The following is a 67,109-nucleotide window of genomic DNA, read 5'->3' on the forward strand; positions in this document are numbered from 1 at the left end:
GACGGAGGTTTAGAGAGAGAAAGAGGGGAGAGAGAGAGAGGAAAGGGTACCTGGCAGCAGGAGCAGGATCAACGTTCCCTCCGGAGCTGATGACCTCCTCCCTCATTGCTTCTGTTGATTTTCCCCCACAATATTCTTTTTCGAAAGCAGAGAATACGAAAGAGTGCGTGCGTTTTTATAGCGAGTACCGAACGCGTGTGGTGTGGCGCGTAAATGGTACTCTCACTCCTTTTAGGCTTTCGGTGGAACTGTGGGTCGGTTCCATGGGCGGGCGGGGATGCTAGTGGTTCGGGTTTTGAATTTCATTGGAGTCAGGGCTTTGGAGTTGGACCCACCCACCTACTCCCTCTATGCTTTTAGAGAGGATCCGGATCCTCTCTGTAAGAATCTTAAGAATCCTCCAATCACATCTGTTCATCGTACATTATGTGGTCAGTTTTTGTCAGGTACTGTTTATATTCAATTTTAAATTAAAAAATTTACAATAATTTATGACCGCACGATATACAATGAACGGATGTGATTGGAGATTCCGGCGAGGATTCTCCTAACTCTATGCTGGATGGACAACGTGACTAAACCGAGATTTTTCAATGTGAACGGAGCACATTGTGGTACATCACGTGTTATTATAAAATTAGTTAGATAATTATGTAAAAAATTAACAATTTAAAAAATAAATTTTTTCTCTATTTATATATTAACACGCTTTTCGCACAATAAAAACTTTCTAACTAGATCAGCCTAGTTTTTTTTATTGCCTGGTTATCTTATTAGTCTTTTAAATATGATTTACTTTTAGCGAGTGATTTTCAATTAAGGGTGGTTTGACACTGTGACTAGACCCTTTTATGATCGTTAATTAAGGGTGGTTTGACACTGTGACTAGACCTTTTTACAGTCATTTGATAACGATTATGTTTTTAACTTTTAGTTTGAAAATCGTTAGCAACATTTGCGCTAACCTTTACATTTAAACTTTATCACTTAAATAAATGATACGTGACATTTTTTACACAAAAAAAATAAGTTTATGCATATTTTCTATTTGATTTCTAAAAAAAAAACATTAAAGTTCTAGCGGAAAAAAAAAATATCACAACTCACTTCAAGACCTTAGGTACATATACATGCTAAGGGAACTCTATATAGACTCTCTCTTACCTCACAGTTTAACATCAATTCCCGCAATAACATTATAAAATATTGTGCACTAAACATGAATGACAAAGAATGGACGAAAAGACCAACTTTGAAAAAGTTTCCTTAGCTTTTTCTCTCGTAAAAAGGCAAAACACCCCAAATCAAATGCCTATTACCTTTTGCCTATACGATAGAGTAATATACCCCCAACGGAGGATTTAAACACTTTCCAAAATACCCCCAACGGAGGATTTAAACACTTTCCAAAAGTAATACAAATTTACATCTCTTATATATATATAGTCACTATAAAATGTAGTTGTATTTGGAAAGAGAAGTCTAATTCGTCGTTAAATCTTCTTCTCTCTCTCGAAGGATACAAACCCTAACAAGTACATAACGCATTCTGAATGACAGGGTCACTACAAGGATATAACCCCAAGTGCTGCTTATTAGTTACAACAACAAACACCTGACAACGTTCACCCAAAAATTTGAAGAGAGAAACAGAATATAGCTATAAAACCCCATCAACATGTTCGGCCGAGGCCCGAGGAAGTCAATCATCTAGATGGCACAACACCTGCACCAGCACCAGCACCAGCACCAGCACGAGCACCTGCACCTGCACCAGCACCAGCACCAGCACCAGCACCAGCACCTGCACCAGCACCAGCACCTGCACCTGCACCAGCACCTGCACCTGCACCAGCACCAGCACCAGCACCTGCATTTGCACCAGCACCTGCACTTGCACCTGCACCTGCGGGATAAAAGAAGTGTCCGAGGGTTTCACTTTAAAAGGGATTGTTGGGGAAGACAGGACGATATGCTCTGTGATTAATCTTAGAATTTAGACAGATTAGAAGGTGATGCTTACCACCATCTGCTTCCTTCCTTGATTCATCTGCTGATTTCCAGACTATATCCTTCAGCCCCGTCGACAGGTTTTTGTAGAACTGTAAATACAAGACAATCGAGTAAATATATGCAAAGGACAAAATTTCGCAACACAGCACACATAATGGTGCAAGATATGTGCAATTTCAAAAGTTGTGTGATTGCCCAAGCTGCAGCTAGATGTGCAATAACCCTAATGCTGCAAGGGATTAATAACACGTCCAATCCATTAGGGCACTCTTCTGTGGTGTAGTTGTCCTTAATTTCTCTTAATTAGATGAATATAAAATACTTATTAGATCAATTAGTGCATCAACGTTAACATACATTGTGAAATTCCAGAGTGTCTCCCCCGGACTTGCGAACCTCAACCATGTAGAGTGAGGGGGCCACCTCAAAAATCTGGAAAGAAAGTCATTTTGTAATATCCATTATCAAAGGGAATGTCAAATGAACAGAAGAAGAAAATTTGAAAGGAAAAAAAGAGTGAAAACCTAACGAAAAATGAAAATGAAAGAGGCAAACCTCTGTTGCAACGGATAAATGGCCTTTACGTCCCGTTTTTTCACCTTGCAGCTTCAACTGAGATATAAATAATGGCATGGAAATGTGTCACATAACGACGCATTTTCCCCAGCTTTAAAGTCCACTTTCCCCAGTAAAATAGAGAAAGAAAATCGAAATGCAAGAGCATAGCCATTTACCTTGAAGTTATTTTTCTTTACCCCAAATCCCAAAGGTGCTGCAGCTTCCTCAATTTTAGAAATTATCTCATTTGCAGGACGTTTGGATGTGAACCTTGTTTCTCGTTTAACAAGATCCTGGTTTGTTAAAGAAATGTCAGCTGTTTCCTTAAACTTTATGTTTATGAATAAACTAAATAATCAGAACTGGAGAGGAAAGGTTAAGACTTGCCAATTAAGCAAAGAAAAACAACAGCATGATATAGAACAATTACAATTTTACGTTTGTTTTTCAAATTTAACCATACCATTTGTTTCTCAAAGAGACTATTGAGATTCAGGCCCTGGGATGTAGAGATAAGCTCAAAGGCATTCATTGTGACAGGTGCCACATTCCGCTCTTCTCGCCTCTCCACTACAAGGTTCTGAGAATCCTGTGCTTGGGAAGAATTGGAATACAAAGTCAAGCCCTGGCATCATGAACCAAGATAAATCATAATACGTAATGTCTCGCCCTTACCCCTGATTCATTGAATATAGAATCCACATCATCAAGACTGACATCAACTTGTTCAAAACTAGGTGGCTTATATCCTTTCTTAAACCACTCATTCTCAATGACCTCAGCAATTGTAATTCTCTGTTGCATGAAATTAGCTAGTGCAGTAAATGCAAGATATAAATAATAGCGAAAGGAAATTGAATTGCCTGGAAAACAGACAAATCTAATTTATAGAGTAAAAAAGGACATGAGACCGGGACATACTGTCATGGGGTTAGGATCCAAGATTCTCTTGATTAGCTTCTTTGCACTCGAGGAGAACCATGGAGGACATTTGAACTCAGCCTTAAATATCTGGTGGTCGCATAAAAAGGATGGATGTAATCATGTAAAACATGAATAACAGAGACAAAGATCGATCAAATCTGGTGATGAGAAAAGAGAGAGATTCACCTTTTTGTATAATGACATGAGGTTGGAATCTTCAAAAGGCAAATACCCAGCCATTAAGACGAAAAGAATCACACCACAAGACCATAAATCTGCTTTCGCTCCATCATACCCTTTGTTGTTGATTACCTAGGAAAAAAAAGTATCATTAAGTGGAGAAGGGTAATAAGATAAGAAAAATAGTTAGTTTGACAAAAAAGCTTATATACCTCAGGGGCAACGTAATTTGGTGTTCCACATGTTGTGTGAAGCAATCCATCTTCCTGAATGAAAGAAATAAGATAATGACTCATACATTCAGTATTGCTAAAAGAAGCTGTCCAGTCCTGACTATCAAATTTTGAATGGTTACATAAACGCATAATACTCACTCGCACTTGCTGAGGTAGGGCACTCAATCCAAAATCTGAAACTTTAAGAGTCCCGCTAACATCTAGCAGCAAATTCTCTGGCTGCAAAAAATTGACAACCACAAGAACAGTTTAGTCTTACATTATAATATAGATACATCAGAGGGGGCAACAAAAGATCTGAACTCCCTACAAACTACAGATCCGAACTTATTACGCTAAAATAACAAATATCTACATATTTACATATATAGATACAACAAATGGGGCAACCATAATTCAAACCTTTAGGTCCCTATGAAAAACACCTCTGCTATGACAGTAATCAACAGCATTTATAAGCTGCTGAAAATACTTTCTTGCTTCATCTTCTTTCAATCTTCCTTTACTTGCCTAACAATAGAAAATGGCGACAGGATTCTGATTGTATATATCATCAGAAGTAAAAAGAATGTCCAGTAAATCAATTGAATAAGCACTATCTTACAATTTTGTCAAATAGTTCTCCACCAGTCACAAATTCCAAAACAATGTATATTTTCGTCTTGCTAGCCATCACCTACACCAAAAATGCATCCAGAAGTAATTTGTAAGTACCAAACAAATCACGGTTTTAAAACTCTGCCTGCACCACGCACCAACAATATTGACAGTGGACATTGTACTATTGTCATGCCACCAACCAAAAAGCAAAACAAGAAATGGAAACAAATCCAACTGCCATGACCACCACCTCATTGTAAAATTTTGTTCTCATATCGATTAAACACATGTAATTCATCTTCGGTAGTGAGTGAATAAAAGAAAACGTACAGAAAGCAATAACGACCATATTTGACTAACCTCATACATGCGGATGACATTCGGATGTCTAATTAATTTCATTGTTGATATTTCTCGTTTGATCTGCAAAAGGAGAGGAAATGACAGCAAGTCATATTAATTTTACAAACCAGGGTGATGCTTGTGCCCTAAAACAAAAATGATTGTGAAAAATGATCATTTTCTTATTTTAATTAAACATGTAAGTATGGATGTTAAAGAAATTGGCAAGGCAAGGTGAGGGTGACGAGCATATCCGTCAAGTCAGACCATGTGATCACCTTGATTCGTTTCAGTTGAAATTAATCTCTAGACCTTTAATCATTCTAGCAGGTGCATAACATCCACAAACAGCCTATGCCAATAGCAAATTATGTCGATTCAATTCTAATGTCCGTCAAGGTTAGTTCAATTCTGATAATATCCTATGCAAATTGTCGAACTTAAACTTGTTTACAAAAAACCATAATTTCCCTAATCTTGCTTTGCTTGCGTAATATCGAAAAACAAAACAAGAACCCTCATAAATTTCTTCAGAGTCAAGAAAGTCAATAAATTTCTCCAAATTCAAAAAGTCAATAAAACAGTAGAATGCTTAGGTCATCAAACGATAAACCCTACCCAATCTTTTCAAAGTTGACTTGTTATCTTTTTAACTTTACGTAAACAATAAACAATAAAACATTTTCATTTTCCGTGATTCTTCCCCAACTTTCTCACCAACCAAACAGCGGGCCATCCAATATTTCCAGAGAATAACTCAATTAACATGCAAACGAAACGCGAAATAAAATAAGTAATGATTAAACTAATAAAATTTGACAAAAAATTCAAACCTGGCCGATCATCTTGTGCTTGAGGACCTTCTCCTTGTCGAGAACTTTGATCGCGAAGTTCTCCCCTGTCTCGACGTTGCGAGCGAACTTGACCTTGGCGAAATTGCCCTCCCCGAGAGTCCGACCCAGCTCGTACCGCCCGACCCGCGTCCTGCTTCCGGTGTTCGACCTCGACGCCATCTCCAACCTCTCTCTCTCTCTCTCCCCCCTCCCTTCCCTCTCTAGAATCTTCCAAATTTTCTCTCTCAAAATTCCAATTCCAATTCCAATACCTCTTTCATTCTCTCTCTAAAACTACCGCTTCTTCTTGCAGGGCTGCCAAACCTGAGACTTCCTCACGCTCATTCTTCCTGAATTTGAATCCGAACAAAGCACGAAACCCTTAATCCGCAGAGACAGCCGAATCCCGGAGACGCGATTTGGAGGTTCAAATCGGGAAAGAAGAAGGAGATTTGGAGGTAAAAGCGAAAGAAAAGGTTGAAAAAACGTTGACCGTCCGATCCGACAAGAAACCCATCAATTCGGATTTCCTAATCATACGGAAGATCGAACGGATTGCGATGACGATGATGCTGCATGCAGAAAAACCGAAGGCTTTTGTTTTGGAGCGAAACAAATGGGATATCTCCAGGAGATTGAATCAGTGCCGTAGACGGCGGATCAGACGATTGATCTTTTTTTGAGGGGGAGGGGGGGGTGGATTTTTGCTTTTGTGCTTTTTTGGGTGGGAAATTGGAAATAATTAACTGAAAAAACCAATATGATTGGGGGGACACGTCACACGATGGACGGTGACATTTTCTACTTCGGTTCTATTATTCTATACGAGGAGGGTCATATCCGAGGATAAATATATTTAAAAATACTTTTTCCACCTCGGAAGTTGGGATCCGGTGTTTTGCATGAAAAGGTCTTGGGTGCGGCCACAGCTGCGATTACTTAACTTTAAAATTAGCGTTTGCTTACCTACTGTGTGCGTATGAACATATTTAAAAAAAAAATAGAAAGGCGAAAGGGAGAGAGAACCTGGGGAGGATGAGAGGTTTTTGTTTTTGAATTTTTTTAATTTTAAATATTAGAGATATTTTAACATTATCTGTAGGTGAGACTTTAATAAAAAACAGTAAAATTTGAACCTATGAAATTACATTATTGACCATCATTTTTTTGTGTGATAGAAGACTAAATAGTTTTTTCACTCTCTTTTAATTGACAAAGAGAATTTCATTAATGTAGTTTTAGGGGGTGTATTCAATTGGGATTTCGAGGGATTTGAATTCTTTTAATGAATCTAATGGTATTCAATCAGGATTTTAAGTGATTCTCTGAAATTCAAGGTGTATTCAATTAGAATTTTAAGATGGTTTATTAAAATCCTTAGAAATTCAAGTGTATTCAATTAGGATTTTAAAGAAGTTTATAACATTCCAAGTGTATTCAATTAAAAATTAATTTTAAAGAATTTGATAAAGTTGAGGAATTTGAGGGAATTTGAGAGATTTTGTAGTGTATTTTAAGCATATACAAATCTCAGCTCTTCTCATGACATTTTGAGAGAATTGAATCAAAATTTTATATGGAATACCTACAAATTAATTAAACTCCATAAAAGATTTATAAATCTATTAAAGTCTCTTAAATTCTCAATTGAATACACCGTCCTTAGATAAAGCGTCTTTTGGTTGTAACTATTTCTACGTTTGTGGTATTTTTTTTAATAAATTATTATTGTCGGTTTAAATTTTTTAACTTGTATTTCAAACTTTTTATATTTAAAAAATCTACACGCAAAATAAAATTTAAAGTATCAATACAATTTTTTTTATATTGTATTTGACATTTATGATTTTAAAGTAGTTTCAATGCGCGTGTTCTTTAGTAGCTTAATTTTATTATTATTTTTGTTCTTCTTAATTTTATTATTATTTTTGTTCTTCGAGAGGAGTAGCTTAATATTCAAGTAAATGACGTGTGGATTAAGTTTAAAATTATAGTAAACAAGTGAATAAATAATGTAACCACAAATATAATTTAATTAACAAATAAACAAAACTGAAAACTATGGACTATATTTTGCTTGATTTGTTTCTCATACTAAATTATAAGAGTAATACGTAAAATAGCAAAAATATCTAAACAAATTATATTTTTGACGTCCATTTATTCCACAATTTTTAGTTTGTAAGCCTGTATATTTACTATGAAAATGTGTTTATCCTCTGCTTTTATTTGTAAGCATGTGTGTTTGCAAATCGTCAATAAGAAAAATGTGTTTTTTGTTGTAAAATCGACTGTGGGTGCAGTGGAATAAATGAAACAAGACACAAAATTTACGAGGTTCCTCTACAGTCAGTGTGACTGGAGTACGTTCTCGGGGCAGCAGTGGTGCTTTCATTATAATTTGAAATAATAGAAGTACAAATATAACTCCTTTTATTATCTCCCCCTCATCTTCCTCTTCTTCCTCTCTTCCTCTTCTTTCTCTCTCTTCTTTCCTCTCTCTCTCTCTCTTCCTTTCTTCCTTTTCCTTCTTCTCTCCCGTGAACCCCTTTCTTCCTCTTCCTCTCATTCATTTTATAATCAAAGAGGACACTATTCACCTTACAAATTTTCCACAAATGAATAGTGAAAATAATGTGAATAAATAGTAACAAACTATTCATGTGGGCCATCCACATAATATTTACAAAACTCCCCCTTGGATGGCCACAAATCTTCGACTGACTCGTTAAAATCTTGATCTATTTTAAATGCTCCTCCTGATGAGTATCTCCTCCTGATTTCAAATCATTTAGGTTGATCGTTGATCGTTCTACTTTAGTCTCTTAGTAAGAAGAGTTGCTGAAAGAATTGTTTTACTTGTTGTTAACTTTCCACAGGCTTTTTCTTGAACTGGGTTGTAGGAATTTCTGCTAGACTTGCATCCAAAGGTCTCAATTTACTCCTTTGATCTGGAGCAGATTTGATTCAAGTATGGTGGACACTTGATCTTGAATCGGACTTGTAATTTCTTTAAGGACCTTCGAAGCTGGATCTTGAATGAAATTGGACCATGAGGAGCTTCATGTGGCAAGTGATCTTCAGTTTTGTCAGGGATGAATCAGCACGCGTTCATTGCGCTTGTCTCCACATGCTTCAATGTATCATTTTCACTTTCCTTACTTGCTCCCCTGGATTCAGTAGTATTTTCCTTGGTTTTCCCCCATGCATGTGTGGCATCTTCTCTTGTAGGATTTGTCCCCTGATGCAGGAGTGGAATGCAAACCCTTGCATTTGAATGGTTCATCACTTCTTGGTGACTGGGGACCCCGCTCCAACAACAGTTGAAGATGACTACTCGAGAGCAATACTAGGTAAGCAATCGGGAAAGGTTCCAGGCAGTCGGTTCCTTACCGGGAGTTTGAGTGGAGGTTCCGACATATTGCTTTCTTTATCCTTGTCTTTGCAGGCAAGAACATGGACAAAGGAAAGGACAAGGAGATTGCATGATATGAGATAATCTTGCTCTGGTCCCTGAAGATATGTGATAATCTTGCTCTGGTGTGACATGTTTGAAGAGGTATTCTCGGAGAGGAAGAAAACTGAGTATTTCGAGATGCTATGTTGAAGATGCATTCTCGGAGATGAGGAAGAGTTAGGTATTCTTGCAGTGTTGCGGGTCTGCCTTGTTATGAAGAACAGAGGTCGACATATATAGAGATTTCCCAATAGCAAGTGGTGGTGCTGTGCTTTTACTCTTGTCAGCAACTGTGGTGTAAATAGAACAGTAAGATTTACGCGGTTTCAACTTTGTCAGAGATCTTTGACAAAATTGCACGCGACATCTGAAAAGCTGGGATTACGTCTGAAAAATGACAACGAACTTTATTCAGGAAAATCTGGCTTTTTGAAATTCGGAGAGCCGTGTCGCTTTGATCTTTGAACAAGCGGCTCTGTTGCCTCTTCTTTTATAGAGACATCAATTGTGTTCAAGAGTATGCTCAGAAAGTTGCTGCTTGAGAAATTTCCACCTTCTTGCACTTCTGAAATTTTATTTGACCTCTATTTTTCCTTCATCATTTCTGAAAAAAATGACTTGCCCATCTAACATTTGCTTAGATTTGAGTCTTAGGAGTGATACAGACGAGCAGCGTCATGATAATATATGGCGCCCGTCCTTCTTATCTTCGAATGGTCCTCTTACGGTTGGGGACTCTGTGATGAAGAATAACATAACCGCTATTGTGGTAGCTAGGAATCTTCTCACTCCAAGGGATAACAAGATCCTTTCAGAACGGTCTGAAGAGTCGGCCGTTCAAGACTCCTTGGCTCTCAGTGTTCAGTGTGCTGGCTCTGTGTCCAATATGGGCCAACGCCTACTTGCTCAAACTCGCCAAGTTGAATTATTGATGGCGGAGGTGGCAAGTCTTAAACAAGAGATCAGAGGGCTCAAACACGAGAATAGGGTGTTACACGTGCTTGCAAATAGTTACTCTACGAGCATGAAAAGAAAGCTCGTCCAACTGCAGGAATCCGAAAGTTGGATTCAAAGTGATCACCAGAGGTTCGTTGCTAGATTCCGAAAGCAACTGATGCCTTCCCCTTCTGGTGTTTTGCTAAGTACTGGGGTGCCACATGATCAATCTCCAGTGCCTCCCCCTTCTGGGGTATTTCCGAGTACTGAGGCTTCACATGAGCAACCTTTGTGAAGGCTCCATCCTGTTTGTTTGTTTTAACTCATGTGTATGTATATATCTGTAATTTCTTGGAGATATTAATAAATAAGCTTTATTTCATTCAATGTATTGTGCCAAATACAATAAAGCATATACTTTACTAAGATGTGGTACTTCTGGACCAAATATTAATTTATCTTTACCCTCACGAAGATAAATGATTATTCTTAGTGTCTTTATCATATGAGTATTCAACTCATAATCTTCAATCCATATGGTTCTTTTAATATCATAAATATCATGGATAAGATTCGTGTTGGTAGATTGTTCGATCTGCAGCTCGAAACAATAATTCCTTCAACACTTTATAATTTTTCTAGACTCTTCAGGAGTCCCAATTTAATATCATCAACTCTTCAAGAGTTATAATTTAATGTCATTGACTCTTGCAAGAGATTTTAGTATGTTGCAACAATATCATAATGATAGTACTCACTAAGGCAATTTATATCATCCATTGATATTGAGTATATATTTTATGCTTTACCCTTCAGGGGCTTACTTCAAGCAATTTGAATCCTTCAAGGATTTTCTACACTTCATGACACATTTTCCTTTGGAATTTATACAGAGCAATTTGCTCCCATGTATACTTGAGGGATTTACTTATGGAGATATGATGTGGGCGACTCACAACCCTTCGTATATAATTCTCCATTTATATGAACTAGTTTACAAGAGTATAATTTCAGGTTTCAATTAGTAACCTTGTGTCATATTATGTGAGTGTATTACAAATGCCGATATGTAACCTCCTTGATTTAACATCTTTTGGCTATTTGTATTGTATTCAAATATATATAGGTTCATTTGTCCACGTTCTTACAAAATTGTAATGGAATTGCCTTTCTCCATTTTGGCCAATAATTTTTCTTTTGTCGACGAACAAAAGAACGTGACTCAATATTAACACATCTCATTGATGAATTTAGTAGCTACTTGTAAAAACCAAAATTACCATTGGTTATCATCAATCCGTGATCCCATATTCTCATGTGCATGCGCATGCATACAAACTTTTCATTTCTTTGGATATCCATTGCCTCTTCAAGGGCATGACGCTATCTCTTCCAGGATAGTCATAATTTAGAGAATGTGGATCATAACCTCTTCTTGAGCGTTATAGAGCTTGGATTTTAATCTCCACTTCCAAGAGTTGAGTCATTTAGAACCTATACGTCAATCATGCTTCATGCATGAGACATCAATATTCCCATGTCTGTGGATTGTCATATCTGGGACGTGTATCCATGCGACGACTGTCATGATTCTGGCATGCAACAGTTATGCTTCGGGAATGCAATAGTTCAGGAGTGCCATATTATTATTCTTTCGAATAACTGAACCTTTTGAGTCTAAAAATCTACCACGCTTCAGGCGTGCAACAGATAAATCATTTACTGTCTCATTATTTTTGTCCAACAGGGACATCAATTCTTGTAGGCACATTTGCAGTAAGTATATGTGATTTCATCACTTTCGTTGCATCATTCAATTATTCATATTTCATTTTCATATTGATTACTTCGTGAATCAAAATAAAACAAATTCTCTTCGTTCTTCTGGAACGGTCTTTTCTTATCATTCTTCTGGAATGATATTTTCTCATCGTTCTTCTGGAACAATGTTATTTTCTCCCCCTAATGACGGGAAAACTGTCTTATCAAAATCATAGTCCGCAAATCATGCGGTAGACATATCCCCAGTCAAGGGTTCCAAATATTGAATGATAGATGGTGTTCAACATCAATGCCTAATCTACGATGATGCCTCATTTCAGTACGTTGTGGCAGTCGTACAGGCACATAGACAACACAACCAAAAACTCGTGAAAGTATAATGCTTGGCTGGTTCCCAAACACGAGTTGTACTGAGAAGTATTGATGGTTGGTAACATGTCTCAATCGAATTAATAATGCATCATGTAAAGTTTACATGTTCCCATGTAGAAAATTGGCAATTTCGTTTTCATGAGCAGAGCGTTGGTAATTGATTTCACCCACTTAATAAATGCTTCTGCTAAACCATTTTAAGTATGGACATAAGGAACTTCTGGTCCTTATTAAATAGTTTATGAACTGAAACTTTTATGACCTTTATTATAATTAAGTTGAGGCACTGTGGCACTTCAAACTTAAGGCACTCATCAAGGAATTTCATGTCCTGATCGTCAGGATCAAAGGACTTCATGCCTGATCTTTTTGTATGATGGAACTTCGGGTCCAATCATTTTATATGATGAGGATCAAGAAACTGCAGGTTCTGATCTAATCAAGGAACTCTGGGTCCTTGTTATACTCATTGTAATAAAAGATAAGTACAATAAATAAATTAAAGCAATAGACGGTAATTCCAGCCATAATGAATAAACATCATTTAAGTAAATAAAGCTTATGACAAGGGCTTTAATTCAGCACCATCAAAACTTAAAGCAATAGGCGGTAAAACCGTCCATGGTAAATAAATTGCTTTAAAGTAAATAAAGCTTGTGACAAGGGCTTTGATTCAGCACCATTCATATAAATATCAAAGCTTTAAAACAAAGGGTAATAATTCTACCCACTGTAAATAAATTGCTTTAAATAAGTAGAACTTGTGACATGGGCTTTAAACCAACATCATGCACATAAATATGCCAAAACAGAAAATGCAATGATTAAGTCCTCATGTTTTGCTTTTTCATTTTCTTGGTCTGCCACTTCTTTTGTTTCATCCCTTTTATTTTTATCATTATTTCACAGTTCGAAGTCATTTTTGGTTACTCAGTAAATAATAGTAACAATAAGTTCCAATTGGGGTTCCTCCTCCGGTGAGTTTTGAAAAAGTCGAAACGGTTCCCATAAGTTTTGGAGTCAAGAGTGTCTGCAACTTATGAGAAGATCAAACCGTTAGATTTAGTTCAAAATTTAGTATGATATGGATAAGAGGATACCAAACAACTTTCGTGAAGAAACAATTTCGATTTGAGCTACCGAAATGGAGTTTTGGTACTCATAAGGTGGCTGCCCAGTTTTCTGCGGAAATTGGAAACTGGTTTGGTATTTCAGACATCTGCGACGATCGCACCGTTAACATTTTCTGAAATTTTGATATGTTGTAGATACTGAGCAGACGAACAACTTTCAAGAAGAAAGTATTTCAATCCGAGGTCCGCAAGTTGGAGTTCCGAGGCTATTTACATGGCTGTCAAATTCTCTTACAAATTTTTAGTCTTTTACTCTTTTGCTTCTGCAAAGGATGATATACAGTCATATAACAATATATATAGTTGCTTCAAGAAAATCAATTGTACTGAGATTTGAAGATGAAATGAAAATTGTTTCTTATCTGTGAGATTCCAGCTGAAGGAGGTGAACAGGATTTGTGGCGTTGTGCTTTCCACTGACATGAGAGCTTCTCGTGCTGATAACGTGTTGTAAAATCGACTGTGGGTGCAGTGGAATAAATGAAACTAGACACAAAATTTACGAGGTTCCTCTACAGTCAGTGTGACTGGAGTACGTCCTCGGGGCAGCAGTGGTGCTTTCATTATAATTTGAAATAATAGAAGTACAAATATAACTCCTTTTATTATCTCCCCCTCATCTTCCTCTTCTTCCTCTCTTCCTCTTCTTTCTCTCTCTTCTTTCCTCTCTCTCTCTCTTCCTTTCTTCCTTTTCCTTCTTCTCTCCCGTGAACCCCTTTCTTCCTCTTCCTCTCATTCATTTTATAATCAAAGAGGACACTATTCACCTTACAAATTTTCCACAAATGAATAGTGAAAATAATGTGAATAAATAGTAACAAACTATTCATGTGGGCCATCCACATAATATTTACAACATTTTTCACTAAACAGGTAATAAGATATGTTTTTAATGTCCATTTATTATGTGGATAGGATAAAGTACGATACCGTCACATGCGGTCCCGAATAAGATATGTTTTTAATGTCCATTTATTATGTGGATAGGATAAAGTACGATACCACCACACGCAGTCCCGAATTGCATAAAAACGAGGATTAAATTGCTATCAATGTGTGATTAATTACCTTCTATCTTAAAAAAAAAAAAAAAAAAAAACAAACAGACGAACACTGGCATCTTTTGTGTTTAAGATGACCTTCATAGTTGGAATAAGTTTTCACCAGAATGGTTGTTTAACACTCTGACATCTGATGTAAACGTTTCAATTCAAATTTAATCAAAGTGTTTAACACTCTGACATTGAGCTTGAAACAAACACTGACATCTTTTGTTTAACACTCTGACATCTGATATAAATAAATAAATTCAAAGACAATTTCCGAAGTAACATAAACTTTCATCCATTTTCGCAATCCAATATCTTGGGCCTTGGGGTTGGGCTTGGTTCAAGCTCAATGTCGAATCCCATTTTCATCCCTGCCCCATTTTGTATTGACCAATAAGTCCCTGTCACTGAAACTTGTTTCTAAAACCCTAGTGGAAGCCGTTGAAGCTTGAAGCTAGGGTTTTAGTAACCATAATCTGGTCTTCTTCTTTTTTTCAGATTTTAACCGAAGCTTCAAAATTTGTTCATAATTTATGAAAATGGGCGCCGAAGAAGAAGATAATCAGAAGAGCATACCAGTTCTGCCATGGATGCGAAGCCCAATCGATGTCAGTGCCGTCCACGAATGCCCTCTCTCTCTCCTCCCCTGCATTGATCCCAGGTAAAAAAACCAACCCAATTCACCAAAACTCTCTGAGAAACTTACCCACAATTCAAAATGTTAACTTTCTTGTTCTGCTTTGTGTTATGGACAAACCCAATTCACAATTTTTTGTTTTACTGTGAATTAGGTTGAAGGTGTCGTTGGAGAAGATGGGGATCTCTTCACTTTTCCCAGTTCAGCTTGCTGTTTGGCAGGAGACTGTTGGCCCGGGAGGTTTCGAGCGCGATTTGTGTGTTAATTCTCCAACTGGAAGTGGGAAGACTTTAGCTTATGCATTGCCAATTGTACAAATGCTGTCGACTCGCTCTGTGAAATGTCTTCGTGCGCTCGTGGTGCTGCCGACTCGGGATTTAGCATTGCAGGTTTCATTGACTTCCTATGCTTACTTCTTTTTTATCATGTCAATCTGTCTTAAGTGAATTGTTTAAAAGTGATGCTATGGAAAGGATTTTGGGTGAAATATTAACTAAATTCGCAATTTTCATCTGCCGCTGGGTCAGGTGAAAGAGGTTTTTGCTGCAATTGCACCTGCAGTGGGGTTATCTGTTGGTCTTGCAGTTGGCCAATCTTCTATCGCTGATGAAATTTCAGAGCTTATCAATAGGCCTAAGCTTGAGCTGGGTGTTAGATTTGACCCTGACGATGTTTTTCCCGAGTTACGAAGTTCTGTGGACATATTGGTGGCTACCCCAGGAAGGCTAATGGACCATATAAATAACACTAAAGGATTTACACTTGAGCATCTCTGTTATCTTGTAAGTAGCTGATTTGGTACTTCAATTTTCATCCATGTGTTGTGATACTGGAATTATAGAAGCAACAGGTGGTTCATGCACTACAGTATATCTTTTTGCAAACTGAAAAACTTGATGATGCATGTTAAATTTCAAAATCGGTTTCAGAGTTTTGTGTTTGATGTGAGTTGAAACAATTTTTTTTCTGGTGGTCACTAATATGGCAAAGCATATGATGATTTATAGGTTGTTGATGAAACAGATCGATTGCTAAGGGAGGCATACCAGTCTTGGCTACCCACTGTGCTTCAAATCACTCGCCCTGACGATGAAAGTTTCCTTCCCTGTGCTCAAAATTTTCTACCTTCCCCATTTGGTTCCTTAAAAACCATAAGGAGATCGTGAGTTCTATGTCCATTTTCTCTTCCTCTGTCAATTTTTATTTTTCAGATCTTTGTTATGACACAGAATGAGCAATATTAATTCCTCTCGTCATTTTGAAATAGAACTACATTTTATTTTTCCCACATCACTACCATTCTCATTTTCTAATGTACTTTTCAAACAAGGTTTTATATTCTTGTCATAGTTTATGAGAGTGCAATAGGTTAATACCATGTTATCACTGACACTCATTATCAAATGCTGGCTTTCGAATTTTTAGGATTCTTGGCACATACAACCAGCCTATTTCATGGGTTTGCCGGCTAGGGTTATAATTCTTACTTGCAGAAACTGAAACTCATATTCTGGCCACTACTAAAACTTGACTCTACCTGCAAGGGGATCTTAATACTGATGGAAATGATAACTTGTGTTTAGTTAAAAATTTAAAGCATGATATATGCCTTGCTTTTGAATGTTATCTCAAATTTGTTTCAGTGGTCTTGAGAGGGGGTTTAAGGGTAAATCTTACCCCAGGCTTGTGAAGATGGTTCTGTCAGCCACGCTAACCCAGGATCCAAGCAAACTTGCTCAGCTAGATCTGCATCATCCTTTGTTCTTGACAACTGGACAAAAGCGTTATCAGCTTCCAGAAAAGTTACAGTCCTACAAGCTGGTATTCTATCTGTACTCTATTTGTAAACACATGAGATTGGCTCTGTTTCTTTTTTATACATAAGGGAGACTTGTTAAGCTCATATTGTGCACACTTTCTTGTTGCCTTGCAAGTGTGAGATGATGGCGACGCTAGATTCATTTAGTCCCTTGGTAGCATAAATAAAGTGAAAAATCTGTGTATTATGTTTTGATAAATGTCTAATATTTTGATGTCTAAAGGGAACACGGTGTCTCTCCTAATTTTTATTCCGTCTTATTTACAGTTATGCGAATCAAAATACAAGCCATTATATTTGGTTGGACTCCTGCAAAGTTTAGGAGCAGAGAAGTGCCTCATTTTCACATCCTCTGTGGAGTCAACTCATCGTCTATGCACCTTATTGAACTCTTTTGATCATCTGCCTTTCAAGATTAAGGAGTATTCAAGCCTTCAACGTCAATCTATTCGAAGGTAATTTCTGGGATATTTATATAAATTGAAGGGATAAAATTTTGAATTTGTGATTTACTTATGGCAGCAAGACATTGAAGGCATTTCGGAAAGGGGAGATTCAAGTACTCGTTTCATCTGATGCAATGACTCGTGGAATGGATGTTGAAGGGGTGAGGAATGTCATTAATTATGATATGCCTCCATACATAAAGACATACATACACCGTGCAGGTCGGACAGCAAGAGCAGGCCAAAATGGTTGTTGCTTCACACTGTTGCGTAAGGAAGAGGTATGTATTGTCTTGTTAGTCTCCACCCCAACGTGCATTTCAGACCAAGGTTATGTGGAATAGAAATATAGTTACCCTATACCCATGTTTTTCTTTTTTCTCTCATTTTAGTATTTCCGTCTTTCTTTTACGCCCTGGTGCAACTTAAATGGGCAAACTGGTAAGTATCAATTCGTTATGAGCTTGTCATGTAAAGTAGATATTTTCTTTAAGTTTGGAACAAATTTATTTATCCGCTGAGGTCTATTCGAAAACTGGGATTATTATTTACCTTGGTTTTGCCCGTGTGAATAATCAGTTTCCCGATGTACAGATATATTTTTGCTTTCATTTATATCGGGCTTGAGCTCAAATAAGTAAAATCATCAAAGGACAACCTGCTCAGAGTTTGGGTTTGTTTGGCTCACTTTGCAGCGCTTTTGAGTCCTATTACTTGATCGAATATCTTAACTCATGAAAAATTACTCACTGATCTTGCTCATCAGCACATGGTTGGAATGAAAGTCGTTTAGGTGTTAATTATCATTCATTGTTCAGATTAAGCTTACACTCACATCATTTACTTGAACTATCGATTATAAGTTGAGATCTTTGTAATTTTCTTCTTTCGTTGCAGGTTAAGCGTTTCAACAAGCTATTACGCAAAGCTGAGAATAACTCTTGCTCTAAATACTCTGTTCCTTCTAGTTACATTGAACCACTCCACTCTATCTATGAATCCGGTAATTGCTTTGCTTATTCATCACGTCTATAAAGATTAATGTTCACTCTGATGGCTTCCACCATTACGATGTTTGCCCTCCATCGAATTTACATGTTACCTCTAACGGTTTTAAGCTTACATGGACACCAGCTAGATCTAGTCGAATGGCTTTAGATGCTCAAACCAACACTGCTCCTTATCATATCTTTTCTTTTCTCAATGTGACAGCACTGGAGAAATTGAAAGAGACTGTTGAAATGGAAACATCCCGGAAGAGAAAGCGGTGAAAGGAAACAAAACAGAGCAGCCACGAAAAGAGAGTAATTACTGAAGCAAGTTCTGTGTAAGAGTTAAGGTTTGTGGAGGGGTAAATGTAAAAGTGAACTCCCCTCAGTATACATGCTTCATAGTTGGTGTAACAACTGGTATGTTAGCAACCATTTATAAACTTTTTACCACCAAAGCATTTTTGCTGCCTTCTTAGTCGTAAATGGTTGGTTCAGATGATATCGCAGCAGGACCTTGCAGGCGATCGGACATTTAGTTTGATACAGAGCTCAGGTCTACGGACAAGGTCGTATCGCAAGAAGACATTAATCTGTATACTGTTGAACTAGCTCATGTTCTTAAAACTTCAGTAACCAAACAATCTGATAGATTACGTCACAACTATCGTAGATACGAATACGACAATAATGGAATTAAGCTTAAGATATATAGACAAACTATTATAATATAAAGAGTATCAATTTATCAGATCTCTCTTACTGCTGTTTGAAGGGTTCTTGTTTTTGTGATAAAGAATATATATGCAACTGCTATCAGGCTACGATATTTTTCTGTTTTAACATATATGACCACATTTAGCCGCTACAAAACAGCCGCGATCGTCACGAACTACTCCGCCGTAGCCGCTTAATTTCCTTTCCGCATCCCACGCACCATCGACATTCAGTTTCAGTTTGCCGGATGGAGGTGAAACAGGCACTGAAAGTATTGAATCAAGAACTTCTTGTTCGGCATTCCCACTCTGTGCCAAACACACATTACTGAATTTTCAGTATGGCTCAACATCTCAGATGGTGCAGGTTGAGCCACTCATACGATCTATGTACATTGGGTTCCGGAAGCACACGACCGAGTATAGGGACTGCTCTGCTGGCCATGATGTAGAAAACGGTGATTCTGGCAGCCGAGTCTATGCTTCTTGATCAAGAGGATACCAAGGCTGCCAAGGAGGTGGCAAGAACTGTGGCAGCCGAAGTTTACTCCTCAGCTGAGAAAGTCAAGAAATTGGAATCTGAGCTTGCTGCTTTGAAGGGGTCTAATATCTCCGCCCCCACTTCTGAACAATTTGCGACAAAGGCCACGAGTACTAGTGCCTATTGATGGTAAAAGACATGAATCTCGTTCATGCTTTAGCCTAGTTTTTGTGTAGTGATGGTTACGTTTACATTACATAGAATTGCAATGTGATCATGTGAAGCTATCAAAAATTGCAGTAAGAAGTTACGCACCAAATATTCCAAACCAAATCAAGATGTTGACTCAATAATTTATATTTTTGGAGTGAAACCAAATCCAAGAAATCGAAGGTATCTTTGAAGCATGAAAGGGCTGGGGAGCTTTTCTATCCGGGTTTGTTCTCTCCCATTGCTCGGATGGGGACAAGAGTGATTTGCTTGAAAGGATACCTATCGACAATTAGAGCCCTGGTGTGTGGTTTTGCTCGTCTTATTTTCTAATCAATCGGGCAATTTTAAATTATAAACTTTTTCTTCCAAAAATGAAAGCACTAAATAACAATTACAAATTTACAAACAAGATTCGGAAGTTTGGAATCGAAAGGACATTTTGGTCAATCACTGGACATAAATCGAAATGCAATAAGATCACACGAAAGTAGGATTTTTGGCATACATTTGGTGGGATTTTTTCGGATACTTATTTCTATTACATAGAGATACCTTCATATATCTATCAAAACCTACCCACATTTAAGCCTATAAATACAATGCTACGAGAGTGACAATAGTACGTGTAGAGTTATTTGTAAAATGGTTAAATCATTGTGGCTTGTCAGTGTTTTTATTATTTTTGTTTTTCATGGTTCAGGTAATGAATCTCCCTACATCCAACTGCAAGTAATCTATGCATACCAATAGGTTGAACTAGCTCACCGATCATATGATCTCCAATTTTCATTTATGTCTGTAGCTACTAGTATGATGGCTATGAGACCCATAGATGAACAGTTCTGCAACTCGGTGATAGAAAATATGACGTGCGCAGCTGCAGGAACGGATCAAGCGTGTGTTGATGCATGTGTAGGCAAATATATCCGAACCGATATGCGAAGATATCCTTGGCGAGTCGAGTGCATTATCTTGCATATGCAGACATCATCCATGCTATATAGGTGCTCATGTCGTCTCTTGTGTGTTATCTTCGTGGATTATCAGTAAAATGGAAATAAAAGAATGTTTGTTATAATTATTTTAAGGAATATCAATTTATCACACTGGTTGAAGAAAATTCAATTGCTACCAGGCTACGATACTTTTCTGTTTTAACATATATAGCCATACCTTTTAAGTTCGATCTATCGGTTGGGGGGAAGAAGGGCTAAGCTGTAGCAATATTTTTCAAGCCATGCATAGATTAGTCCTCATATTTCCCAGAACTAATTAATAGTAGCAAATAAATATGAAACATTGATTGATGGAAAAGCAATAGTTAGTGATTCTGTACTCTGTACAGCATAATATTGCCTCTCACTTTCCATATTATATATACATATATGTACATACATATATATATATATATATATATATATATATATATTTCCTCCATTCGCCTAATAGAAAAAGTTCCCTTTCAGTATTTCATTAGCTCAGCTGATTTGGTCATCTCACTAATACTCCATGACCATGCATGCATGTTTGTAGAACCAAAAACAGAAAAGAAAAAAAAGGAGAATACATAAATTTAGGGCCTCAAAAAGACGGCTGCAACTCAAATACTGTCACAAATTAACGCCTTCAAGGCTAGATAACGAGTTTCCCAGTTTATTTGCTTGGCCTTCAAAGGCGTAGTCTTAGTTTCCCAACACGGACAAAGACCTACGAACTTTCCTGAGAAAGTACTTTGACTCGGCACCGGAGGCAGAAGCAGAAGCGAAACTTGGTGCCGACGATGACGATGAAGAGGAACGAGCAAACCTGTTGGATGATGATGAAGGGAGAGAATCATTTGGGGTATGAACATATTCTCTCTCCTCCTCATTAATTGTATCCAACACCTTTGAAGTTCCTTGCCTCATCACACTCACAAATTGTGGCGGTGCAACTTCAGTGATGAACCTTGCTAGTCTTGCATTCGCCATTTTCTTCACTACAAGTTGAAGAAAACAAGTAACAATTGAGAATTTAGAAGCGGTCAGGAAAGAGAAAAGAGAAGAAATCTGAGAGAGAAATGTACTTGAAGAAAAGGGTTTGCTTGTCAAACCGAGCATATGAACACAAACTTATATAGATCAAATTTGTTTGGGTTTACGGTAATTAAGCCACGGGTCCTAGTCCGGGAATGTTAAATCATGTTTTAATAGCTAGTGCCGCCTCTTGCTTTTAACATTAATTGCTAGGGCTGACGTGGGACACACGTATTGGTGGGTGTCTATCCTTGGGTGGAAGTCAGATATCCGCAAGAGATATGGTTTTTGTTGGGAACGATGGCTTCCAAATTTGCACTTTTCCAGCCGCACTGGGAATAGCCATGGCCATGCCACGTTTCAGTTTAGTTTGCTTGATCTGGGCAGTGATGCTGACAAAAACTTTCTCGAGAAAATTTCGTTCCAAGAAAATAATGGTTGGCTCAAATCCATTTGGGGTGACATGTTAGGAAAATATCCCAATCATGGTTTACTAGTACGTGATACCTACCGTGTTTGTTAGGTTGACAATTACTAGGATAATTGGTTTTAATTTGTTAGCTCATCAAATTATGTAACACCATGCTTTTAACACATGATTATTAGTGATTTGAGAGTTGCACTAGCTCACACTTGCAAAGAAAATTTGAGAAATGTGTTTTACTTAGTCATCTGCTATGTTTTACTACTAATTTGTGTGTGCTTCAACAGTCCATCGATCATCATAAATGCTAGGTGAGGTCGACAATCCTTCTTTACATTAAAAGGATTGGCTTTGTTTGTTGGTGGGATAGATCTTTTCCAATTCTTTTATCATTAGTGAGAAGATTTGAGTTTGGAACTTTTTTCAACATTTATTTTTTGTAAATTAACTTTGAAAGTTTTGCTTTGAGCGAAACCCTAACTCATAAATGTAGAAATTCTTATACTCGACTATGGTTGGATGACATTTCTAATGGTTGATCTAGTGTTGGTGTGACTAACTATATCATAGTTCTCAAATTTTTATTTGCAAGCGATGAACATTTTAGACAACTGCGATTCAATTGTATCAATTAATGAGAGCTTGATCGATTGTTCAGCATGCTTAGATTTTCCTATCCATAGCCCGAGATCCTAAATAAAGTACTAGTCTTAGCCCAATTACATATCCTTGGAGAAAATTGCAAAGCAAAAAGGCATACAGATGAACTTTTACATGGTCCTACAAATGCTAAAAAGTGCAAATTTGGACTAGAATGCTCAAAGAAGGGATGTGGATGGTTGCCCAAGCATAATCGGCCATATCATCATCTTCATTTATTCAACTTGATCGTCCATATATTGGTCAAAATTCATACATTATTTCTCTTCCATGCTTATGAATTGCTTCTTATCCGAGGCATGAACAGTGTTAAATGGTCCACACTCCCTAACAATTTCCATGCTCTTTCCCCATCCGTCTGCATCTTATCAGACATTTAGGGACTTTCTGGTTCTTTCCAATTATTTATTTTCTGGGCGTGGCATTTGCCTTTTTGATTGTGATAAAATAAAGGAATGATGACCTAAGACGGCTTGAATAGTGAACACTGCATTGTATGCATAGTAGAAAGGTTTACTAGTTTACCTCAAACCCTGCCTTAATATGTCCGCCTCCGGATCAGCTGTAACAGATCAACTTGTGCTGACCGATGATCATTATATCTGAAGAATATTTCGTGAAGTAATTTGATAATAATGCTAAAGGGACCATATTATAGTTAACGATCCATGATGTTCCAACACCAACAGATCGTAATAAGACGTTGTTAGTCGCATAACATGAATGCCACAACTTGCATCGTTTGCTTTGTTCGAATGAAGCTGTCTCAATGCAAACTGAGGCCTAATTAAGACGAAAATGAAATAATGGATTCTAATTTAGTACATTAATATGATTTTGTTCACAATAATATGAATTTAAGGATCACCCGATTAGATTTATGAGAATAAGATATTTTTTGCTTTCCTTCTAATCAAGAATACGATGAATGAGGAAAACTTTAAACATATAATAAAGGTATAATACGAGGCCTAATTTAAATTGAGGCCCAAGACATTCCTTGTTCTCCTTACCTCCGGCCGCCTCTGCTTACGACTATCGACTGGGGTAGGTGTGCCCTGTGAAGCAGGGCACCAATAAATGCGAAAAGCTAAAATAAAGTTGTAGTTGGTACTGCATGTTAGTAGGTGAAAAAGCCTGTGTGATCGAGACCGTAAACCATCTGTAAGCCTCCGCCGCCTCCGCAACACCCCCCCCCCCCCCAAAAAAAAAAAATTGTCAAATGATTCCAATGACTTATTTGGATAAAAGAGTTTGAAGACTGATTTGAGTATGTAGTAGCTCCAAGATTTCCATTCAATTCATAAAGTACTCATGCTCATCTCTTTACCAACCGATCGACGCGGTTTCTAAACTTGGCAGCAAAGTGTTCCTCTGATTTTTAATCCCCCAAACCCTAATTCCATGCAATATATGATCAGTAAATGTTCCAAATTTTACAGAGGAAGATGCGTGTGCATGTTACAGAATTACAGACAATATGTAATGATTTTGACTAATCGGAGAAGAAAAAAGAACATGCATGCATGTGATGAATTTTACTCATCATAACGTAAGTAGAAGTTAAAAAAACTTGTTTTCTCAAATAAAGTCGGATTGGTTGCTTAATACTTTGACAATTAATAAAATTTACTGACGTTTCACAATAAATAAAAATAAAGTTGTACTAAAGATTACCTCCGAGATCAGCTCATATATGGTGGCGATAGGTCCTCACCAGCACGAGTCACAACCTTTTTAACAACAAATCCCATACCAAAGCATATGTATAATGGTATTGAAGCAGGTATGTATAATAATAGTATTGAAGCAAGTTGTGTGCTAGCTACTTGTTTGCAGACAAGAAGAGCAACTTGCTTTCTATTTTCCACAAAACAAAACAAAAGGAAATGGTGCAAGTTGAAAAGTTCAACTTCAATATACAATATTCATTGTCCAAAATTAGTTAATGCAAGATGATAAAGTAATACTCCAGTTAATTCCAACCACCTCACCTATATAAAGCGACCATATGGCATTACAGAATCCACAACATATCCCTCCTTCCTCTGCAATATCCATATACAAATCAAGCTTAGCCTATTGAGGTTCTAATCCAACCTGCTTATAATTATAACAAAATGGCCAACACTACTGAAACTTCCTCATTGACCCCATTTTCTGCAGTTGCACCTTCTCGCTTTCTTCCACTACTTCAAAATTCTAGCAGGGTGCAAATCCAATCTTTGGAGACAATACACGAGGAAGAATCCGAAGGGGATAATATGATTGCTGATGAGACGTGTTCTCAGGTGCCTTCTTCACCGGTATCATCACTCTTGCCGGCCGCCTGCTTCTTGCAAGTGACGAAGTCATCGTACACTCGCCATACAATTGCATGCCAGTCCTGTGCTTAGAAAAGAACTTAAATATATAATGTCCCATTAGCTAATTAATTTTTCCTTTGAAGTGTTTTGTTTGGTAATTTTGTTTCTAGATGGAAGCTTAAGCCGAAGTGTATGCTTCCATTTATCCTTTCATTTCCTGGCTACAAGTCTTTTTCATTGTAAACTGGTTATGTTATCATGTATGCTCCTAGTTAAGCCTAATTATATAAAAAATTAAGTAGTTTTAATTTTTAATCATTTCTGTGCCCCTTTCCCAGCCTATTTTCTCTACTACTTTTGCCCATTGCCTTAATTCATTTTTTACTAATCTAGTACTTGATCGAGCCAACTCAACAAAAAATGTTAAGAAAAATGACTGTGACGAGCATATCAGTGATTCTATCACATCATTCGCGAATTAACCTAGTTATTGTGTGGTCGAGAAAAACCTTCAAGTATATATATCATATCTGATACACACAACAATACTAATCTACCACGATGCATGCACTACACCGTTCACATGTCGTGGCATAACCCATACACGCGGTTTTAAGGTTACGCAGTTTTACCAATTTGGCAATTACACGCTTATCTGTTGTGACTGTAAGGTGTAACGTGCTTTTGCCATTCTGGATTCCACACACGGATAAACTGTAAAATTGAAATCTATCCTTTCCTTCATTGTCTCCGTTCGTTTTGCTCATCACATGACGTGAAGCCTTGTCAACCGCTGATTGCTGCAGCAGGGCCAGCCCACCACCCTCCTATTTTTACACCCCTTTTCCTCTTCCATCTATGTATAATACCATGCTTCTCCAACTCTTCTCTCCAACACAATAACATTCATGAGCATACAATTCCTACAAGAGAACATATATAATATTACCTTCCACCTTAAGAATTATACATTTAGTGAGATAAGGGTTTGATGGCAAAGGAAATGAGGTACCTGCACAACTGGGGTGAAGTTGCACCAGCTCTTGTCATCCCCCACGAGAAGCCTTCGAATAACGTTTCGAAATTGGAGCCCATTGCTGAAGAAGGATCGGAGTACCATAGCTTTGAGATTCTGCCCAAACGAGTGATGTTTTTCTTTCCAGTGTTTCTTTCTTTAGCGACATACCTCATATTGTGCAGACAGATCCCTTAATTTGTAAAGGGAGTTCTCTCATGTAATATGGCCGGCAGGCATAATTGTATGTTGAATAGATCTATTCGCAGGCTAGAGTTTGAGGTGCATTCACCTCTGAAAAATTGATGATGCATTTTGCAATATAAACAATTCTTTCATTGCTGAATTCTCTCTCTTTTACTAAAGTTGAATGGTTTGACACGATTAACTAAATATGTCATCGATCCTTCGGAAGAAAAAAATAACATGACAAGAACATAATATAACTCAACCCTTAACTCTCGTGAGCGTCATTTGGAGAAAAATTTAACCAAATTTTGACTACCGATCGTGTTAAAATGCTCTAAGCTGAGCTCTTATTGGGCAAGACGGGATTTAGCAAGTTATGATTATAAAAATTGCTCCATTTTGGCACTCCAAATTATGAGAGTCGTAACGAAACACTCCCAGTACTGTTCATTTTTAACGAAAAACCACATTTTTACCTTTTTTCTGATACTATTTATTTACACATTTATTTGTCATTTTTCATTAAAACTAAAGTTTTTTTTTTTAACTTTTCGTTACTTTTTCTCCAAATTAATTAATCATCTTTAATTTTTCTATAGAAAATGAGAGTCTAACACTATGTTTGGATGAGGGAAATAAACTTGGAATTTGGATAAAAGTTAGAATTTATAAATTGACATGCACCAATTCCCTTGTTTGGATTTATAACATAGAAATTTAGAATTTCTGTGTGAAAAAAAAACTTAGAATTTGGGGCCTCCAATTTCCAAGTTTAAATTCCGTGTAAATAGGTGTCATTTCCCAATTTCAATGATTGAGAGTTTAAAATTAACAAATTCCGTTTTGAATTTCATTGTTCTTTTAAGTTAACCAAACAACAAAATTCACAAATTCTAGAAAATAAAATCCCTTCATTTCAATTTCCGTCATTTTAAAATTCCTTAATAATCTTAAATTTCTTCATCCAAATATAGTGTAAGACTCTAAATTGGGAGTGTCGAAATTGTCACCTTAAAATATAGTTGTGAAGACTTAAAAGCCAAATCTCGAGGCCCATGACCATTTTTTTAGGCCTAATCAAATAAAAGGTCATTGTGGTAATAAGGTAAGCAGAAGATAGTCTCTGTGATAAAAAAAAAAAAGATTTATATCCTTGTGGTGTAATCCGTTAGCAAATTTAGTCCAAAACTAATTTTTTTATTAAATGTCCTTTAAATGCAAGGATAAATATGTATTTTAACGTGTTATTCTTCCTTGTCTCTACTGTTTATCTCTCACCAAGAAAATAATGAAGATGGTGAAGATGTTTAGAATTTATCTTTATATGGCACAAACATCATAGCATCCTGTAAAATTTGAGAAGTGACACAAAACGAATCAGAAAAGGAATGAAAACCTTGTTAACCAAATCAATCAACAATAACCACGGTATAAGTCTCACCAATCCGACATAGCGAAATCCAATCAATAAACAGAAAATTACTCCGAAGCCTATCAGCCGATATACATCATGTAGAAGCAAAGCAGCTCATGCCCCCTCCCTCTCTTGTTGGTGTTCCGTCTAGGAATGGCCTCCCTCGGGCCTCTTCTGTATAATTCCCAAGTTGGGGTGGGAGTAACCCCTCCATCTCGGCTGCAGGTAGATTTTTTTTTTGTAGTCTTTTTGGCTTGATAGTTATTCATCATATTTACGGGAACATGTCGGTTCCTGTTCTATGTAAGAGCCATGCTTATCTTCTCCTTTCCTAAGGAGTCTTTTGTATTTTTCTAATTTTTTTACCATGAGGGTTTAAATTCTAATTTTTTTTTACCACAAGAGCTATCTTCCGATAACCTTATCACCATGTGGACCATCTATTCGATTAAGCCTCTCTTTTTTTATCCCATAGTACAAAAGAAATTGTCCTTATATTGACCGGCTTAGGTGACTGGATTTGACGAATACACTGTCCAGAGATGCTTTCAACCATTTTAAACGTACGTCTAAACGATTTACTTACATTCTTACTAAGGATTGATTTCAAAAATATTTGGGAACTTTAATGAAAAGCTTCCGGTACTGTTCACTTTAACGAAAAACCACATTTTTACACTAAAAAGTCAATCCTGGTACTATTCACTTTACCCTTTATTTTGTCCTTATCATTAAAACTCAAAGTTTTCAAGCCATTTTCATTAGTTTTCCTAAAATATTTACACTACAAGCATTTTCAATCATTTTAAAAATACTTTCAAACGATTATCCTTCTATGCAATAAAACAAACACATTTTAATCACTCGAGGAACAAACTTCAAAAACACATCTAACACAAAAAAAAAAAAAAAAACCACCACGTAGGATAGGCAAATTGTTAAAGAAAGAATATTTACAAAATCGTTGTAGGCTTCTAGATCTCCTTCCATCGAATTTTCCTCTATACCTAACACTTGTATAATTCCAGAAGGCTGAGGTATCATCACACGTAGTTTTCAACAAGTATTTTAGGACGTTGTTACACCAGATATTACGCCTATTTTAGAAAGTTCCTAGACTTCTTCAAACTTAATGCCTTACGTGTCACCCTGTCATTGATGCACCATGGTCATTAGCCAGCTCCCACCTCCTCTAATCTCGTATTAATTTTCAGTATATATACAACGCTTCACAATTCATTCCCTACAAACCCAATACCTCCACCTCCCTCAGTAATCTCACAAGATTATTCATAATTTGTATTTTTAAGGTGCTTAATTCAGAGATAATGATGGTGAAAGAGGTGAGCTACATGCACAACTGGGGTGAAGTTGCACCGACCCTTTTCATATCTCCCCAGAAATCTTCGAAATGTCCGGAGCTGGAGACGATTGTTGAAGAAGCAGTACCGGCTGAATCTCAGATTAACATTGAAATTCCGCCATTTTCGAAGAGGGCAATGTTTCTAATTCCGGTGTTCGTTTCTTGTGTTTCTTATTTTTTGATGTACAGATATGATGTTTAATTATTGATTGGTGTACATGGAATAGATTTGAGAGATCGAGGGTAGATTCATCTCCGAAAATATTTAGGGTTAATTGCTAATGGTCCAGGTTATGTATTGTAGCAGATTGATTAGTTTCATAACAATGTATATGCTCATGGCATTCACATTGGAAATTTGAAGGCAGATTTTTCTGGCAGATTTCTATCGAAATGTTCTAAATGTTCGGGAGTTCTTCATTAAGCATGAAATAAAAATTGGAAAGCAACTTGTTCGGAGAAATGAAATGACACAGAAAATTGGTACATGGGCAGTCAGACTGCAAAACTTTATAGATGTTTTCGGTGCACCAGGGCCGAACGTGTTCACGACCTGCAATTTTAATGCTGCAAACTTCATGCAACCCATGCAAAATGCAATTTCGTAAGTGATATATTATTTCATTTAATTTATTATGAAAATGACTAATGAATATATAGTAGCGAGGATCGAAGTGAACTGCATGTCATAAGATTCAACGTATGATGAAATTAAAAATATATTTACCATTTTCTAGGGATCGGAATTTCTTTAATGAGTACTTTTATCCTCCCTCGGACGAAATTTTTTTTCATTTCCTCCTAGAATCTATTAAGTTATCCGATCCATTTATGATCAGAATATTTGAAGGTTAATATAGAGAGAGAGAGAGAGAGAGAGGAAATATGGTACCTTGTGGGAAGCCAATTTCTTATATTAATTAATGGCACTAATACAAAAAAAATTGGCTAAAAACAGATCCATGCCTCACATTGCAACATATTGTTTGTTTGAAGTAAATGGAATATTTCTTCCTAACACATGACATGCATGAATTTGCTCTAGAGATCTCATATCTTCTACTTTCCACATATATGCTTTCATGCACCATATATATATGTATATATATGTCAAACCACAAATTCCTGGAACAAGAAGATGTACATAAACCCAGAGAGGAGCAAAGGAAGAGCATTGAAGAACACCCCCTTGTGCCCAATTTCGAAGCTCCCTTCCGACCCCTCTTCGATTATGGGCTCTAGTTTTGTAAAGCTGGAAGATTTTCTGCGGTGGGATACCGAAATGGCCGCCGGTGCAACCTCTCCCCAGTTCTGCATGCTCTTGAACCCCTTCTTCATTTTATCTCTCTCAAAAGCAGTCTTTATATAAAGATTGCTTTTGAAGATCACTTGCTAGTTCCTTCTTCTTCTTCTTCGTCTTCTTTTCGGGTGAAGGGTTTAATCAGTTTCGGAGGAGGATTGAAGAAAGGTTTTGAAGGAACTAGCAAACCAATGGTGTGGGGAAATGATCTTCAATATTTTGTGTTTCTCAATTGGGAATCAATGGGATAGAGTGACATGGATTATATAGGGCTCAAATGATTAGGGTTCCAAAAATAGGGAAAGGAAGGAAAGGTTTTGGAAATGTAAACCAACCAATATAATGCAAGCAAATCCATGTTTGAACATGTCTAAAAACTAAATTTGCATGATGGTTTTTAGCCAATGGTCTCCTGCATTTCACCCGAAATAAATTTTCACCATATAGTACAAGGATACAGAGAAAAATGACGGTGCATGTACAACACGTAACTAGCTCACACGCTGTTTTTCTTACATTTCACAGAAGAAGAAGAAGAAAAATAGATCCCCTTTCTATTTTTCCTAGTACACTAATCGATTGAGATTTCAATAATTCGTGTGTGTGTGTTGAGGTTACATTACTTCCACTTGATTCAAACTATTCAAAAAGTATCATCACCTCTTCTGCTGGAAATGGTTTTCTTGTTCCAAGAGAGATAAGTTCTTTCCATAGCAGAGGGCCTGCAAAGATAAACAAACCAAACAACGAAACAGATATGAAAATTAGCAATTTAGCATATCGGGGTATAAATGATCTTTACGTATAAAGTATATGAACTTAAATTTTTTGAATATAATCGTTCAATGACTAATAACAAACATAATAAGTCAACAAAAGATGAAGTAATGCACAAGTACATGCAGTATAACTGTATAAAGGCATAAAAGATGTTAATACGAAGAAAGAATAAAGGGACGAGAAACAAATATGAATGAAGGACTAACAGAATGAGTATGACAACCGGTGGCAGTGCAAAGTTGAGAAGGCAACCCAATTATGGAGATTAAAGAGTTCTGCAGAACAAAGCAGTTATCAGTGAAATCCAAGAATGAAATTCACTAATATTTGGAGGTAATCCGGCAAAAATATAAACTGACAGATAACTCTCAGTAAAAAGACGAGCAGTATTCTTCTCATGATATAGTAATTTCGTTAGCTCCACTAGTCAAACATATGGCATCTCTACACGTTAGATGTAGCAACAATAATATGCACAAGATGGAGAAGTCATGCACCGATATATATCATATCTACCTTGGATATTTCACATGCAGCAACAAGAAGACAACAGAAATGAATATGGAAGTTGAACCAACAAAAGTGTAGGCAAGTCCAAGGAAGTCATTCTTTCCTCCTAACCAACTTGATGTTGAAAGGATAAGCTTCTTTTTTCCACCAAAACTGTAAGTATTGTAGTTGTTCGTTAGATTCACTACTAGAACATCATCTGCATCCAAATCCTCTTCAATTCTACCGTACAGCTTCCGGAAACTGGGGAGCGCAGCTGTCCGCATCCATACAATAAGGTCTTCTTGATCGCTTAGCTAATTCAATACAGCAACATTTACCAACAGTTTATGAGAAATCCAGAGATATTGTAAGAGCTCAGTTTTACTCAAAGAAATTACAGAAGTGGAGAGAATATATAACGGGTATCCTTTTTACAAGCCATGTCTACGAACTATAAAATGGCGGCATCATATTCCAGGGTATAGGAGCATGGAGAGCAATATTAATAGATTGTTGTGCAGTTGTAATACTTACAGGAATTTTTGGATCTAGCTTTGCACCACCAATCAAGGTCCCGTTCTGGAAATTAAAGGGATATACATGCTTCCCAAATTTGTGATCACGGTCGCTCTTCCAAGCTATGTCCTTCCTGTTGACTTTTAATTCTGATCTTCCGCGAATAAAAGTATATGTATCATTAAACAAACTCCATGCTATCAAGCCACAAGGAACAATGGGAAGATCCTTGTTGGACTCCTCAGGTTGACAGGAGCTTGTGTCATTGTGCCCCAATCCATGTAAAAGCTGCTGATCACTTCTACTTTTGACATACCTGAAAAAATGAGAATCAGATGAGTAAAACTGTAAAACAATACGGCTGATATCAAAACCAGTAACATAAAAGTTAACTTGCCATAAAAATTAACATAAAAGGGAACAGTACTCAGTAAAATATGATTTAACAGACTTTTCATGATAAACGAAAAGTAGATAGAAAAAACAAAAGAGAAAGAATCTTCAGGCATAAACTGTTATTTCCAAAATCAGACAACAAAGAAACTTGACTTCTCCAAGTTTTCCAGTGACATACTCATCACAACCAAATAGCCGGATATTGAATAATAAATTATCCAAATAATTTTCCCTGGATTAGCAAATTATTCATTCTTTTAGCCGACCCCACTTAGTGGGAAAAGGCTTTGTTGTTGTTGTTGTTGTAGCAAATTATTCATTCTTTGAATTACCTATAACATTAAGCCCCCACATAGACCAGTAAATTTTGAAAATTCTATAATGTCTATTACAATAGTTTTTAGGAGTGTATCCAAAATTAATTTTCCCCACTGTGATGCATCTTCCAAAAAGATTTCTCGTGACAGAAAAAACAGAGGCAAAGAGACCCACGGAACAAAGATATGACTAAAGTCTGAAGCCCAGATCTGCTACATATTATCCCACCGTACTTGTTTGAGAATTCAAAGCACTAATAGCTTATCATGAAGAATAGACAGTTGTTGGAGACATAGAAACCAAATACATTTCAGAATGCTGGAATAAATAAACATTCAAAGGAAATTAAAAAGGTAGGAACAAAGGTAAATCAAAATAAGTGACAGACTCATTGCTATGCTGGAATAAACGAAAGAAGTCTCACCGTCGGTGGTTTTGATAGTAGTTATCAAGCTGGTAGTAGATATAAATTGGAGCTTTCATGTCCTTGTAAACCTTCAAAGAGAGATACATAAGTAAATTTAGAATCAAAAGTAACATGAAAAACAACATGGTTGAATAAAACAAACGAAAAAATTCAACCCAATACATCATACATGAAAAGATTCAGACAAAAAGTAACTAAACAAAGTTGTGAATACCTCAAAGCACTCTACGTAAATTTTTTGGTTTCTTGGAAACCACACAAACTACTGGAGCAAAGCATCTAAATTAAGGAAAATATTTGGAAAGGAATGGATCTGAACCTAACCATAGTTATAGAAGAATTCAAAGTCAACACAACTGTTCATAGCACAATACTTTCCACTCCGATCAATAATTTTGAGTCATAGATCACCAAATTTCTTGGATTCAAAGTTTAAAGACTAATGGAAAAGTCATTTTAAGATTAAACCACTGTCTGTGAAAGCAACTTGAATAATGAATCAGCATGCAAGAAATGTATCAGTTCTTACATCATGGGATATTGGATAATAAGCATTGGAAATAAAAGTTGGCACAGTCACTGGGTAGTAAGCAATAGAATTTGCAATTCTCAACTTACCAGCTCCTCCTTTACGGTTCTACTACTCTACATAATGTGATGCTACGGTCTTGCCTCTAACACAACCCTAACCGCTTAAGCTATATATAATTAAATGATTAATGATGATACCTGTTATCTATATAACTGACAATATGCAGTTTCGTATTCTGTGACAGCCTTAAAGAAGCAGACAATAAATCCAATCAACAAGTTGCAAGGAATGTAATAGCTAACGGTCTATTCAAAATCAAAAAATGAATTACCTTCAAGTACCGAGAACAGTTTTTAGGAATTAAGTTATCTTTGATATATGCCACCTTGTTACTCTTGAATGCCTCTGGTACACATTCCGCATCATATTGGTCCACAATTTCCACAACCTATGCATCAGATATCAAACAAATAACTATCCACAAATTTATGCTCCAAACCAAATATGGGTGCAACTGAAAACAAGAACGAAAGAGCAACAGAGACGAGATTTTACATTCTGGGAGACGTTAAGAGTAATAAGCCCCGCAGGTATGAAAATGGCCCCGATCAATAAAAATGTGGTAATCACCTGCAGAAAAGATAGTTAATGCCACAGAGTCAACATATCTAGTGAAGTGCTTACTACATAAGAGTTGCTTATGATAATCAATAACTCACCCATGCTGGTGTGAGGACGGGTTTACAAGCCGGTAGACTCTGCTGTTGAAATTGATAAAAAGCTACAAAAAGAAAAAAACAAAACATAAACATAACGATTATTTTTTAACAAAAATAGACGAAGTACAAGATCTTCTCTTTTTTCAAATCAGATTCTTGCTAAAAACACATTAATACATGGTGGACTGTATGCCTCCATGCTATTATCATTGCACAATTGTTCCAGTACGTCATTTTCCAAAGCCATGACAACTACTTTAATGATCATGCTTCGAAACTCTGAAGTTTGAAACGTAATTTGATATACAACTCAGCTACTCAGGTGACCAAAAATTAGATGATTTACTATAAAAACATCTAAAAGCACAGTTATGCAGCTTTTTTGCATGGAACTTGATGGAATATTCTTAGATTGTAATCCTCAATAACTCTAATTTCTACAACAATGTGTGATAAAGAATCGCATAGAAAGAACCTGAATGAAGTTTCAGAGCACATCTAAGGTGACCGAGCCACGATTAGAAATGGGAAAGTTCCGAAAAACATACCCTTCTGTCGCCTGGTTTGCCGTGGAATTGATTGAGCACCCCTAGAAACTGTTGAGGCACTTCCATCCACTTCCATCAAGTTCAATCTTCAACAATACAACCCCAACAATGCACTATCTTTAACCAGCCCTATGTTCAAACTTCAGAACCAGTCTCAGTTCCCCAGTTTGTATGTATATCCCAAATTAAGCAAACTGAGTTGCCCACCACACTAACCAAAGCAAAATGGGTAGCTAACTAATCGAAAACTCGAAATAGCGGAATCAAGCTCAATCGGTTTAAGGGTTCTAGTTTTCCCTGTTTCCTACAAAACCCAGAAAATAAAATATAAAAAAATGCATCAATTTACGTTCTTTCTTTTTCCTACATTTCTCAGCAACCAAACACCCAATGGGTTCAATCAAAAAACAAAATTTAAACAAAATTTAATTCAATTAAAATGTAGATGAAACTGAAAGAGCAGTGAGATCTGGAAATACCTGTGAAGATTGGGTGAAGATATGGGCGATTGGATTGGGGGTTTAGTGGGAATTGAAAGAAGGAGGAGGGAAGAAGGAAGAGATGACTTGGCGCTGAGACAAAGCTCAAATCTTTCAAATCTTCCGATCTAATATGTCTTTGTTGTTGTCAAATTACATAAATTCTTAGCTTTCGAGGGCAGCAACTTCCCAAATATCGGAAACTTCTGTTTACCACTCCTCCTTCTCTCTGTTTCAAGTTTCAACGCTCAAATAGTTGAATGGTGTATTATTCTATTCTCTCTTCATAAAAAATAAAAAATAAAAAAAATAAAAAAACCTATTGTGCAGGCAGACTTGAGGCAGAACATTGGTTAAAATAGTCGTGTTCGCTATGCATTCGAGTTTAAATTTTTTTTCTCGCCTGTATAAGTGTGATGGTTTCATAATTAATTATGATCGACTAATTGTGCAGCTTAACTTAAATTTTTTATTAAAAGTTTGGTCAGTTGGTTAAAACAGATTGTGCATCCGTTTTTATGAGTGTATCATCGAATGCCACTAAGATTATCTTTTGATAGTATTCTTATTTAGTTATTAGTGGAATGTCTCTAGTTATCACAACTCATTTGAATTGCGAAATTATAACGATCACAACTCACATGAATTGCAATTTTAATACTTAATTATGACAGACTTACTTCATAAAAGATATGAGTTAAGGTGGTGCAGTTGAAATAGTCGGCAATATATCTGATAAATGTTTTTCTTTATGAGTTTTTATGCTTCCATTAAACAATTACGATTTTCTTTAATGTTACGGAGCATGAGATACTTCAAAAAATTTAGCCGATAATCCTTCTTTAGGACCCAACTTTTTACATTAACTCATCACACCAAGATTATGCCCGTTGGTCTCCCTTCTGCCTAACATGCTTCACTCCCAACGGTCAAGACACGTTCTCCACAACCCTCTCCTCCTCAAATTCCTTCACTATCCCATAAACCTGGCCTCTGCACTGAACCAAGAAAGCTCAGGCAACTCCACGCCAGGTTCGTCCTTCACAGCCAGCACCAGAACCCAACACTCTCTTCCAAGCTGCTCGGCTGCTACGCAAACCTCGGCCTCCTCGGTCTTTCCGGACAGGTCTTCAATTCTGTCACCGGTCCAAGTTTGATTCTTCACGACACGATTACTAGAATCGAGCTCCCTTTCATCTGTTCAATACTTCCGAGCCAACTCTGTCATAAACTCCAATTCTGTTAGTTGGATTTGGAGGAACATTTGGCCTTCACTTACATTTTCTTAACACATTTCAAGTTTTGGTTTTACTTCCATACAGTTTTACTCAAAACTCAGATTTACACAGGAATATCTTTACTAGAAAATTGAAAAGAACACGACGATACACAGAAGTTCATGATTAAATACTTAAACATTGATACAAACAAGTTCCAAGACAAAATTGATATGCTGGATCAAGCACGGCCACTTTGGGTAACAAATCTCCATTTCCGGTTTCTCAGCAATGCCAAGAACCACACAGGCACACACATAGGAAGCTATTTTGATTTAGTTATAACTTATACACCTTATGTTTCTGCATCATGCTTCTCTTCTTGAACGTTTTTTCCAACCTGTGGCCGTTTGAAAGCTGTACAAGAAGGAACGAGAGAATAATAAGAGAAAGGGCCACTGGAAAAAAGAATTACAGAACAATTCTACATCCATAAACATAATCACGTATTCACATTGCATCAGAAAATGGGAAATCAAGATAGGTACTACGGTACTACAGTGAGCCACATTTCACACCGCACAAGCAAACCAACTGTACGGAGAAGAGAAAACTCCAGAACAATACTACTAATAGTTCACTTATACGTGAAATCCAACAATTAAGAAAAATTCAAGCTACCCAAGCAGAAATCTTACATTTAAGAGATGATCCAGCCAGACAAGTAAGCCTTGATTTTGTATTAGCCTCGGCCAATGGATTTGGCTTCTCATTAACAGCCATGCGAACATCCCAAACACGTATAACCCCATCTGACGAGGCAGATGCCACAAGATAGGGATCCTCATTGGCTACAGCACCTGCTTTGCTTGTAAGCGTAACAATTCCCTTCACACGGGTAGAATGTGCATCCTCAATGCGATATGCAACCTTCCCACTGTTTGTGTCCCACGCTGTAATACTCCGATCTTCACCACCAGTAAATAAAACTCCATTCTGTCAAAAATCAAAATGTAATATTTGGGCAAGCTTCTTTAAAATGTAGCAACTTCTTTAACAAACTGCTTTAGCATGAAAACAAGCAAGACTGCGAGCTGAATAGTAAAAAAGATCTTAGTAAAACGAAGAACTGCAAATGTAGCAATACACTTACTCAAAGGAAAATTGCAGACAATGTATGAATAAGTAAGGGCCTATTGGGAAATGCATTCGGAAGGGCTACAAGCACTTCCAGATAACCAAAAGCACTTATCGCATTGTTTTGAAGAAATAACTGAAAGTCCTTAAAGAAGCACAATGTGCTTCTTTAAGAAGCGCTTTTGCAGAAGTACTTTGATCTTTAACAAAATATGTGTTGTGGTTCTAATAAAAGCGATTCTAGAGTAAGTACTTTGATCCATATTTTGGGATTCTTACACACAGATAACATAAAGACTAATCACTCACATTATCAATGTGCAGATCATAAATTGCATAAAGGAGACAGATTTAACCCGAAAACCAAATACCAAATGCTAAAGAAACTAACCTCCCCGGGCTCAACACAAAGAACTCGCTTCGAATTCTCGAATTCGCAAAGCAACTTAGCATCTTCAGCCTCATGAACCATCACCTTCTCCTCCATAGCCATATAGAACTTCTCTCCAGAGAAATCATAGCTCACCAAGCTTGCCTCTTTCCCCACTCTGCAATAGAAACTCCTCTTCCCCCTCACCAAATTAATCATCGCCAAGCACTCGTCTTTCCCCACCGTCAGCGCCAGCTTCCCGGACGGGTGCAACGACACGTCGTTGATGGCCTTCCGGTGCGGCTTGAGGCTCTTGAGGAGGACGAAAGGGTCGGCCTCGTAGATGCAGAGGGACCCGTCGGCGTCGGCGGAGATGAGGTTGAGGGGGAAGGAGAGGTGGGGAGGGGTGAAGAAGGAGAGGGAGGTGACGGTGGCGGAGTGGTCGTGGAGGGAACCGAGGGAGGTGGCGGAGGACATGTCGTAGAGGTGAATGGTGTCATCGGTGCCGCCGGAGGCAGCGGCTGAGCCGGCGGTGGCGACGGTGGTGATTGAGGAGAGGTGGGAGGGGTAGGAGAAGAGAGGGGTTAGGGTTAGGGATTGGGAATCGGAGCTAGGGTTTAGGGGTCTGAGCTTGAAGCCCCATATGAACTTCTCGTAGGAACCCGCGATTAGGCTCATGGTGGAAATTGGCGACGGCGGTCCTGCTGATTTTGTTTGATCTCTGTCTGCGAGGGTTTTAAGGTAAAGGAGAAGGGTTTTACATGGAAGTACAATATTTTAAATGACCATAAAACCACTTTGAATTATTTTTTTTTTCTTTTTCATTTTATCGTTTTTTTCTCAAAATTCGTGTTTTTTTTAAATTTCGTAGATGATAAGTTTACACTAAATGCTCGTTATAAAATACTTTTAAAATGATTAAAATCGTTTTAGAGAAAATATTTTTTTATTTCAAACGCATTTGAGGTACTTCTCGAAGGTACCAAGATTTACTTGCATTTTTATTAAAATTTGATTTCAAAAACATATTTTACTAAAAACGCTCTCAATCATTTACAAAACAAAACAGTTCCAAAAGGGCTATAATTTAGGATTCGTTTGGAGATGTTTTGAAACCAATTCGTAGTGAAAATATAATTAAACTTTGAAAAAATACTTTATGTGCTTCATGTAAAAATCACAAAATTAATGCTTCTTTCTTAAAACGTACTTTTTAAACTCTAAATTCTTTTTTAAAATGACATACGTTCAGTCATTTTAAATGTCCTTCCAAGCATGGTTTATTTTACACCCGAATAATTTTTCCAACATGAAAAAACACATAATTTCCGACCAAAAATAGAACACAAATAATTTGCCGCAACACAGAAGGAGAAGAGATGTAGAAGAGAGGTCCGCTGTGGTTGTAGCAGGGTAGAACCTTCGCCGTACAATGTTGTCGGCTTATAGTTATACCTAACCTAGTTCTTTACCTGCGTTGTAATTATATTTAAACATAATCATAAACATCCTGGGTAATTCCGAGCTATTCAAATAACCCCGTTGCTGTCGCTGATTAGCGATCTGCCCACAGAGGATTCTGGGAATTCCGATTGAAAGAAAAGAACCCCCAATGGGTCAAGAAGAAGAAGAACAGCAGCAAGAAGGAGAAGAAGCTCCTCCACCTTCTTCCGACGCGACCTCTCAGGAACCCTCCACCCAAACCAGCCCTCCTCCTCCCCCTTTCGATCCCAGTCGAAGTAACTCCCTCTCTCTCTCTCTCACCCTCTCTCTCTCTCTACTGGGTTTTTTTTTTGGATTTGAATTTTTCCATCTGGGTTTATTGAAAGATGCGGAATTTCATAATCCAAGTTGAGTTTAAGGTTTGCAGGTTGTATAATGGGATTCAATTACTTGACTTTTTGATTGGGAAATCATGACATAGTAAATATCTGAGGCTTATAAATCTGTCAAATTTTAAATTAACCCTCAAGTTTTTGTTCAATTTTCTTGAAACATTGGGTCAGTGATTGCAATTTTTTGTGTAACTACATCTGTGTTAATAGTAATATATTTCTCTGTAGGAAGTAGGAAACAAAGATGAACCCATGTTTTCTTCTTCTTTCATATTTCACTTGAATTTGTGGGTGAGAGTTCTGGAGTCTTTCGCATGCTCTCTGAGATGGTTTAGATATGAAGTACGGAACACACAATCGATAGTTCAATAGCTAATGCAGTAATTTGTCATATGTCCAATCACATGTTGCAATTTCATTCCCCCAATTCAAGCGGTATCGCTCCCGTGGAAACTTTAGATATGATGTGTGTTTTTCTTGCTATATACTGTTAAAGAATCGGGATTGTTGTTTGTTCCTTGTGGAAACTGACATGTAGTGAACCTTTTCCAGGGATCTAACCTTTGTCATATTGTTTTTTTGAAGTGATTGGCATCATTAAAAGAAAGGCCTTGATAAAAGAGTTAGCTGCTGCATACCATGCGGAGTGCCTTGCATACTGTCAAGAAATTTTGGAACTTCAAAGGAAATCAGATGAGGTAATATATGATGCCCTCTTATTTATTTCTAATTTTCGGTTTGATATATTGTTACTCATTTGATAAACACATGTTCACACATTACGGAATGTGTTAATTATGGGTATGGTTAACTCCTCATCAAGTGATCTGTATATTCCAGTTAAACGGTGTTTCTAGGAATGGCAACAAAGCTAGGCACGGCCGGTTTTTCTGTCCCAGCCTTGTCCTACTAATAAAGTCAAAATGGATGGCGGGGAGATGTACCCTTGCTCCCTGAGTATTCTGATAAAACTGGGGTTGGTTTGCTTTAGCATTCCTGTGATGCCTTCCCATTCTGGTCTCCTGTATTTACATCTCTTGAATACCGAGTTAGAGTTAAGATCTTTCAGTTGAAGTTGTTGACTAATGTGGTAATGACTCTTGGCTATGCAATGATGCTATAAAGTGTAGTAGATTAGAGTTGGGTAGGTCTCGGGTGAATACTTTTCCCATTCTATGGCTCGACGGTTTTCTCATACGATTGATAAGCAGTTAAGTTTTTATGCCTTGAAAAAATTGCTTACATCTCATTAACCTTCGTGCTCATCGTTTTTAAACAATGTGAGAAGGAATGACCTATATATTCAAGGTCCAGAATCCGAAGGGTTATTGGTTTGAGAATTACAGACTGGATGGTCATATGAAATAGTTCAGTTGGAAAATATGTTTAAATGCCTCCCAATTTAGTTTATTGTCAATTGAAAAGTTTTATTGTTATATGTCAGGATTACGGAATTTCACTGTGCATTGCTGGTTTTAAGTTTTATAGAATGATGAATTTGTCTTTTGAATATGGTTGCAGCCATTTATTGACCTGAAACCCCCAGAGGATCTGAAGAAGGAGATAATGCGGCCCCCCAAGCGTCTAAAGAAACCAGCTAGACACTGATGTTGTTAGCAGCTTACTCTCGAATATGCACAGAAAATTCGCTTGGAGTGTAGTTCCTGACTTTCGGATTGTTTAGGCGCAACACAAGATACAAGCATTTATCATCTCTTATGATGTATGTAAATTTCGAACGATGCACGAAAAGTGCCCTGTTATTTTGGTTCATTACGGTTGCAGAAGCAGCAGTTTGTAAAAATTGGTTATCGCAAGGGAGCGTCCCTTGCCTAGTTGTATGTAGGTTTTGCTTCACTTGTGGATCAAATGAATGCTATTTGTCAGAATGTATCTTATTTGAGTGCACCAATAGTAGTATAATGTTGATGCAGATGAAACAAAAGGAAACAATGGGCATGTTTGGGACTGATTCGGTAGGAAGCACTCATCCACTTGGAAGTGCTTTTGGTTGTCAGAAAGCACTTTTGGCCTTTCCAGATAAAGTTCCAAACATGCCCTCACTAGACCGGTACATATAACAATGGCATTAACCTCACAAGAAAGGAAATTCATTCCCCAATAACAGAAGTCCTTGGCCACCGAGTTTTACTAGAGACCTTCAGCAAACCCCATGATGACATGAAGAAAATGCTATGGTAATCGAATTTCAAAAGCTCAGATTTTTCGCATTGTTTTGAGTTTGTACACGTCTGTATCCCTTCATAGAAGGGGACACATCTGTATCTAATATAGTACTTTTACATTTCTCTGCAGTTTCTTAAACTATTTTGAAGATTTCGTTCTGCTTTACGGTCTCGCCAGTTAGTTCTCCTTACCTGCGAAAACATAGGTAATCTGCTTAGCAACAGCAAGAATCGAAGAGCTAGAACAGGAAGAGAGATTAGCCATAACCTCAATTTGCCTACCTAGGTTTTAACGATGCCCACATCCTTTGCAATGGGCAACTTGGGGCTGGTGTAGTAAACATTGACGCCCACATCCTTTGCAAGGGGCAATTTGGGGCAGTGGGTGAAGAAATCTGCCCTTCTGCGAGCATTTCAGTTGACGATGCCATTTCATTAACAAACTTGACAGATTCTGAGAGCCGATTGAGTAGGTTCATCAGGGCAATCACTTCATTTCTTTGCAAGTGCAGCTGAAGAACAATACAATACAGTTCAGTCGATACAGAAAGTATATCAGACTATCAGTGCTCAACAACAACACCTACAAATGATGTAATCACAAATGACGAGTGACACGTATGTGCTGCATCAATTGGCAAAAAGGAATTAAGCAAAACTGTACTGTCATTTTAAACTGACGCGAACACTTTGGCAGATGTAGGTCCATTCCTACAAGAATCACTACTGATGGGAAATTTGTACGTGCCATGTCATTTTTAACAAAGTAGGATATGGTGTTGACATGGCTTACCGAGAGTTGCACAATTAGGGTCGATTAGATAAACTATATGGGAAAAATCCAATTCAGTATAGTTTCACAGCTAGAACCTTAACCTTCTACCATATGCGATAACTATTAATTATTCAAAATCTTCCCAACTAACTTAGCTGTGATTATCTTCTGTGCATGCCTCTAAATCAAAGGCAAAACACTCAAGGCACAAAAGGGTTCCATCAGCAAACTTTTGAGACCGGACTAAATACCATAGCAGGAAACATGTTTCTTCAAGCGAGTGCCATATAAAGTTAGCTTTTAAAGAGATACTTACAATCTGAACAGTATTTTGTTGACCGTCAACAGAGAAGAGGATTTTAAGTGCGGTGCCTAAACCAAGGACCTGAAGCTTCCCCCAAAGTCGACATTTTTCACATCCAACACAATCCATCAATGCACTACAATACAACACAAACATTTAAATTAGTCACATAAATGATATGTTTCTGAACAACCAAAAAGGTCGTACCCAGTGCACAAGGCTCCCGCTTTACGCAAGGTCTCGGAGAGGTGAATGTCGGCTAGCCTTACCCCCATTTTATGGAGAGGCTGCTCCCAAGTCTCGAACCCGAGACCTACCGCTCATGGGCGAAGGCACTTGCCATCGCACCAAGTGCGACCTCTATGTTTCTGAACAACCAAACCCAAAAAAAGAAAAGAGGAAAACTTTAGATACTACATTGTGGATGCCAGTTAAAAATTCGTGCCATCCTCAGTATGATTAACCACATATATAAGACACCAAGTCCAACAAAAAAAAACCTAGAATACCTAATGTTTCTGAACTCTTTTTGTATTTTCTGCTTTAGTTCAGGTCCACGTTGGCCTTTCCACAGCTTAGCTTCGTCAAATGGGACAGGGCATGCAGCTTGTAGATTGGGATTATAGAGTAGCTGTCTCACCAAGGATTGTGTCTTCAGGTCCTCAGTAGGATTTCCAGTGTCATATTCTGCATGTTCCAAGTAATCTGCAGCCTGAATGCATTTGAAAAAGATTGATATTATTATCTCAAAGGCAAACAATGCTTTCAAAAATGAACAAGAAACCATTCTCAGCAGACTCAGTATGCTTCAGTATCCCTGACAATAAGAATAGCATAATGCTTTCAAAAGGATTCTAGCTTATACCCACCTTTGTCACTGCTCGGAGAACGAAGAGATACGTGAAGTACAAGTTTCTGACACGGTCTGGGTATCTTAACACCCGATCATACAACAATGAGAGATTTTGACCCCACTGAAACACAAAATTTAGAAAGAAGAAAAAGAAGTAAGATCTTTAAGTAGAACCACAAAATGATAAGTAGAGTGAAAGATAAAAGTTGCCTTTACGGCGCATCTATTAATGAAACAGCCAAGATTGCCATTTTTTATATTAAAGTATGGTTAGCACTAAATTTCGAACAGCAGGGCTGGGGGTTGGATACAGTTTGAAATGTTTCAGGAACCATGGAAACTGTTTGTTGCCTTATCAAATGTAAGTTTTAAAGAAAATTATGAATCAGAACTTGTACCGTCTGTGTAGTTTCATCAAGGAGATAATCAGAAGCTATGTGGACTGAAATGGAGGAATGAAGGCCAGATATCAACTTGTACAGAATTCTTTCTTCAGTGCATAACTCTTCAGATGGATCTGGAGATGAAGTTGAAAATTAAAACAAAATTCTTATTCTTAAATAATAACGACTACTAAATAACTCACGTCATCTCTTAAACACAATGAAACATGCAGTGTAACTGTCCCAAACATTAAAGGCAAGTGCATAAACTGAAATATCCGCAAAGGAACTGCTAACTTGTAATTTTGAAAATAAGCATACAAGTCAACTAAAAAACACATGCAAAACATTTTGAATGGGAATATTGAAACCCAAAACTTGGTTAATGATTCTGCCCCAAAAGTCCTAAGGTCCAATTCAAAACACAATTAAGGTTAACAGAAGGTAAAATCTGTTAATAAATAGGCACCAAAATAGAATGGAGTAAAAGCGGAAATGGGCACAATGATATCGAAAGATCCCGGCTAACCCAAGTTATGAGATTACAGTGCCCACAATAGTCTAACAAAAGGGCTCATTAAGAGCTCTAGTTCAACTTGTAAAAGTAAAGCATTTTTAAGAAGCATTTTGTCAACAAGGTTACATGTCTGGAAACTAAAGACAAGAACGTTTTAGGTACATTCATTAGGGTAAAAAAAGAGAAAAATAGGTCTTACATTTAGGACAGTTCTCTGCGTAGACAGCATCCCATATCCTTCTAGCAGATGGACCAGTGTAGCCGGTATATCGTTCAGGATTCAGTTGAAGATTTACATATGTCATCTCAGCTGCAAACGTAAATATGCAATCAATCATGTAAACTCAATAAAATATTAAAATTTAAGCAGAATATACAATTGGCAGGAATGGCATTCAACTGCAAACATAAGCTAACATATATGAAACAGCTAAGTTGAGAAAGAAAGAAAAGCAAGGATACAAACCATTGTCTGTCTCATCGTCATTTGTCCAGGGATTATCTATTTCTGTCCATCCTCTGAAAGCTTTATTATCTAGTGTACGGTCAACAGCTGCTTCAGGCTTTCCCTCTTGGCAAATAAGATCATCCACAGGAAGGCCATGATAGGGCTTCTTGAACGACTCGGGGAACTCACTATCTGGGCATTCACATACACTGCAGTCCCGCAGACGGCACATACCATCATCAGGCCAGAAAGGGCAGTCACACCATAACTTAACCTAGCACACATTATCAACCATGCTCCACAAAATTCAGATACACAAATGGTAAACAGCAGCAAAGTTCAAAATGAGTATTATTTCTTAACAAACATGCAAATCTAGCCAATTTATAGAAATCATCTAACCTTGAAATATCGAAAGAACGGAGTTTTGACGAGCTCTTGGAGTGATGGATGCAGAACTTCCTTGTTAAGATGGTCTACGGTTTCGTAATCACAACAACAATCCTCCACTATCCCACTATACTTGTGCGTTTCCTACACAGATCATGAGAGGGGTAAAAATCAAGCAGAAGAACAATCAAAATCCCAACTTGTAACAACCAAGAAGATAAAATTTACACTTTTACCAACATGAAGTCCAATTTCACATAATTCAAACAACAAATCATTCATCATTCATCTGAATAATAAACCAAATTCAACAATGTGCCATCTTACAGACAATGACCCGAAATGTAAAGCTCCAAACTTTCACAACCGAAAACAAACAGGCCATCAAGTTTTCATCTTTCTCATGAAATTTTCCCTCTACTTTCTCGGCAACCAAACAGAACATGCAAGAATCCATACCTGAGAACAATTACAAGCCTTGTTAGAGCGGCCGAAGAACGATATCTTCGGAGCACTTCTGGAAGTCAATGCAACGGCAACGAAGACCGCGATCAACGCACCGACGACCCAAAGCCATCGCCTCGGTTTTCCCTTTGCCCCGACCATTAATGCAACAAATTGTGTACGAAGACCTACAAATCTATATAAAACCCTGTTTGGTTCCGGAGAAAATGAGGAGGAAAATTCTGGGTTTTCGGTTTTGTGATCTCTGTTTAGCTGGGAAGGAAATGTATTTATAAGGACGTGGAAAAAAGCGGGTTTAGTTTTAATTGGGAAGAATTAATTTGATTTGATTAGGCGTCGTAACGATGGGCGAGGAGGACACTGCAGAGAAAATCAACGGCGGACCGTGGGCAGTTGGGAAAAGTCCGACAAATCAACGGCCGACCGTGGACAGTTGGGAAAAGTCCGACAAAATCAGCGCCAGCGGGAATACGGAATGAGGTGAGAATTTTGGGCTGGGCCGAGTCAGGTAATATTGGGCTTGGTTGGTGTGTTTCAATCTATATGGCTGAGCTGGTTTTAAAGCCCAAATTTGAATGTGCAATGGGCTCTTTCTTATTTTGATTTTCTTCGTTGATTTAGGGGAGAGGAATATCACTAACTTATATGCAATGTTTCAAGATGATACGAATCATCTATTTTTTTTTTTATGTATATAGACAAGTTATAATTTTAGTTGCACATTAGAATTGAAATTATGGCAATTTTTGTAAAGCTGACTTTTAAGGGTGGCCTAGAAAATAGATTGCTTTGATCACTAGACAAACATTGCACGATTGCAAAAAGAAATGAGAAGGTAGAAGAAGAAAGTACAAATGAGAAAATTGCTAGCATAATCCCTAGAAGAAAGGGACGATGAGGGTGAAATGATTCGTAGACCCTTTTAGGAGCTTATCAAGAGGTGGAAAATTAACCTATTGGGTTGTTAATGGATACATGTTAAGACCCATTTAATTTGATATCACCATAATACAGATGTGAGATTGATAATGGATATAATGGTGTAAGGTGAAATCGAACTAAATGGGTCTTAACGTGTACACATTAACAACCCAATGAGTTGATTTGCTACCCATCCCACCTTGGATACTTTAGTCCTCGCCCCACAACTAAGATGTTATGAGTTTAAGTTTTAGAGTTTGAAAATTTAGAGTAATGATAGTTCGACACGCAAAATTCCAACATCATTGTTGGCACAATCTCTAATATAGGTGAGTTTTCTTATATAATAGTAGGGTTTAATTATATTGAATAGTGCATTAATAATAGTGTTTGTTTTGTGTGTATAAATAGAATTACGGAAAAGTTTAATGTATATTGTTTAAAGCCAATTTTCCTGTTTGAAATTAAACAATATCGACATTGCTATTTTAATCCACATTGAGTAATTTTGTGTTTAGACTCATATGGTTATTTGTCATTACTTGTTTTGTGCACAAACACGACACATACTTCATTCGGAAATGCTTGTACAATGCCAAAAGCACTGTCATATACCTAAACGTCCTTCTAACATTATAAAGAAGTCAGAAGCACTTTTCAGTTTTGGATATCACATAAAATTTGACGTGCTTCTAATAAAAGTGTTTATAACAAAAGCACTTAAGAAAACCACAATATAAATCCAACAAAATGTCTTTGGATATTGTTTACCCAACTTTTAACTTCTCACTACATATCGGTTTCAATAAAAGAAATGGAAACGTTGCATGCAGCAAAAGAAATGAAAACCCAAAAAAAATATATACATACATACATACATACATATATATATATATATATTTGCTAGTCAAAGAGTCAGATAAAAACAAGATCGATCAGTTTGAAAATGGTCAATGAATCATATGAAGGAGGGGGTCAGCTGGTCAGGGAAACAAAAATGTTGGGGATTCTTCAAGGGTCACACGTACTTCATTTCTCGAAACAGCAAAGATCATGGTCAAATTTCATATCTTCTGATATTCCTTTCCTTTCCAGAGAAAATTCACTAAAATTTTCTGGGAAAATTACAGTTAATAAAATAATTAGAGGAGAATATAAAGATATATATTTATAATTAAAAAAACTCTCACTCTCTGATGATCTCTGATCGCATTGTTGTAATCATTTATTCTTCTGTCTGGGGCAAATCTCAGCCGTACAAACTGCCCCTTCAGCCCGACAGCCACTTTCTTTCTCTCTCTTACTCATTTTGTCTACTCTTTTCAGAGTTGGAACAACTTCACCGTAATTAAATAGTACTTTTTTACTTCACCAGCACAAAAATTGAAAAGAAATATCAACCTATAATTTATTTATATGGAAAAAAGAAAGAAATGAAAAAGAAAATCAGCTTAGGTGGTCAATACTCAATAGAACCGTTAGTAAAATTGGTAAGCCTGGAGAAGTGCCAGTATTCGCATGGCATATGCATGTCCTCAGTACTCAGTTCTGCAGGGTCATGAGTGACGTTTTGCCCTTTGAATTTATTCCATATTTTCGCCGGTACCAGAATATAGTTTTCAGGCACCACCCATTTCACTTACCATCTGCATATTTTTCCAGATTTTATAAAAATTCTCTCATAAATTTAACATAAATAAAACAAGGAGTAATTAGGTTTTCATCCTTATTTTTACTACTCTATTGATTAAAACCTTATTACTTTTCAATTTTTGATCAAGGTCCTTTGTATTAATAATATCATTAATTATTTCAATAATAAAATATTTTTTATTTCTAAATATATTCATTTAATATTAAAAATGTTACAATTAGTATATTTATACTTATGGCTAAATTTTTTATCATATATTTTTATTTTTAGTTTGTACCCATTTTTAATTTGCAACCCTTTTTTAATTTGTACCAATTTTCCTTTCAGTTTTAATTTGTACCCATATATTAAATTCTTTTTGTGCCCATATTTTTTAAAGTTTTATTTGTATTGTACCCATATTTTTTTATTTATTTGTACCCATTTTTATTTTTGCTAAATGTACCCATTTTGAAGAATGTACCCATGTTTTGATACAATAATTTTTTGGTTATTTTTATGAATGTACCCATGTTTACACACACGCACACACAATAGTATATTTATATTTTAATATTTTTAATCCCACAAATTATGGTTTTTTATTTAAAATCTCATTACTATAAACAACTATAAATTTTAATTTTTAATTTAAAAAATATAGTAACGTACATAGAAATAAATTATCAATTAATTTCAGGGACTTGGATCAAAAATTGAAAACCAATAAGGTTTCAGTCAAAGATTGTTCATAACTAGGGACCGCATCCAAAGTCTCCCATAAAACAAATTCATGCAGCACCCGTTGCAGAGGAAATTGATTTTTCTTAGCTTTTGGATTGAATATACCAAAGGAGAAATCAACCGCAAATGTGTAGAAACAGAGAACGGAAATGTAAAAATCACTGCCAAATCGCATAATAACAAGAAATTATCGAAATAAAGAAATATTGTAACGAAAAAAAAAAATATATATATATATATATATATTATATGGTTGCAATATTAATTCATTGTCAGATATTGATATGAACTAGCAGCTTAGATTTTAGCTAGCAACACAGTCTGCACAACCACCTCATAAAGTACGTAATACATATAAAACCTATAGGGCTAGCTAGAAAGAAAGACATGGACAAACTTAATAACCCTAGCTCGAGAAATATTAAGACATTAATTCATATATTAAACCTGATAAGTACTTATAATTATGATGTAATACGTGCGAAACTGAGATGATAGTGATGATAGTAATAATGATAATGACTTGATCAGAGCCAGAGAGCGCCGGAGTCCTTGAGGAGGGGGACTAGGGTTCCGTTGATGTGCCACGCCATTAGCGTTTCCACGCCTCCCAAGAACTTCCCACCGACAAACACGGCCGGGATGGGCTGCTGCCCGTCCACTGCAAGCTCGTAGAGGACGGCCTGGATGTCCGGTCCGGCGACATGCTCGTCCAGCTCGATGATGGTAGGGCCGACGCCGAGGCCAAAGAGGAGGCGCTTGGCCACGGTGCACATGCAGCAGCCGCTCATGCTGAACACCACCACCGTGTTGCATGCCCCTAGCTGCCTCACCATCTCGTAAGCGATGGGCGGGCTCATGGTCTCGGCTAGCATCTTCCCGGCTGCCGACTCAGCAGCCATGTTGGTTGGGTCCATTGAAATCCCTGATGGTTTCTTGGCAACCTGCATTTTCTCTGGTATGATTTTTCCTTGAGAGAGAAGGAAAAAAGATAATAAAAAAAAGGGGGGGGGGGGCCTGAGAAGAAGCAAGGAAAACAGAGGAACGGAAGAAATTTTGAAAAATGTGGTGGAAGTTGAACAAAACGACGAGAAAGTACTAGAAGCTGTCTTGTATATACCTTGGAAATGGGAGAAAGTAATATAAGGCGGCTTACGGATAAGCACACTTTGTTCAGTTGCTAAATGATGATCTCTATGTATCAGGCTACCAGCTGCAGGGCATACCTTCTTTAACGTGCAGGGCTCTTGATCCAACCAATAGAGAGAGAGGGATTGAAACTAATGGGTAAATGGTGGGGTTTTATAAGGGTTTACATGCCATGCATAATCTCATGAACCGTACACGCGTCAGTCAAACTAATAAAAACATATCGAAACAAAAGGTAATGTTATAAAGACTAATTATTTGTAGACTAATTTTAGAATTAAAAAACATAAAAATTGATAATTGATTTATTATTTAACGTTGATAAACGTGCTCATTCTAATTGGTGACACATTATTTAGTTTGTAAATTTTATTTCTAAATGTAGTCTTACTAGCATTACCCTGAAAAAAGATATTTCTCGAACATAACTAGTTATTTGAAGTCTGAAGTTTCAGCACTACTACTTTAGTTTGCAATTTTATTGAAATTTAATTCTTATTAGATTATCGTGAAAATTTTCAAATATAGAGTAGACATATAAATCTATTACTTCCTAAAATTTCATAATTTTGGAAATTTTACAAGTGAGCCAAAAATAAATTCCAAATGGAATATACTGCAAAAATTCCGCATTATAGGCCCGAGATTAAAATTTACCAAACATTAAGTTTTCAGTCAATACTCATGAAATTTTTCAGATTTGAAGTTCACATCGCAATGTATAACATGTTAAAATTTCACAAATTTAGGAGTTAGTAGGTCTACCAAAATTATAACACAAATTGATTATGCTGCAGAAGTTCCAGCAGCTTAGTTTCTTGTACTAAAAACATAAAAAACATTCAGTGTTAAGAATCCATTTTAGAATGCAATGCAACATGATAAAATTTCAACATATTTTGAGTTAAGGAAATCTATAATAATAATAAGCATCAAAACAGGATGTGTTGCAGGACAAGATTAATGACATAAAAGGTTTGTACCTTTTTTTTTTAATTAATTTCTCTCTCCGAAGTCATACTCGCAAAAAATATGTGGGTAATATAAATTCCTTTTCGTGCTCTAAATGATTCAAGCTATTAGTTTCAGAAAAGAGAAAAACAGAAGGACGTGACTCACTGTTGGCCCTAAAAACTACCAAGCTTACGTGGCGTGCAGGTCAAATAATTAATGAGCTAACTACGTCCTTCGATTGAAGCGGAGCGTGCCAACTCGTCGGCCGAGTTTGGCCGAGGAGTAAAATGTGTTGATATTGCGTTGAGCGCGCGGCTGACTTCTCGATCTTACGACTGCGGCCTAGGCAGGAACACTCTCGGCATTCAGGTTCTAGAGCCTGAAGACAAGGCTGCTAGTTCTGCAAAGTTCAATATCAAATTTGACTTTCAATGTGCCGAATGTAGTAACTTGTAACACCTCAATTTGCCGAGAATGCTAATGAGATGACCTCTGCCAATAAGGATTCGAAAATCCTTCATTGGATAGATAACCAGTCGGCCTTGTCGTAGTGCTGTTTATCCAAACTGAAGGTGCTTCACGGTTGGCTAATTCTACGGCAACAGTGCTGTTTATCCAAACTGAAGATGTTCGCTGGTTGCCTTCATAATGTTGTTTATCCAAACTGAAGATGTGTTGGTGAAAAAGGAAAATAAAAATCTTAAAGTTGTTGAGAGGTTTCACGTAGAGCGGGGGTTTGCGCAGGGCAATTTGTGTGTTGAGTTGGAGACCTTAATGTTGTCTGCGACATTGTATTTATAAAAGCAAATGTTGTGTGGTGCGGCTTCACACTAGTGTAGAATTTGATTTCAATTCAAACTGGTGAATTGATTTGTGAACCTTATCTTTTGCATGCCTCAGCAGAAACCAAGCCCTCAAACTTTGCTTCCTATTCCAACTAGAAATTATCTTTTTCCACCACGTTGGTCCAGGTGCAACCATGCATGCATAATAAACTCCAATATAATTCCATCCTTTATTTTATCAAACCCATACTTGCATAAGGAGTCAAAATCTCCTACTAATGCATTCCACAAGGCAAGAATCAAAAAGGCATATTCCATTTGTATTCATGTGATAATCATCCCATCCTACTTCATCATCTGATGTCGTGCCTTAATGCACATCCATATCCACATATTCCATCTTCATTCAAATCAATTGGGGTATTAGACGACACTAAGTTGAAATAATTCAATATATTACTGAAAGATAAATATTATGATTAAAACACAATATTATCCCTCAATAATAATTAAAATTATCTCAACCACTTTGTCGTCTAACGGTCTAGATCTCTGCTCATTTAACAGTCTCGATTGCTCGAGCTGATAGTGTAAAATCGGGTCCAAACACTCACCCATCAGTTTGGTTATGCAATTCCAAGTGATACAATTTATGAACATAATAATGTAAGTGTAAATTCCACTTAATCAATCATGTAAGGGAAAGTTGAATTCCAAAACCAAAAGGATGAAATTATTGATAACTTTAATACTCAATAAGTTTGCTAATGAACTCATACATAAAAGTGACTAAGATTGTTCTTGCAATCCATTGCACAGAGAATTACGCAAGGGTTTCAAACAAACAAAAAAAGACCACAAAAACATCTATTATGGGCATTAAAATTCGAAGGCCCAGAAAAAATTTACATGTAAATTAACAAGAAACATGAATTTCAGATTTGCTGAGATAATAATTCCAGCCTCTTAGGATCACATTTTTGGATTCAGAAGGATTCTAGTTAGTTATAAGTTTCTAGGATCACTAAGCAGATATAACATTAATCATATAGACGTTAATTCTACAAGGAGTGAAGTCATAGTTATAACAATACAATTATGGTTATAACGCATGTACAATATCAGTCAAGAAGCCCTAGTGACTGCAGAATAACTTACATGAGGAATACATGACACTTACTGATGACAAAAGAGTCTTCTACTCTCAGCAACCAAAAGTGTTCTCGACCAAGTGAATAGGAATTTGGTATTGTGTATGAGAAATAATTGTTGTGAGAGCAGGAACAAACCTTTTATATTAACTAGGGTTTCTCTCCATCTTGTTGAGAGTTGTCCCACATCGGTGAGGGACAATGTTTGTTATTATGTGCTTATATGGTCTTGGGCTACTCCCCATATAGCCAATTGGTTTTATGGTGGAACCTCAATTTCATCATGGTATTAGAGCGGGTTGTCCTCGTGTGAAGCCAAAGGGCCACACGTGTTCCACGTCACCCATTTGTTGTCCACATGTAGGCTTAAAAATCTGCCACACATGCAGGGGCGCGTTGAGAGTTGTCCCACATCAGTGAGGGACAATGTTTGCTATGTTCTTATATGGTCTTGAGCTACTCCCCATATAGCCAATTAGTTTTATGGTGAAACCTCAATTTCATCACATCCATTCTATTATAGGAAGGAGATGTTTACTAAATCATAATCCAGTCAACCAGTGTCCCACTATGACATATATTTTCTTAGTCATACTAGATATGGTTTCACAAAATTAGTTGTATGATATTAAGACTCCACAATTCTTACTCTTTTAGGATTTTAGGCCACTCGAGTATCATGTAACTTGGATATCAAGTTACTCGATAATCAAGTGACTTGATCAATAATCCATTAACATTGAGTTTTACATCACTTGCATTTTCATGATCATTATCAGTTTCGTTTATTGATATTTATAAGTAACACTGTCTCCCTCTTTACAATGGGAGGAGGCTTTCTTTTTACTGACAAATAACAACGAAATGTATATAAGTAACTCATTAAAATTATAAAAATTTATTTTGCACGCACACACACACAAACACAATGGGAGGAGGCTTTCTTTTTACTGACAAATAACAACGAAATGTATATAAAAGTAACTCATTAAAATTATAAAAATTTATTTTGCACGCGCACACACACAAACACACACACACATATATATATATATATGTATGTATGTATATATATATGTATGTATCAACTAGTTATTTGTCCCGAAAGATGAATGACTTCTTGTATGTATTGAGCAAATGCAACCAGTCATTTGCTAGTATTCTCATACATACATACACAGACACTATTTATTATGGACAAGGATTGTCTGCCCTCCCACTTCCGGTGCCCTCCCGTGCCCTCCTATTTGTGTGGTCACGGTTAAATCACGTCAACATTTTATATTACTATTCATTTTTGTCTTATTATCTCTATAAAAAAACAATATAAAATGTTGACGTAGTTTAACCGTGACCACACAAAACAGGAGGATACCGAAAGTGGAGGGCAGACAATCCTTGTCCATTTATTATAGAGTGGGACTCAGCTTGGGAAGAACACAAGAGAGAGAGGAGAAAATATCCCAAAGGTAACCAAAAGTTTGCTTGGGAGACAAGAGCAAGCGGCAGAGACCGAGAGACTCGGGGCAAATTATGGCAAGAAAAAGGAGTCCAAAATATGAATGGTCATTAAAAAAGGCAGTGGATTTGGGATGGAGACAAAGTGTACATGTGTAGAGAGAGTACAAGCGTTGCTGCAATTGCTTAGTCACAGTGCTGCTGTTACTGTTTACTGCATATCTTTAAAGTTTGAACGCGTGAGCATCGTACGGACTCTTCAACCACCACTTGTTTACCACCAGCCCTGAACGTATCCATAAGTTAAATCAATTTCCAAGTTTTGCTAAACAGGGCTGTTCATTGATCATAAATCTACTTACAAAAATGGCATATCTAGGCCTCTATCACCCCATTTGTTCTGAGTAGGGTGGAGTACTTAGAGCAGTTCAGCGGAGCAAAAAGAGGTCAGCACCCCGTGGAAAAAACAGGCTGGGACTCAGCCAATCCACTCCAGCCCATGTGTTTTCCTGGCACCGAACCCAAACTGGTCTCCAAACTAGCCCATTTTTGACAGACCTTGGGACCGGGCCATTTGTGTTGTTGCGCCTAGCGCGTGTCCTACAAGCGCGTGTGGGCACGAGTAGCAGACAACAAAATCAAAGGCAGGGCCTAGCGGCACAGGCGCACTAACATCTCCCCCGGGGTGGGCGACGTGGCCCAATTTCTGCCGTTGGATTTCCAACGGCTAGTTATTCTAGACCGTTGGATTTCCAACGGTAAAAAAAATTGAATATCACTTTTAAATTGGATCGTCCGATCACAGATCAACGGTCCACGTTTTTCCCCCAAAAAAAAAATTAAAGTCAAAAATTAAAAATAAAATAATTATTTTTTATTATTTTATAATAAAAAAATAATATTTTAATAAAATTGACTGGGCTATTTTTTGTTAGGGATGAAGATGCTTTGGTCTATTACTGTTCATGGGGTCTATTACTGTTTACTTGAGTGAATAAATGGGCTGGGTGCTGACACAAAGTCTTTAGGGATGGAATTGCTCTAAGAAGTCAGAACAATGCTGCATGGTTTATTAAACCCTAATTAGTCTCTAATGGCTCTAAAGATATCGTATATATTGTTTTTGTTTTTGTTGCATGTAATTAAAACCCTAGTCACTACACTTTTATGATGGGGACATATATTTTATTTTTATTATCAAATAGTGAAAGAGTGTTTGGACAACTTTAAATATTTGTCAAGCCTCATTGCCATTACCCGAGCTATATATGAAATTATCTATTTTGTATAAAAAATAATCTAAGTTGTGTTTTATGTACTGAAGAGAGACCATAAGTCACAAGTGGTCCTTTTGATTATGGTAGTTGTTACATTAAGTACCATGATGTCAATTGTGTCAATTTTAACTTTGAGGTTACATACCAATTTAAGATGTTCTGGGATATATTTTGTGTGAAATTAGCGTTGTTCTAGTTGATTACGGCCTCGTAGTCGTTTGTATGTTTTAAAATGACTAAAAGTCGTTTTGGTTTGCAAAAGCACTTAAGGTGCATTTTGAAAGAAGCACTGCAGGAAGCACTTCAAGTGTTTTTTCATAAATTACTTACAATTTTACTAAAAATTGGTTTTATAAAAGGCTGTAAGCAAATGCATTTGAACCACGTTGATGTCACATGTTATACGAATTGATGAAAATTGGGTTTCGAACAAAATTGATCTTGCAAGTTACTATATACAAAATTTAAATTTTCAAAATGACAATTTGAGTAAATAATCTAAGTTGTTTGCTCCCTAATACCAAGGATGATTTAGCTAGGGATATAATTAACAAGTAGTTCTTTTCGGCAAATGGGATGAAAAAGGTGTGCTGCTGTATCATACAATAAGCTAATTATTGAGTATTGATCTCGTTATTTATTAGGTTCAAATAGATAGCCGATAAATAATGGCTTGTGCCTCCACAATAAAAATAGATGAGCAGCAACATGTATGAAATTATGGGATCAGCATTCACCAATACAAATTCAAGAGAAATTATCAACCAGTACAAAATAGGAAATGTCTACACCTAGCCAAATGAAAAAAAACAAGAGAATCATAATTTACGTTTCTTAGTCAGTTCTTGCTTTGTGTCTTTCTAAAGTTGAAAGATTGGGTTTGTGTTGTGTGTATACATAGATACATACCCCCCCCCCCCAAAAAAAAAAAAAAAAAAGCTGGCTCTACCGTTGAGTAGAGTCCTAAATCACAGGCTTTGATAAAATATATGCTTCGTGAATAAGAAATTATGTAACACCATAGAAAGTTTATGCAACTATATACACATGGCATGACTTGCATTACTTATATATGTACTTCAGTAATTATAATACAAACTGAATATTGTTACATATAGATGGAACTGAAACCCTAGAAAAAAAAAGGCAGAAATTATGGGGAAAAAATCCGAGAAGGAAGAAAACCCGTCTTAGAGAACATCAAGATTAATTAATCATATTTGCTAATAAACTAATTATATAGCTTCAATGTATTGGAATATTGTTCAAAGTACTCCTCACATTCCCAACCATGCAAGCTAAAAATTGCAAAATAGGCCGAAAACAAGCGTCTATAGGGTTCCTAACATAAGCATACCAGCGTGACCCTAATGCCCTCCCCCAGAAGCTCACAATGAAGTTCTGGTTACGACTGCTGGCCAACAAAGCTGACTGCACGTACGCCGAAGCTGCACGCTTCACCAGCTGGTTCCGAATTGTTATGTTTGAAGGGTCGAATTCAAAGTCGTTATCCTCCGTAATAGTGGTGCTGTGTTGCGGTGAGTTCAACATGATGTCCTTCAAACTTGTGTACCGATGTTCATCATCGATTTCTGGTCTGCTGCTTGTTGATGAGTTTCTGCGTAGGATCAGGGCTTGAAGTTCTGAGTCCATTATAATTAAAAAGCATGAGAGGTTGATAACGAAGAATTTTTGTGTGTAACAAATATGAGCATTTTGGAAAAAGGCCGAGAGGGAAGTTATTAGGGTTTTTGAAGGGAAGTTTTTAGGTCAATATAGTTGTTTTGGTTGCAAACTGTATATTGTGAAAGAGGGAAAATGCAAGAGGTTTCTGTGCGTGAATTGGATTCAAAATTAACTAATTCGATTTGTATTTTTGTTCATTGGTTATATTGGTAGATTTTAGGAGCTACATTTTTTACGGGTTTCCTTTGATATAGGACAGTTAGACTCGGAAAATGCTATATAAAGATTGGTTTTATTAACCTTGCATATGGTCGGTTTATAATTGATGTCGCTAAATTAGTGTTTCTTGCAAGTTCATCATGCATTTTTGTAAAACCACCCCTCCCCCATAAATATATATAAGTTCTGTTAGCATCAGTGTGTACATCGTTGATGCAATGTGGGCCTCTTCTTAATCAGCAGTCTACATTCACAAACGTCTGTGTGAGGATAGACGATAACATGCTACTTCGTGATGAAGATCATTTGTAACCAGATGCATTGATCACATCCCACAAAAACACAATATACTTAGTGTTGATGAAGATTACTCATATCGACCTTTTCTGAAAATGGAAGAGTTTTTGAAAAACAATATAAGGAATTAATCAACAGTAATTCAATATTGACGAAGGAAAATGGACAAGACGTGAAATTGAATGAGGTGATACTTTTGAGGGTGGGTTCACCCAGTAGTGTTTGCACTACTGATGTGAAAAGTTGAACTCTTTTTATAAAAATGGGTTAGCCCAATTGATTTGCTGTGATAATACACAAAAAGTTTTCTGAAGCACTGTGCTAGAGATGATACAAAATGCGCTAGAGAAAATAGGAGAAAAGTTCAGCTCTTGGCTAATTAATTAATTATACGTACATTTAAGCTGTCTTAATGCAAATGATAGGCTTCTTAGTTTTTCCCCTGTGAGTGCGGGCGGTGCGCTAAACATTTTTGCACTGATAGCTCGTATAAAACTTATAAGGGTTAAAACCATGATAGTGTGCTGGAATTATCGATATCTCCTTCTTGTTATTGCTTTTATGTTGTCTTACATTTACGATAACTTAATATACTTGCATTTCTGCTCTATGATTATGCAGTGAGTTCATTTAATTTGTACACATTTTACACAGTTTTATAGGAAGAATGTTCCGGCATGCTTTGGAGGACTCACGACCGCAGTATGTTCTTATTAACTTACTGTCAGCGTGCATCTATTTGTTCGACCCTACGAGGCTAACTTCGAGAACATATGAGAATTTCAATGGATTTGAAATTGCTCATGGATCCGTAGTTGCTGCTAATCCCGCGACTGTTGTTGGAATGCTGGAGATCCTAGGTAAAGTTAACTCCTTAGTTTGGTCATAGGGTACGTGGTACTTGCATTCAGTTAGGTTGGTGCTCGTGACTACTTTGCATGCAGGTTCTTTTATATGTCAGTAGAAAGTTATATTTTTCAGTTTTTGACTTTAAATTAGCGGCATTCTTATCTTTCCTTGACTCCGATGGGATAAATTAAAACAAAAACATGTGATGAGGCTCTTGTTGTATTTAGCTCAGTTTTGTACTACTCATAGGATTCAGTCTAATTTTGGATTGTCCAATCCTTTGTTCTGTGTAACAAAAGGGCGTGAAGTAGATAATCTTGGATTGATCAGAAATTTGATACTGCAAAGCGTTCTATGATGCAGGTGATTTGTTGAAGCTTTTGGATGTTTCAACGCGGACAATGCATTTTTAACTACATGTGGCAGGTTACATGTTAACTACATTGGAAAAATTAAAGAGCAGTGAAGAATTGAGAAGATGAAGAGCTAGGGAGCCAACAGAGAAGAAAGGAAATGATCTTTATTATCAAAAGACTTGAACCAATTACAGTATGATTCATCACTCAGTTATATAGAGTACGAAGCTTAGCTCCAAAACTAACAGATATAACAGGCATAACATCAATAACCAACTCTATCAATCTAACAACCTTTCAACAAACTCTTGATGACATGGCACTCTGATGTGAATATTGCCAACAACAGCTACCTCTTGGACAACATCGTTTAAAGATATTGTAGAGTTCATTGCAGTATTACTGAGGGTGGGTGGTGAAACTGTTGAGAAGGGAAATGATTCGTCTCGGAGCAGTACAAAGAACTTTAGACTTTTTTTTCAAGTAAGCTTGAGAGTTTTCTCGTCCATCACCACATAGAGAACATAACAGTATCAGGTTTAGAAAGCAAGAATGCTCCTCTTGTACGTCTTCTTTGCGAGTGTGATTTTGTTCAAAAAATAATTAAAGCAGAAAAGAATTTCACATTAGAAGCAGATCCGAACTGCCCAACGTTCCTGGTGAGGGTAGAACTAGAACCCCACCCAGGATGATTACAGAACAGGAGGAGACTTGACTTGTGATGTGTGGAGAATGATTATAGTACTGCTAGGCTGATACTTCTTACAAGCCTCTGTAGGGGAAGAAAAAAAAAAAGGAAGAAGAAGAAGACGTTGCTCGCCTACAAATAACGTTGGCGAAGATGTTAGAACATCTGAACAGGAAGACAAGAAGATATAATGGAAGCGTTTTCATGATCGAGTTTGTGCATCTCTTTATGTCTTGAGGTGTTACTGAATTTGAAAAATGGATTTAAGGACGAAAGATTTTGTCAGCTTCGTTCTCTGGTCTCACTTGTCCAACGTCGTTTATAAGTTTCGTTTGATAATTTGATTTCGTTTTTAGTTTTGAAAATGTCCTTTTAGTTTTTCAAATTTTTTGTTAGAGAAAAGTATGGGAGAAATGAGAGAAAGAGCAATAGGAGGGTGGTAGGGATGTGAAAGAGATGTATGTGAAGCGCTAATTTGTATTGACAATAATTCTGAGTTAACTGAATTTTTACCATAGCTGTCATTTGATCATTTAATTTTGAAGACATTACAATTTATCTACTCAGGTTTGGAGTCAATTGTAACATAATCTCATTCTCAAACATTTATTTAGTATTTCATTTCAATTTCATATATCCGTTAAATTTTATGTCGATTTCTCTATTATATGCCTAAGTGTCCGTCGTGTGCCCACTTCAAGGCCCATTATTCCCGCCAAAAATTTGATACGTAGAACTTAAGATGCCCCAACTCTGTCTATACACCTAGTCCCAAACCTGTGATGTCAACTTTGTTTAACTTTTATCTCCGTGGTTTACTTTCTTCACAAATTTTGGAACAAAATGTCAATTCAACCCAAAACAATCCGGGTTGGGCTGTTCCTGCCCAACTTAACTGAATAGCCCAATAAGAGTGTTTGAAACCTCATTTTCATCTCTATTAATTAATGAAATTTTTTTTGTCAACTAAAAGAAGGTTAAAAGACAATTTAGTCTCTATCACACACACAAAAATGATGGGCAATAATGTAATTTCACAGGTCTAAATTTTACTGTTTTTTATTGAAACCTCACCTACAGGTGATGTTAAAATATCTCTAATATTTTTAATAAAAAAAAACCAAATAAAAAAACCTCCTACTCCCCCACGTTCTCTCTCTCTCTCTCTTTCTAAAAAAATGTGTTCATACACACAAAGTATGTAGGCAATTGCATAATCCATGTAAGATTCCACATCGCCTATAAGAGTGGATCATGTAAGCCTTATAAGCCTTATATGTATATTCTCATCTCTACCTAGCACGAGGCCTTTTGGGAGTTCACTGGCTTCGGAGTTCATCGGAAATCTAAAGTTAAGCGAGTTTGCGCGAGAACAATCTCAGGATGGGTGATCTACTGAGAAGTTCTTGTGTAAGTTCCCAGAAACAAAACCATGAAGACGTGGTTAGGACCCAAAGCGGACAATATTGTACTACGATGGAGTCGAACCCAGAATGTGATGGTGGCCCGGGACGGGATGTGACAATCCAACCATGGCAAAGCTCTGACCTATCAAGTTTAACCCTAAAATAAAAAATATAAAAATGGAGTTCGTTGATTCGTGCACATTTTGTTGTAATCATGAGGTGGTTGAATTGTTGATGACTAATTGATATCCATAGCCTTTTAATTAAGTGGGAGTTTAAACCCTGGAAAATGATGGTCTAAGTGGGACTGGGAAGAGTAGCCATCTATTGCACACTTTTTTTTCTTTTCATAATGATGTTATTGAAAATAAGAAACTAAAAAAGTCTAACCACTTTCAATACAGGCGATAATTGAAATGGCGTAATCGAACTTAGAACTTTGCATATGCATCCAATAAAAATGATTATGTAGTAGATGAAATTAAGTATACAAGTAAGAAATATTATCTTATTAAAGAATCAGACATATTAAGTTTGTTAGAAACCGTCAATTGTGGGAATTGTTTAAATTCGTTTCTGATTTACAGTTTGATAATAATAATGCTCCTAATTAAGCATAATTCTTCTAGTGCACGAGCACCCATTGCAACACATAAAAATGTGTTGCTCATGCAAGCTTTAATTCGTAAACTTGGATCTCATAAAACAAAAATGTGTTGCTCATGCAAGCTTTAATTCGTAAACTTGGATCTCATAAAACAAAGCACATTGCTATAATCAATTTATCTAACATACAACTCCAACCATCCCATATATTAATATTTGAACAAATTCCCTCACGTGATTTGTCCAAAAATACGAAAACCACGTAGACATACAGTAAAACGAAAGGGGTCAAAATTTGTGGCAGCATAAAATCTTAACAAAAACTATGCAGATCTAACCCACCATTTTCTACAAGATGAGAAATCACAACGTGGAAGCAAAGCCTACATACTTCAGTCAACCCCCAAGACCATTAGGTCAAATTCATTCCCCTAAAAGGATTGTTGTTCCTATACGTTACCTCAAGTATGTATTGTCTATACCTTTTAATAATGAATGATGTGGATCATTTTTTTGAGGATTTCAGAGATCTTCTAATCACATATATTCATCATATATCGTGAAACCATAAATTATTGTAAATTTTTTATTTAAAATTAAATATAAATAGTATATGACGAAAACTAATCGCACGATATACGATAAACGAATGTAATTCGAAAATGAGAGGATCCTCATTCAATAATAAGTTAATAACCATGATTTATGCAGCTATGTCGTTATAATTTGACTTCTGTCATGATTTCGAAAGCAAAACCAAAGCTCATCAGATCAGGCAAATGCATGGTCCAATTTTGACTATACAAAACAGGAAAAAGAAAAAAATATCCCCTGAGGCTGAGGAAGCAGTCAACTTCCAAGATTGGATTTGGACCACTTGTAAAAGCTTAGTGAACAATTTGCTCTCTACCAAACTGGAAATATCTAGCCAGGGTGAGACGTGGGAGAGGCTTTATTATATTTTTGACTTACCAATAAGATATTTACGGTGACATTTTTACAGCGTGCCGTTTACTTGGTTATAAAAATCATAATATGTCGTAAATTAATTTCTAACTATTATATTATTTTATATTTGAATGATCTTTTATAGAAATGATCCTTAAAAGAAAAACCTAAAAAATAAATAATTTAGGTCATTAAAATACTTAATGCAGTGAGTCCTACAAAAAAAACATGACAAAAGTTGTATATAAAAAGTAGTGTTACATATTTGTTCTATATATATATATATACACACACAGAGGGGAGGGATCCCCATTTTTTGAAAAAAATGGGGATTAGGTGTGGGGCCCACTTCACATCTAATTTCAACGATCCAAACCGTCTATTTTGTTAGTCTCGATTCATAGATCATTCTTGCAAAAATTCAATTCAATCCGAAACCATTTGCCTATTTAATTATCAATATCAAATTTCATATTTTCTTATATAACAAAGTATTCGTTCATTTCCTTGAACCCAATTAGATGTCTTAAACATTTCCAATTTAGCTAATATTTTGTAAGAATGATCTATGAATCGAAACTAACAAAATAGACGGTTCGGATCGTTAAAATTAGATGTGAAGTGAGCCCCACACCTAATCCCCATTTTTTTCAAAAAATAGGGATCCCTCCCTTTAAGCTCTCTGGTATATATATATATATCTATGTATTTTATTTTTCTAGCCTTTTATACCACATGTTGCTTTCACTTGCCCCGTCACATCTGTCTCAAAAAGGAAACCTCTTCTAAAATATGTTTTAAAGGAGATGTTTTTCTTTTCGTACACTTATCCTCTTTTATTTTATATTAAAAAATAAATATCAACTCAATTTCATTAGAATATTTATTAGTGTGAGTTGCATATTATTTGAGTGTAAGGATTCGATCAAATTGAGCTGCAATTCATCTGCATATGTCAAGTTCAATCAATGGAAGAGCCATATTTTTAGAAGATGGCGGACCATTTACACTAGGAATGACATGTAGTGTAGAAGAGGGAAAAGGTCTTCGAAATCTTTTGATTTTCAGATGACTATATTGTATTGCAAATCACATAATGTAATTAGCAAGAAGCGATATGATAATCACACCGAACAATTTTTTCTAAAATTGCATGCGAATTAGGTTAACGTTAACATTTCAATTTGCATTAATTCTCAACGTTTGTATCTCCTAAAGAAAGCTATTTAAGACTAACTTTGGATACGATAATGATATGCAATCTTCCATTAAAACAAATATCAGTTCGTACTATCCCACAGAGATATTATTAGGGTTTGGTAGAGAATATATATATATACACACACACACACACAAAGATCATTTAACAAAAGGGATCCTCATTTTTCAAAAAAAATGGGGACACCTCTTTATTGTTAGATTTGACTTTAATGAAATTGTGTGGTTAAGATTGTGTGACCTGTGATTTAATCTCAACCACACAGTTTCATTCAAACCAATCCAACAATCAAAAGAATGTCCCTTTTTTTTTTTTGAAAAATAGAGATCCCTCTTGTTAAAGGCTATATATATATTAATGAGTAAGCTATTGTTTGTGTACATGTTTGAGCATGTTTGTTAAGATTGTGGTTAACAGATAATCCATCCAATTAGTCAGACGCACGCCCTATCAAACTAAAAGGAGCTTTTTTAATCCTTGATCCCTTGGATTAGCCGATGAGCCCTTTCAGCACAAGACATGGCCTTATTAAAAGAAAAAAAATTAATAATAACAATAACAATAATTATTATTATTATAAATTTATAATAAGAGTTTTATTCATTCGAGACCATTGGCTTAATTGAAAATGATGTATCGAAGAAGAAACCATTAACCAATATTATTTCAACAATGAAATGAGATGTCTTGTGTATTAACGTGGTGTTTAAATTATGCAAACTTGTTTGAACTTGGAACCAAATTTCATTAATTAGCTGCCTTGAGTGATGCTGACACAAGATTCCTTTACCATGTTTGAAGTTTAATTTTGTATATAATTAAGATTGAACCATAGAATTACGACAAAATATGCCCCTTAAATATGTTAGTATAAGCCAAGGTTGTTTACTTCCATTCATATTTAACAATTAAAAATTGATTGATTGTCCTGATAATTAGGATTTTTTTCTTTAAATTGTGTTCCAAGTTCAAATATTTTCTCTCCTTTCAGTTAGTGTAGATTAATGTGTAGAATATTGTTATGTTTAAAAAAACAAATAACAACTTTTTTATTTTATTTTTAAAAGTCATTGTTTCATTCAATCTAATACATCGAGCATGAAAAACTTATTACTGGGTTTTGTAACACAATTTGCAATTTGCAGACCATTAGGAAGACCAGAATACCCTTCAAAATAACAATTAATAAGAGCTTTGAAGAGTTAGGAAGCAGCACTGTATGATGATGTTGGTTGAACTCAAAGAAGTTCCAGAGTTTGAATGTTATCTTAGAGTTAGGATGTATAGCTTGGAGTTTGGGTCCTAGATTGTAAGGGTGACTCAAGAATTAAGGAAAGAATCTTGTTAAGGGATGCATCCCCAGTGAGGGGCTCTCTATGGGGCTAGAAAAGTAGTGGCTATAGCCCATTTTAGAGTTCCGATGAATTTTTGAGGCTTTATAAAAGAATATCTTCCAATGAGGAATATTTGGAGTCTCTGATTTGGAAGTTAAGGATCAAGTCCAACACTATAATAAATGTGGACATGGGACATTCTTTTTGGGGGGCTCAAGCCAAGTCTTAGTCCCTTCTCATTCTCCTAAGGCCTAAGTCGAGCCTATTTGTAGACATACAAACATGCATTTGTTTCGTGAAAACTTATCTATTCCGACCCTCAATTGATATCTTAATTATTTTGAGAGAACTGATGAAGCGTAATATGTACTTTCTAAGCCCTTAATAGACATGTTTCATGCTTCCATAATTTATTGTTCCACATGTTTCATTTTAACCGAAAATGTGAAATTTATCAAGCAAATGAAATGTTATCATGAGATTTGTAACTTCAATGGTAGAATATTTAAACGAGTTACGACCACAATTATAAGTTGTAAATTAAAATTGGAATAAAAAATTCTTATTTTTTTTATTAACACTCAAAGTATTATTCTTTTATCACATAGTTTAACATGTTAGCTAGATCGACTAGATTCATGGTATCATACTTTTGGTTTGAAAAGCTAAGGAGAGTTTTCTGTCACACCACCAAAAATAATTAATCTTCCAAAGTGAAAAAAGCGAAGAAGAAAACCCTAACAGCAAACACGTACAAAGCAAGAAAGAAGAAAGCGGAAGTCATCAGAAGTAGGAAAGCAAAACAATGCTTGGATGCAGTGCAGAGGGGCGCAGCTGCCTCTGCATGCACCTGCAGGTATCAACTAGCAAGCGATAGCAACAGCAGCATATGAAGATGCATGATGGAGCTACTGCTTCACGAAGACCGTGACACGTGCTC

General features: G+C 36.6%; 8 protein-coding genes across 11 annotated transcripts in view; 2 read left to right on the top strand and 6 right to left on the bottom strand.

Annotated features, from left to right (window-relative positions):
• LOC103435169 (CBL-interacting protein kinase 23-like) overlaps positions 1-6,420 on the bottom strand; it is a 12,109-nt gene extending 5,689 nt beyond the window's left edge. The window contains exons 1-16 of one of the 2 annotated variants that reach the window (XM_070820962.1): positions 5,687-6,420; positions 4,872-4,934; positions 4,516-4,587; positions 4,314-4,421; positions 4,050-4,130; positions 3,888-3,941; positions 3,682-3,807; positions 3,493-3,582; positions 3,247-3,366; positions 3,035-3,160; positions 2,748-2,864; positions 2,569-2,625; positions 2,371-2,445; positions 2,024-2,102; positions 1,710-1,906; positions 51-175 (exon numbers count right to left, since the gene is read on the bottom strand). In XM_070820962.1, the coding sequence (XP_070677063.1) occupies positions 51-175; positions 1,710-1,906; positions 2,024-2,102; positions 2,371-2,445; positions 2,569-2,625; positions 2,748-2,864; positions 3,035-3,160; positions 3,247-3,366; positions 3,493-3,582; positions 3,682-3,807; positions 3,888-3,941; positions 4,050-4,130; positions 4,314-4,421; positions 4,516-4,587; positions 4,872-4,934; positions 5,687-5,866 (1,670 nt within the window). In that variant the 5' untranslated portion in view covers positions 5,867-6,420. 2 annotated transcript variants of the gene reach the window in all.
• An 8,270-nt stretch (positions 6,421-14,690) lies between these two features.
• Positions 14,691-19,057, top strand: LOC103435160 (DEAD-box ATP-dependent RNA helicase 1). Of its 2 annotated transcripts, XR_003773689.2 has the most exons (10): positions 14,691-15,076; positions 15,207-15,441; positions 15,580-15,834; positions 16,060-16,214; positions 16,696-16,873; positions 17,139-17,326; positions 17,394-17,598; positions 18,215-18,320; positions 18,530-18,726; positions 18,805-19,057. XR_003773689.2 is itself a non-coding variant. In XM_008373550.4 (9 exons), exons 1-9 carry the CDS (start codon positions 14,949-14,951, stop codon positions 18,586-18,588), a joined length of 1,509 nt encoding a protein of 502 aa, XP_008371772.2. In that variant the 5' UTR covers positions 14,791-14,948; the 3' UTR covers positions 18,589-18,764. The 2 variants fall into 2 exon arrangements, 1 of the variants encoding a protein (XP_008371772.2); XM_008373550.4 differs by lacking the exon at positions 18,805-19,057 and having other exon boundaries at positions 14,791-15,076; positions 18,530-18,764.
• A 2,341-nt stretch (positions 19,058-21,398) lies between these two features.
• LOC103435161 (uncharacterized) lies at positions 21,399-21,686 on the bottom strand. The gene has a single exon (XM_008373552.3). It carries the CDS (start codon positions 21,684-21,686, stop codon positions 21,399-21,401), a length of 288 nt encoding a protein of 95 aa, XP_008371774.1.
• A 9,110-nt stretch (positions 21,687-30,796) lies between these two features.
• On the bottom strand, positions 30,797-35,937 carry LOC103435162 (putative ALA-interacting subunit 2). 2 transcript variants are annotated; one of them, XM_029103070.2, is made up of 10 exons: positions 35,610-35,937; positions 35,131-35,434; positions 34,583-34,644; positions 34,419-34,493; positions 34,195-34,311; positions 33,329-33,399; positions 32,209-32,506; positions 31,699-31,988; positions 31,389-31,457; positions 30,797-31,124 (listed from the first exon to the last, which is right to left on the bottom strand). In XM_029103070.2, the coding sequence occupies exons 2-9, from the start codon at positions 35,204-35,206 to the stop codon at positions 31,448-31,450; spliced, it is 999 nt and encodes a 332-aa protein (XP_028958903.1). In that variant the 5' UTR covers positions 35,207-35,434; positions 35,610-35,937; the 3' UTR covers positions 30,797-31,124; positions 31,389-31,447. The 2 variants fall into 2 exon arrangements, with proteins under 2 accessions (XP_028958903.1, XP_028958904.1); XM_029103071.2 differs by having other exon boundaries at positions 35,131-35,341; positions 35,610-35,845.
• A 1,012-nt stretch (positions 35,938-36,949) lies between these two features.
• LOC103435163 (uncharacterized) lies at positions 36,950-39,085 on the bottom strand. Its single transcript, XM_008373555.4, has 3 exons — positions 38,355-39,085; positions 37,525-37,822; positions 36,950-37,243 (listed from the first exon to the last, which is right to left on the bottom strand). The coding sequence occupies exons 1-3, from the start codon at positions 39,009-39,011 to the stop codon at positions 37,182-37,184; spliced, it is 1,017 nt and encodes a 338-aa protein (XP_008371777.1). The 5' UTR covers positions 39,012-39,085; the 3' UTR covers positions 36,950-37,181.
• Positions 39,086-39,583: 498 nt separating this feature from the next.
• On the top strand, positions 39,584-42,076 carry LOC103435164 (uncharacterized). The gene is made up of 3 exons (XM_008373556.3): positions 39,584-40,072; positions 40,754-40,866; positions 41,690-42,076. Exons 1-3 carry the CDS (start codon positions 39,946-39,948, stop codon positions 41,774-41,776), a joined length of 327 nt encoding a protein of 108 aa, XP_008371778.2. The 5' UTR covers positions 39,584-39,945; the 3' UTR covers positions 41,777-42,076.
• Positions 42,077-42,375: 299 nt separating this feature from the next.
• Positions 42,376-46,920, bottom strand: LOC103435165 (endoplasmic reticulum oxidoreductin-1-like). The gene is made up of 10 exons (XM_008373557.4): positions 46,484-46,920; positions 46,037-46,168; positions 45,653-45,908; positions 45,386-45,496; positions 44,685-44,803; positions 44,303-44,407; positions 43,943-44,145; positions 43,446-43,569; positions 42,637-42,866; positions 42,376-42,546 (listed from the first exon to the last, which is right to left on the bottom strand). The coding sequence occupies exons 1-10, from the start codon at positions 46,628-46,630 to the stop codon at positions 42,543-42,545; spliced, it is 1,431 nt and encodes a 476-aa protein (XP_008371779.1). The 5' UTR covers positions 46,631-46,920; the 3' UTR covers positions 42,376-42,542.
• Positions 46,921-50,032: 3,112 nt separating this feature from the next.
• LOC103435170 (glutaredoxin-C9-like) lies at positions 50,033-51,000 on the bottom strand. The gene has a single exon (XM_008373566.3). The coding sequence runs from the start codon at positions 50,735-50,737 to the stop codon at positions 50,315-50,317; it is 423 nt and encodes a 140-aa protein (XP_008371788.1). The 5' UTR covers positions 50,738-51,000; the 3' UTR covers positions 50,033-50,314.
• Between the last annotated feature and the right edge of the window lie 16,109 nt (positions 51,001-67,109).

Source organism: Malus domestica, chromosome 05 (genome assembly GCF_042453785.1).
Source record: "Malus domestica chromosome 05, GDT2T_hap1".
NCBI classification, from domain to species: Eukaryota; Viridiplantae; Streptophyta; class Magnoliopsida; order Rosales; family Rosaceae; genus Malus; species Malus domestica.

Coding starts and splice junctions, on each gene's coding strand:
- LOC103435160 (XM_008373550.4), top strand. CDS start 14,949: ATGAAAATGGGCGCCGAAGAAGAAGATAATCAGAAGAGCATACCAGTT. Junction 17,599..18,214: donor CACTGTTGCGTAAGGAAGAG/GTATGTATTGTC, acceptor CTTTCGTTGCAG/GTTAAGCGTTTCAACAAGCT. Junction 18,321..18,529: donor CCACTCTATCTATGAATCCG/GTAATTGCTTTG, acceptor TCAATGTGACAG/CACTGGAGAAATTGAAAGAG.
- LOC103435161 (XM_008373552.3), bottom strand. CDS start 21,686: ATGGCGAATGCAAGACTAGCAAGGTTCATCACTGAAGTTGCACCGCCA.
- LOC103435162 (XM_029103070.2), bottom strand. CDS start 35,206: ATGGAAGTGGATGGAAGTGCCTCAACAGTTTCTAGGGGTGCTCAATCA. Junction 34,494..34,582: donor CCGTCCTCACACCAGCATGG/GTGAGTTATTGA, acceptor TCTTTTCTGCAG/GTGATTACCACATTTTTATT. Junction 31,989..32,208: donor AGCTAGATCCAAAAATTCCT/GTAAGTATTACA, acceptor GTATTGAATTAG/CTAAGCGATCAAGAAGACCT.
- LOC103435163 (XM_008373555.4), bottom strand. CDS start 39,011: ATGAGCCTAATCGCGGGTTCCTACGAGAAGTTCATATGGGGCTTCAAG. Junction 37,823..38,354: donor TTTGTGTTGAGCCCGGGGAG/GTTAGTTTCTTT, acceptor GATTTTTGACAG/AATGGAGTTTTATTTACTGG. Junction 37,244..37,524: donor GGCTGGATCATCTCTTAAAT/GTAAGATTTCTG, acceptor CTTCTTGTACAG/CTTTCAAACGGCCACAGGTT.
- LOC103435164 (XM_008373556.3), top strand. CDS start 39,946: ATGGGTCAAGAAGAAGAAGAACAGCAGCAAGAAGGAGAAGAAGCTCCT. Junction 40,073..40,753: donor CCCTTTCGATCCCAGTCGAA/GTAACTCCCTCT, acceptor GTTTTTTTGAAG/TGATTGGCATCATTAAAAGA. Junction 40,867..41,689: donor TTCAAAGGAAATCAGATGAG/GTAATATATGAT, acceptor ATATGGTTGCAG/CCATTTATTGACCTGAAACC.
- LOC103435165 (XM_008373557.4), bottom strand. CDS start 46,630: ATGGTCGGGGCAAAGGGAAAACCGAGGCGATGGCTTTGGGTCGTCGGT. Junction 46,169..46,483: donor AGGCTTGTAATTGTTCTCAG/GTATGGATTCTT, acceptor TGATCTGTGTAG/GAAACGCACAAGTATAGTGG. Junction 45,497..45,652: donor TGACGATGAGACAGACAATG/GTTTGTATCCTT, acceptor TTACGTTTGCAG/CTGAGATGACATATGTAAAT.
- LOC103435170 (XM_008373566.3), bottom strand. CDS start 50,737: ATGCAGGTTGCCAAGAAACCATCAGGGATTTCAATGGACCCAACCAAC.